Here is a 67,243-nt window from a genome sequence, read left to right as displayed (position 1 = left end):
TGAACTTTCGAAGAATGTACTGCGTGTGCAAGACTTTCTTTTAAATTCTCTAAATGACCTAAATGGAAGCGCTGTTTCATTCACCTTCTTGTCTTTCGCTTTAAGTGGATTATTTCACGCGTCATCGACGGCGCTTGTCTGCGAACAAATTTACGTTTGCTCGGCACAAACTTATCTATACAATAGTGACACATATCTTTAAAACGGTGTCAAAGTGTGTTCAAATCAGCAACATTAGAATCGATAAGGCATGTTTCCAAATGTTCTATAGTGGATGCATCATCTGCACGTGAGTAGTATTTGAAAGGACAACGTTTCACAGTCTTATTATATTGAGCAAAAGCGACAATGAGTTAGCGAACACTGATAAGCAGGTGGTCAGAGACGCTTGCCACAACTTCAATAGTGCAATCACGTAATCCTCTAGGCAAAAATACCAAATCCAGTAGAGATTTAGTAGTTCCTTGCACACGTGTCGGTTCCTGAATTATTTAAATTAGGTCAAGTGCTAACATCATGTCAAGTACACTGTTTTTAAATTATTGCCGCTTTGAGGAAAGGATTCAAAACGCTCCCAATTAACGCCTGCCAGGTTTAGGTCACCAATAAGTAGCAGTTTGCTTCTTTGGAACCAAGACATGTGCACTTACAGTTTGAACAGATAATCAGGTGATGCATCAAGAGGTCTGTAAATGGCAAACAGAATGAAGCCATGGCCCCAGGATGAGATCTTTATGCACAAATATTCAAGGACGGAAATTTCTTCCGAGAGAACAGCCTGTATGTGGTCTTTAATTTTGAACTGCAATTCCCACTCCCCTGAAAGGCCGATCCCTAACAAAAACTTGGTAACAATTAGGGAAGATATCCTCGTCGGCTATTTCAGTCCGCCGCCGCGTCTCGCTTATGACGGCAATGTGTGGGTCATGATCTAGTAAAGAAGCGTGAAGGGGTTCCGTTTTGTTTACTACACTACGAGCATTTAAGGTGATTATGCACAAGTGCTTCTCACGTTCTTTGGAAAGGCGTCAAGGCTCTGGCTGCTCAGAGCGTTGATTGTTTATGTTGACGTGCGTGTTTTTTTTGTCTCATCCTAAAACAACAAATCTTTATGGGCCCTAAGTTTATCATGAAGTAGTTGTACTTTTTTACCCTGCAGTTTCTCATCTTTCGCTCTTTCCCACAGAAGCTTCCGTTTCTTTAGCGCTGCTTGCGAGTAATCATTTTGTCCAGACATTCCTGAATGTTTGAGCTTGCTGCTGTTTTCAAATATAAGTTTCTTTTCGTTAAAATCTTGCAGATAGATGATGACCGATTATTTGCTGCCTTGTCGGCCAAGCTTGTGAATGCGGCCGATTGATTTGCACTGTACTTGCAGCTTATCCCTCATTACCTCGGTGAGAACTCTTTCCCTGAGGGTCGCTTCCGTTTCGTCGTCACAATCAGAAACGCCATGAATAATTACGTTTGACCGCCTATTTCTGTCTTCGAGATCAGTGGGCTTCTTTGACTGGAAGCCAATAACGTTTCCTATAGACTTTAGAGAAGTTTAATTGTGATCCCCTTCCGTCGGAGAAGATTCAGATAACGTTTTTTCAAGTCGGGTGTACGTCTGTTGAAGGTTATTTATCAATGTTTCTATGATAGATAGTTTTACTTTCCTTTCTGAAATATCATTACCGATAACAGTTTGACCCTCAAGCAACTCTACAAACAATCCATTGTGCATGGGACCTTGGTTTGATTCAATGTCCCCGCAGAGAAGCAACTTGCACACAAGAAGACATTTATAGGCAATGTCTAAACACTTCCGTGGGCACGGCAGGACAAAAATGCCAAGACAATCAATCCGTCGTTGCATTTATCATAAGAAGCAAACAAACAAAGACACCAAGGACAGTAAAGCATAAATTATTTGTAGTTCTTAATTTAATTGAATAAATGATAAATAAATGAAAATAAATGGGATGAAAAAGCAATTGGCCGCATGTGGGATGCGAACACACGTCTTCGCATTACGGGTGCGATGCTCTTAGCAATTGAGTCTACCGTGGCGCCGTATTACCATGCACTTTTCTGGATTTTTCTTCTTATCTACTAGAACTAGCCCTTTGCATGTTTTATATACTGTAGAGAAGAGGAGTGCTTGGCGCTGCAGGCAATGCGATACTGCATAGAAGGTACACGAGAGAACACACAGCGTTTATGTGCCTTCTATGTTCGTATCGTCGTGTCTGCGCTATAACAAATTGTATCGGGACCTACCAACAGGCACATATAGCTACCCGCATCCTGCTGATCACGTGACTTGCCGCATTGGTCAGTGCCCGATCAGCGGGGAACGTCGTATTTGGGTGCACATTACCTGCTCCTGCTCAGCATGACTTCCTGCGGAACTGCTCTTCCTCGAGCGAAGGCCCCTCTTGACTCGACTTCTCTCCCGAATCGCACTGACCGCTGTGCTGTCCTGGTCAAGCTGTCCTGGCTGTGATGCCAGTTCGGAGGCCGTCGTATGTTGACCGCTCACCTGTATCGTGCGTGCGCGGTAAGTAGAGCCGCTATCAGACTCGAGCAGGACAATGAAGATGCGTTCCCGCTGACTTTTTGAAAACAGGGGCTGTGAGCCACAAGCAGAACGCTTTGGAAGGAAGATATATTAACGTAGTACGACCAGTGTACACTGGTCAGAAATCTCAAACAGGCAGCAGGACAATAAGGAAGGTGTCTAAACTCAAAGCCCAGGCACCGTTCCGCGAAAAGGAAAATTTAGAATTTCATGACCGTTATTTCTGGTCATACACTGGAAGCAAGAAAGAACGATGAAATATTATTTCGTGCGGGAAGCAATCAAATCGCTTGCGAGAAAGTTTCAGCTTTCCCGTATTCTTCTCACGGCCCACTCTTAAAAAATTGCGGCAGACCCCATCCAACGATGACTGTCAATGGTAATGCGATTAGCATTAACGCTTCGCACTATAGTCACGCCATGGTTCCGTCAAGCTTGTGAATATATATTCAGGCACACTGAGCAATAAACGTCGTGCTGTAACATTCAGTACTCCCTCCTTGGATACCAGCGGTGGGTGGAAATTTCAGGGAAAGAAAGACTGAAGAATTGAACGACAGAAAGCATTCGGCAATGGATGAAACCATCGCACGGATAATGTCGATGTTAATGCCATTAAAATTAACGCTGCGGACCGTAATGTCATGCGTAAACGACATGTTTTTTTATATATTGTCATGAACATTCAACAATAAACGTCCTGCTGTGATATTCAATCCGCCTTCGTTGGCGGCCTGTGGTGAGTATCAAATGCCGTTAAAAATGGACTGAATTAATCAATAACCAATTAACAAATCACATTTCAACAACGTAACATCAGGCGTGCCGCATGGATCGGTATTGAGACCTCTACTATTTCTTATCTACGTTAATGACCTTACCAATAATATTTTCTCGCCTATGAAAGTTTTCGTACACGATTGCTTTATATACAGTGACATTTTAAGCCCGTCTGGTCAACTTGCGCTCCAAGTTGACCTAAGCAACGGTTCTGCTTGGTGCGACTCTTGCATAATGAGACTTGACACCATTAAACGCAAATAGACGAGTTTCGCGTCGTACTTCCCTTACAAAATTTTTTATAGAAAGTCTATAGACAGTCTATAGACGTCCATAGATTGTCTACAGACTTTCTATAAAAAATTTTGTAAGGGTTATAACACTGAGCTTTGCATGTACGTTGTAACGCTAGCTTAACTCAAGTTAACACTTACAAATACCTCGGCGTGTCTATTTCTTACAATCCTTCGTGGCAGATTCATGTTGATTATGTAATCAGCAACGCTAACCATGAGCTTGGCTACATTCTGCCGAATTTGTTCCTTGTGCCCTCTACTCTTAATGTACTCTTACGTCGAACGCTCATACAGTCCAAACTTGAGTATGCGTCATCCATTCGGGTCCCACAATTTACCACGCTCATTCTTAACCTCGAAGTCAATCAGTATCGCGCTGCTCGCTTCATCTTATGTAGCCTATTTTGTACTGCATGCCCTAGTCAAATGAAAGTAAATCCTAACCTGTCTAACCATTGACTGTGCCGGAAAATCTCACGTCTTTGTCTTTTCCATAAAATCTAGCACTAAGCCCAAGCCTGCGTGCTTGTCTTTTTTTACCTGCACCATGTATGCAATTTCGCAGTGGCCATCAGCCTGAGGTCAATGTGCCCAACACTCGTACCAACATGTAATTATTTCGTGACATAAAACTAGTCCTGACTGGAACCGCCTCGCAGCTTCCATTTCCTCCACAACCATTGTAAAAGCCTTAAGACTGTTGTTTCTGGTTATTTCGTGTAATCCTAATTGTTTCATTTGTTAGCAACTTGTGTTATGCGCCCTTATATTGATGTACTTTTGCAACCCCCACTCCTCTCTCCAATTTCGGCTTTGAGAGAAAATAAGTAAAATTTGAATAAATTAATGAAAGCAATATATATTGAACGAATGGATTGATGAATTCATTCATTATTTAATTAATTAATGCCAAAGTATTTGATTTTACCTCGGCATTCGGCGTCTCGTTGCTGCCGGGTTTTTTAGAACGGCTCCGCTTCGATTTCTTGGAACCCTGCATTGACGAGGCCGTTGATCGGTCGGGCTCCTGGCGCTCCATATCAAAAAGTGGGTGGTAGGGTACGGGAACCGGCGTGGACACTCTTCGCGATCTCTAAAATTGAGAGCAAGAAAAAAAAAAGACGACAGCGGGGATCAGTCGTTGCTGACATTGAGATCGCCTGTATGATGTGTCACCGTCGTGCCTAATCTGATGGCTTATCGGCACACACTGGCTAGCATAGTGCAGCGAAGAAGATCATTTTCGCGAAATGATGCACACCTTGTCGTCAGTGAAACTGGCTCACTTGCACCTCAAATAACGGCCTGGCAGCCTGCAGTCCACCGTCGTTCGTCGTTTACTTCTCCGTGCGCGCTCACGAGCGCCGTTCTCAAGAGGCCCGCCGGTCACGAACCTCTTTCTCTTTTCCTATATTATAATAACAATAACCAGAAGTGGAATTTTCACCCGGAAGGCGGCGCGTTCGTAGTAATAGCCAGGCATTGGGCTATTGCACGAAGCGACATCCGTAGTTTTTTTTTTCAGCCTATAAATTGCCAGTGAACACTGGCTTACTACCTAAATGAACAAGCATGGTGTGAAGCGCGCAGATACAAACATCAGCAGATCTATCTCGAGATGAGCGCGATCACTCGCTCTCACAACGTTGGCGTGAAGAGCGCCAGCAGCGCAGAGCGAACCCTTCGTGCTGCTGCCGCCCGCTTCACCACGTGTGAGAAACTTCGATGACGCGACCTCCAAAACTATGGGCTTGCGGAAATGTAGCGCGTGCAAAGCCACCAGCCACCACGGCTCGCCATAGACCTTTGCACCCACTGCAGATTACATACACGATAAGGCACGCCGGCCGCGTATACTGTATATGCGCTCGGTCGCGTGCACAGCCTTGCGGAGCGACAGTTGGGCCAGTGGAAAAGCGAGCTCTCCTACTCTGGCGCGCAGTTGATCGCCTGAACTTCAACTGACTTTCATACCGTCATTGTCTTTCCAACGTCCACATTGCTTCCGTCGTCGCCATGCCATCACCGTTATTGTGTCGTCGTTAGTCATCGTCACGCCTTCGTGGTCCCTCTTTCGGCGATAATCCAGTGTCACCATCCGACTGTCGTCGTGCCGTCTTCGTCATTCAATCATCGTCATTCCCTCTTTATGCGCAGCATCTGCATGTTCGAGCACCCCAAGTTCATGTTGAGCAAGATGTTGCCCAGGGAAAATTTGTCTGGCGTGGTCGTCGCTACAGCGTTTTTCGCGAACAACGACGAAATATTCGATTAAACAGGCTGCCACAGAGGGTATCTGCACGTTTTATTCTTTCAAAAATAATCCTAAAGTAAGTTTCTTCTTATTTGAAGAATTTGACCATGGCTGGAGGCAAATTAGGAAGCCCGCAACACTTCCGGGGCTACTACGAAATCACTAAAGGGAACCCATTGGGGGACAGACATGGGGGACTACATTCGGAAATTGTTATGATTCACTTTTGCTTCCTAATGTAGTTTACCGAAGTAGTCCCCCATGCAGTACCCCAATGTGTTCCCTTTAGTGCTTTCGCAGTAGCCCCCAGAATTGTTGCGGGCTTTTGTATACGAGTGGCGAGCGCTCTCCCATGACGACGAGAACCGCTAGGCGCGCCGCGCGAACTAGGTGCACCTTCTTCTCGGTGTGGAGTAGAGGCAACGCTTACGACTTTCACTGCAAAGCTTCCTCGTGGTGGGCTGGGCACGGATCCGCCTACGGGCAAGCGCATTCCGAATTTATTTTCTTTTCAAATTTGTTGGTTTAATATACGTATATATGTCTACGTAACCACTTTCCATACATTATGACTTTTTTTCTAAACTCTACGTCGATTTCGTACATACTACACTTTGTTTTTAGCGTTCCTACCATTAAATGTACCACCACAACTGGACACCGGGAAAGCGCCCAATGAGCCAAGTAGTGCTTTCGCACTAAAATAAAGCCATTTGAACAGGTTGATTCGCTGGATTATTAACAGGTTAATAGTTGGCACTTCAAGTGCAATAGCAACCCTCCCGCTAAGACAGACGCGCAGTGGCAGGCTCCAGAGGAATTTCAACCATCTGCAGTTCTTCAGAGCGAGCAACTCTATACCATATTACATGGGCCTGCCAAATTTTTAACTACCTACCCCCCCCCCCCCCTCGAACCGAAGAGCAACAACGCACGAGTAGTGGGAGATGGTGTTGACTAGCTCGGCATTGGAAGCTCAGCGAAAGCTGATCACCAGAGCCGAAAGTGCTGCCGTCACAACTGGGGCCCTGGAATGAAGGTTCCACCCACCACTGGGGATCACCCGTCTCCATGTCCAATCAAAATAACATTTTTTTCTCTCTTTCTCTCTCGTCGCACATTTATTACCGCGATTATTTTTGCATGCCGGAAGCTAACGTGGATCAGACTTATGATTGAACAGATCATTGAATGGCTTTGAGTGAAAGCAGCAGTTACTTATGAATGAAGCATGGAAGCATTTGAAGAAGCCATTTCCTTTAATGCGCGCGCATGACTAAGAAGACCCGTATTTATTAACTAATCTATTTCATTTTTCAATCATATTACCTAAACTCTGCGTTGTTCGTGGCATATCCCTCACAGTGAATTTGTGCCCTTAATTGAGGCTGGATCACCATCTTCTTCTTCTTCCTAATCATCATCTTCATCACCATCATCCTGCCGCCCGATTCTTGGCCTATCCCCTTTAGTGCGTGCGAGCTCTGACAGAGGTTAATCATCATCATCGCCATAAGAACGGCGCAGGTCGGGGCACGGCTTCATTTATGCGGATGTGTGGACGTGTTACGCTGCCCCAGGTGCCATGGCTGATTCGCAAGGCGCTAGCAAGGTGAGAGGTTACCTTACAACATATGCCACATAAATAGGGGCTCTATGCAAGGAGAGACGAAGAATTTTATCTTGATATGTAACGAGAGATTTACCTATGGTACATACGTCTAAATTCACACCACAACCATTGTCTTTGAAAACTCCGAGAGAAGAGACAACTTGTTTGATTAAAGGAAGCGAGGGGAAAAATTGAATCTTCGCATTCCGATTACCGATGCTTGGTAATCCAGAGGTACTTGAAAACATGGCACTCTGTTTTCTTAATGGGCCGGGTTGGCACTACAGACCACGAACATCCGCTCTTGTACACGGAGAGCCTCTTTTTGTTTCTTTTCTGCTGATATTGTCTAGTGCAGGGGATCCAACTGGATATAAGCTGCCACGAGTTTTCTATCAGTGATCTCTTAGTTTTTATTTTTTGAGAGAAAGAGGGTAGTGAGGTTAAGAACAGCTCCGCGAACAGTGCTCGAGCTTCTTGCAATCATTTAAATGCGCCCACACACCTTGCCTTGCTCTAAATCTTGCGGTGCGCGTTTGCCACTTGTGAGTGCGGACGCGGTAAACTGGAAGTTGAGTTCATAAATTTTCCTTTGCATCGCTCAAGCTTGTTAGTCTAATTTACTGACCATAGTCTCGTTGAGCAACCTGATTTGCCATCATACAGTGCTTACGAGTGGTAGAGTGACGAGCGATCAACGCCTGAATGTTCGAGGCTGGACACGGAATTAACTGTTGTGCACCTCTACATAAATCTTGTTTGGCAGTCTGTAGACAGACGAATGGCCTATCGATAGGCAGGCCATATATTTTGTTGCTTTGGCGGTGCCTTCGAACTAGTTTATAGATTATAAATGACTAAATGTCCCAAGTTCGCAGGCTCTTTGCATGTTAATTGCGAAATGAACATTGAGTCATATGGCAGTCCAATAGGAGTCCTATTCGAAGCTCGCACAGCATCATGGTGTCCCACGTCTTTTAAACGAACCAAATATTAAAAATAGCATGGTACACAATAGACACATCCAACCAACGGCGTGTTGTTCCTATTCACCTTAAGGCAGGCGTCACTTGAAGTTAGATTGTATTTGCAGTGCGATAACTTCTCACTTATGGCACGTTCACACTGAGGAATCTGGCGTCTACAGCGAATGGAATTCTCCTGTCGCCGAAAATCGCGCCGTTCCCACTGCTTGCGCACCGCGCCGCTGGAACGAGAACGAGATACAGCGCCATTTGCCCCATAAAGTGTTAACCTCCAAGCAAGCGTGGGATATCCCGGATGTTGCGCCATTTGCCCCATAAAGTGTTAACCTCCAAGCAAGCGTGGGATATCCCGGATGTTCGTGCGGCTCAAAATTGCGCAGTTGTCTCCGCCCGCGTCGTGTCCGTGCGTTAATTTTCCGCGTCTCCACGATTGCTTGGAAAGGCATCGATGAACCCTGAGGAAGATGAGGCAGTACTGCTAGTCCTGTTGGCAAGCACCTTTCTGGCGATGCGTGACGCGCAGAAGCATTCGCCGAAGAGACGATGCCACCGGCGTTGGTGGGTTCGTCCTGCTTCGCAAGAGGGGTGCGTAGCTTGGTCACGCCACCTTGTCACATCTCGTAGACCTTGTGCTTCGCTACTTGTCGAAAAGGACGGGGTGGTTACGCACCAATTCGATGAGTATTTCCGATGTCGCGACGCGTTCGAAGACTGCGATATGACGAGCGCGTCGAGCTTGGCTGCCATCTTTAGAATTGCTGAGACGCGCTCCGATGGTTCGCGGTGAGGGAATCCGGTGGCAGCTGCCGGATTCCCTCACCGCGAACCAATCGGAGCGCGTCTCAGCTGCCGGATTCCCTCACCGCGAACCAATCGGAGCGCGTCTCAGGAATTCGAAAGATGGCGGCCAAGCTCGAAGCGTTCGTCATATCGCAGTCTCAGCTGCCGCAAGAAATCAGTCCGGGAGCGATCGGCGCGGAAGGGGCTATTCCGGCGGCTCTCGCCGCCGCCGAAATGGGTTCCGCCGAACTGGGCGCCGCTCCAGACGCCCAATGCCTCAGTGTGAACGCGCCATTAGGTTTAATAATGTAACATTTTAATTTTGTTTTTAAGCCGGAAATCGTCGTGGGAAAGTAGTAGAGCGTGCTCAAAGACACCCAATTAACTATTTTCGGCGTCATTATTTTTTGCCTAATCTTTTTTCCCAGACCGTTGACAGAAACCCGCGACAGATATAAGAAAGAAAGAAAGAAGACGGCACCGCGCGCTTGCGCGTGTGAATCGTCGGAATTGCAGCGCTTAGACTGCAGCGCTGTTAATTGCTCCTAATCGTGCTTCTGGAGAAAGAAGCCCGCATGCCCGTTGATAGGGGACGAACATTTCCGCATCCGTATAGGGCGCCGGAATATCTCGTACCATTTAAAACTGTAGCTGATTTCAACACAATGGGCGCCGTGGCCGATAACTTTCTCCTTTAGCAGTTGGCATGGTGGCTTCATTCTTTTCAAACGCGATTGATAGAGTTGCTCCACAAAGGCGCAAGAGCGCAGTAATGTAGTTTTTTTTTCTTTTTTCATACCGTATAGACTCGTGTAAAGGCCACAACCGCATCAAAGCCGCATCCCTATCTTGGGAGACCAAAATTTGGAAGAAACAAAGGAAAATTCCAACGGAGAAGCATCGCTTCTGGTGCCCTGATACCACGCGCATGATTCTGTTATTTTTTACGCGCTGCGTGTTTCCGCATGCTGCTACTATTTCACAAAAACTGGGGTGAGCACAAGTCAGTGGCTGGGCTGGCATTATTTTGACAAAAAGGTTCAGTCCCGTGTAAGGGTCGCGCCTCGTCATAACTCTTAAAAAAATGCGGGCCCTTGCACGAATCTATACGGCATTTCGTCGGCTTTCTTCAGAGCCTGCAAAAGAGAACTATAATAAATACCGTCATGGAAACAACTTCATTGGGTGTTTTTGGGCTACAACTTTTTAAATACGACTTGGTGTCGTAGGACTATATGAAATTTATCATAATGAAACGTAACCAATTAACCAGCTTAAATTCCAGTACTTCTAAAATAGTCTGATTACCTCAAGACGACTACAAGATAATATGCTATTGGTCTCGTTCGTCCACGATATACCACTCTATTTTTGTAGTTTGGTTTCGGTTACGTGAAATGCACGATATAAGCGCATGGAAAGTGTTGATTTGACCTGCTTGTTAACCGTGCTAGTTCATAGATAACATTAAAGTCTTGGTGACGCTGGCGCACAGCCCTATATCTGTAAGGAGGTTGCCCTCTACAGTGAGTACCAATTGCAACAGTCCATTTGAGGCAATTCATCTCATTAACATGCATTTTTGAGTCAGGTTTGTACCACAATTCAACAATGCAAGCTATAGAAAAATCTTTAAAAATGTACCAAGACATTGTCCGTAAATAATCAATGGAATTTATTAACTTAAACCAAAATGTATCCTATGCGACACAGTATCAGCTGTAAAGGCCAGAAGAGCGGGCTTCTTATTGTCAAAAAAGTAGTTACGTTGGAATTGTTCGTATATAAGAGCAGACGCCAACAAAGTGTGACGTCATACATATTTACGAAGGCCGTTCGCCATTGGCAAAGAGCACTTACGATGGAAAACGGCTGTGAATTTCGTCGCAGCTATTTTTTGCGCTGTACATACCTGCAGTCATTGTTATTTTTGCCTCCTACGCTTGTACAAATGTCCTGTATTGAATGGCCAGGATGCATGTTTTAATTGCGGCGTACAAGATATTTCGAATGTTACGTTGAACGCAAGTGGACGCACTTCAAGTGGGGCGTTTTGAGTCGCACGAATCGAGTGAAACACGTCTGAAAATTTTCCACTGCATGTCTTTTGGTATTGACATTCACATGTTCCCTACGCATGGCCAGAGGTTATTGCTATCAAATGAATCGCGTCGCGTCGGACATTCTCGGTGTTGTTATGTTTGATACATGTACTACACATGCGTTTAAAATTATTCTTCATAAAGATGACACTTGCGGCCGTTGGAGCAAGTGGGTCTGCAATTGTAGATAACGTACGTATACAACGTCGCTTTCAAAGCGCAGCTCTTAGGCGCCCGCCGTTACTGCGGCGAGCGTCGGTGTCGGCGCCGAGCAAACGAGCGCAGCGGAGGATGAGAGAAGCGAGGAGGAAAGCGGAGGAGGCGCGTGAAGCGGAACTGTGAGGTGGAAAGCGGAGGAGGAGGGTATGGCTATGGCTAAAGAGCGAGAAGTAAAGCGAGAGCGGTAAAGCGTAGTGCGGCTACGGTGGCGACGAGATGGCGCCAGAGTAGCGCGCGCCGTCTGGCAGATCGGTCTGCGTCGGCTGCTGTGAATCACCAATACGCGTCACCCACGCGCCACATCTCGCGATCTCCGGATTAGCGAGGCAGTCGCGCCATACTTCGCTCCGTTTGCGACGTGTCGCATGAGACAGAATTTCCGCGCCAGTCAATATATCGCGAAATGAAAACACGTCTAGAGCTGCGGTGAAATTTGGCATTAGAGATTATTGTAATCATCGGTGATTTTTGTGGTTGTGGGTACAATTAATAATAATAAGACCAGTAACAGGCACATTTCGAAGAAAGCTTCGTTTTATGGAAAGTGGAAAGTGTTCGTTGTCATTTCTGTGTCCTTTTTCGCGGTAATGCGCTAATATATAAAAGACACGGCCTTTCGGGCTCTTGACTGGAGACGCTCTTCGCAGTGCAGTAGAATGCGCAAGGACGTTGACAGTCGGCTACGAACGTTTACAGGGCAGAACGTTTTTCTAAAGACTGAAAAATCCACGAATCTTGGCTGTACAGCCTCAAAGCAACAGCGTATTAGTCAATAGTTGAGTTTGCGACGAACACGATGGTTCAGTAATTTAGAAACGCGATGGGCCCTAACCGAGTTGTAATTTATATTTGCTCCGGAAAATGTGCGGCCGCAAAACTATGCTGTTGACTGTGCGTCTACGTGATTCTACTTGTGTTTGTCTAGTGCAAGCTGTAGCTTATACTGGAGCTTCGTATAGCGAGAAAACGTGTAATATTTGTCTGCTACTGCCAGATCAGGTTTTAGAGTGGTTCACGTAAAATGACAATAGACTTAAATATTGTTACGTATGAGATGGATCTATTTACGAGATGATCAAGTAGGCGTAGAGCCGAGATCGCAGGCAGTCAGGTATTTTCCTACACCGAGCGCAGTTCTTCAATCTGCTCATTTCCGGCTCCGCCACGCAGCTTAACAACTAACGTAAAGATTTTAATAGCTCCGTCATTCTTTTAGCATCGAGTCAAATTATACGCCTGCGAATAGCCCAACAAAATCGTTCCATTTTGTTCCGTGTTTAATGATCCTTCCAAGCTCTACAGCACGAAAATGTTCAAACTTGTGGCTTTGGTGGTGTGCTGATGTTTCGCAGTTTGTTAAAATAATATCGGCAACACCTTGCATTTTTACTAAAAATATTAGGGCGACAAAGAGCAGATGACGCTCGAAATTAGCCGAATAGCCATGGAATGTCTTTATTTGTACCCTTGTAGCACGTACGGGTGCAGTGCATAGTGCAATGAAAGAGGCCTGTGGCCATCTGTAGCTGTCTGCTCACACGTGATGCAATGTTTTGATGTGAATTTCTTATTGACAATAAAACAGGTGACTGATTAATAAAACAGACATCTATGTTAAGTTTGGCGAAAATAATGTCTTTAGATCTGGCCTTCTCACTCGTAGCATATTTGTTTTAGTTAGCAGCGGAGGATGGGGGCTCAGCGGTAATGTTGTGCACATGTCACCCACGAAGTCGCTCGTTTACTTCTGTGCATGACGACTAATGAAGGCGATAGGTGAAAGCGCCAGCGTTTTTTCGTTGGAAAGTAAACTAGTTAAATGACGACAAGTTCTGGATTTTGCGGTTCAGTATCCTCGTAGCCCTTTACGCAGCTGCTATTGTCTCTAAGACCCTCACATTGCGGTCAATGAAGATATCTCGCTGCTACTGCTTTTGTATACACTACCTCCATTGGTCAACATCACCCCCTTTCTTTCGAAGAGTTCACCGAAACCATTCTGGGGACGCGGCACGTACCAAAGCGTGGCGCATAAGTTGGCCACTCTCTTCGCCATGACGGCAGGGAGCGCCAACGCAACCCAATTTCCCATGATGGTCATCGCCTACGGGGGAGGTGAGTCATTTATGGAAGACGAACTTTCGTGTTTGTTAACCATGTGAATTTATTGCGGATATCATGCTGGCTACGAGGCGCGATGGTGTAGAAACTAGGACGAACAACAATCGTAGAATGATTGGGTCAGTTTTGGGGGCATAGATAAGTCTGCTTCTAGGAATATACGCGATTCGTCACAGAAGTATGAGAGTTTGACGTAGTAGTTCTGCGGAAACCCGCAAGGTGGAGAGAAGCAATGAATAAAGGGAAAAAGAGACATCCACCCGTTTTGTAGCAATTGCTACAAAGGAAACCCATACGGGTTCCTCGAAAGAAAAGCCTCAAGTTGAAGAAAAATTCGTCCTGGTCCGGGACTCGAACCCGGGACCACCGCCTTTCCGGGGCAGCCGCTCTACCATCTGAGCTAACCAAGCGGCTAGCAGATGGTAGGGCGAAGTCGAATTTGTCGACAACGCCTTTCGACTTTCGAGGAACCCGTATGGGTTTCCTTTGTAGCAATTGCTACAAAACGGGTGGATGTCTCATTTTCCCTTTATTCAGAAGTATGAGAGATGGGCATCCTGCCACAACGCTCTGTATGCACTCCAACAATTCCATAAATTTTTCGTACGGTTCCTGTCAAATTTATATAGAATTCATATATATTTTGCAATGTATACGTGAAAAGCACGCGGAACATATTGGAATTATTATAGTGACTTACGGAACGTTTTAGTAGTGGGCTGCCTGGAGCAGCCTGAAATTTAGCGCCTCTCCCCCCTCCTTCCCATGGCGCTTATAATAAACCAAACACAGCATTGCCCCCTACCTATAAACAAAAGACAAGAAACACTGATCACTTTGTACATATTCATCCAATTTAATCATAAATTGACAATTCAAAGTGTTTCGCACGTTGGTTCAATGACCGGTTCATTCAACACGGACATTTGCGTACGCGAATATCAGAATGCGAGGACCTATGTGCATGGCCGCCTCATATATTTAATTTAGTACCAAGTTAAGCCAGCGAAGCTCACGTCCTGGGTAGAACACGTTAGAGCAACCAGGCATATAAACGTTCAGCAGTAGTTAGTACATCGAAGCTGGCTTCCCCACGTGATCCCACCATATCCGTGTCCTCTCCTTGCGCTTGAATGTTCTTTCGTATTTCTCAACAACAAGGCCGAACCACTACGCTTGCCAGCATTTCTTCGCAGCAAGAACAATGAATAGTGAGTTGCTTCTTTACTGAAAGATAGTAGTTTTCTTTAATTTTGGAGAGCGCCAATGACTCTGTCTAATGCGCATCAGTAAGACGCTGCAACCATGCCTGTTCCGTTCCGCGCAGTGCCTTTCCTGCTGGCCTACTTTGCTTTCTTGGGCTTCGTGACGTTTCCCGCCATGCGCCTGGAGAGCAACCTGGCACAGTTCGCAGGAGACGGAAACAGGGGCATCTTCAGCACAGTTCCGCTATTCATGGGTACGCGGAATGCACATCGGTCGCTTTGTCATTACCCTATTTTCATAAGCATGCTTTTGCTAGGCTGTCAAAACGAAGTTGCGACCGATTTTTACACGTTCCGTGGTTTCAGGTAGCAAAGTGGTATTTCCACTCGTGCTAATCGGTATTTTAAAGCACCATTCCAAGCACCGTGTATAGTGCATGCTTACAAAGGGTAAAATGAAGGTTGGTTGCTGTAACATTCCGTGAACGTTAGATTAAGATAAAACGCACATTCAAATAACAGTGCTTTTGTGACTGCGCTCGTTATAAAAATATTGCTGCTCACTCTGCAGGTGAAACAGCTGCATTCGAAACTGTTCTTGTCGCCAAAGATATTGATTGTGCCTCAGTGAGCGCAATCAGCGAAAACGACAGGTGATGGCTTAATTAAAGACAAAATTCAGAGGATAAGGGGCAACAATTGCATAGAGTGGCCATATCAATTGCTATGCTTCGTAGACACTTTGCCTTTGCTGTGTGCTTATTGCGACAGTGATAACACGATAACAGCGATACTTCTTGAATAGCAATCACTGGTCTAAATCAAGACTTCATGCTTTGCAATAATATATTGTCCGTTATTGTTCTTCAAAAAAGGGCTACGCCGTCATTGTCATCAATAGCAATATTGAATGATATGTCGCAGGCATAGGCTATACCATAACTGCATACGTCGTGTTCCGTGCGGTGACTGACACCATGGCGCTATCCGACGCCCTGGCATTGCTCCTGTCCTGGACTAGGTCGTTCGACTGGCACCACCAATGTCCCGGATGGTGGATGACACGCAACTTCTCTTGCTACGCCATTCTACACGGTTCGGTGGGTACAGGGCGCTTTTTTTTGTAACGATATAAGAAAGCATTCTAGCAGAAACCATCGCATGATTACTGTCGACGTTAATTGCGATTTTCATCAAAGCAATGCAGAGTGACACGGAGTATTGCCACCGCCGAAACGCTTCATGTATGGTGCGTGTACTGCACCCAGGTTGTTCTAGAGCGCTTCCCTCTTGACACGCTGCGCCACCTAGTGACGCCACCGCCAAGTCTGCATGTGGCATGTGCGTGAATACGTGTTCAGACAACATTGTCAGAATACATATGACGCTGGTTCCATTCCTCCCAGCGCCGGGTCCGCTTTAAAGGATTTAGTTTTTTGCATCGAACAGTGGCATACACCCACTGGCGCATACTCATTCACTCAAATAGACGTGAAAGAGGTTTCCTGAAGAACGGCACATGCACAGCGCATTCATGGTGCAGCTCGCCAACGCGTCTAGCTTTTGAACTTGAAAACACCGCGTGAGGGAGCTTCGGTTTCGTCCAGCACCGGTCGGTCTACGTATATATATATATATATATATATATATATATATATATATATATATATATATATATATATATATATATATATATATATATATCTGCGTGCGTGTGCGTTTGTGTGTGTGTGTCCTCTTGTTCAATTTGTTTCGAAGTCATGCATTTTTGCACTCCTATAAATTACAGTGCTCAAGATAAGCACTTGCTAAATTTACGAAACATGTAGGAAGAAATGCAAATTGCTCCGATTTGTTTGTGTTCGCTTTTAACCTTCTCCCCTTTCGCGGGGTTGGGACGACCTGCGTGGGACCCCCTGCCGGCGGCGGGTGTGTGCTGTGTTTGCAAGCACGGGCCGTACTTATAACACTGCGTACTACTAACACGAACAATCGCCAGTCATCGGATGACCTTGACCTTATGACGTAGATGCTCGAAAGGGACAGCGGCACCATGAATCACAAACGGAGCTCTCATTTGCTTTGATCCCAAGGAATATTGACCACGCAACTGTACTATTCCCCCCCACCGCCATTCGACGCAGTGCTTCAGAACACACATCAAGCGCTTGTACAACATGGCACTGTGGCCTTGTTGTAGAACGCTTTAGCTTCCTTTTCTGCCGAAGGCCCTCAAAAATATAGCTAAATTGACTCAGAGCCAATGGGCAGCATCACAATAGATACTATAACATTGAGGCGTCGCCGCGGTAACACCCTGCATACTCTGTAATGTCGCTTCTTATTTCCTTCTTCACTTGGATTTATGCTACCTTTCACAAATATCGTCGTATGCTCTCGTTGCTCTGGGAATTTTCCACGGGATACTTCTATAGAATATCTGTAAAATGCGCTGTAAAATGTCTGGCGGTCACAAAACAGTTCCTCTGCCACGTATGTCCTGGAGGTCGCTTCGGTTAATACGTCAGGATGAGAAACTATATTCTGCGAAATCGCTGTGCACCAAAACGTTACGCGCACTACTATTTCACACTGCTTCACTTCCAATAAACGCGTGAACAATCCGGGCGCCACTGCACGTCGGATGTTGTGCTTTCAGGGCTGCCCCCTCCCCCGTTCCCCGTGTCTCATATTTCGTCATTTACGATACGTGCTCTAGTCCACATTGGTTAGCCCATCTCCGATACCGACTCGCGCTTGCGCTCACCTTCACTCACACTCATAACCATTGTGTGGCGTTTGTATTTCGGCTTATTTGAAATCTGTAGAAAGTGCAATCGTAGGTAGCCCGACCTATGGCAAGTAGTTCGTACCTCTAAGTCAGTGTTAGTACACATTTACGTAGATTCAAATTTGGGCTTACCTCCATACACACTCATTGGCACTTACAGTAAGGTTCAAAGACACCCAGTGGAATTCACTCACACCAAGTGTTCTAGCACAGTTAAGAGTGTACGAGCAACCCGCCGTGGTTGCTCAGTGGCTATGGTGTTAGACTGCTGAGCACGAGGTCGCGGGGTCGAATCCCCGCCACGGCGGCCGCATTTCGATGGGGGCGAAATGCGAAAACACCCGTGTGCTTAGATTTAGGTGCACGTTAAAGAACCCCAGGTGGTCAAAATTTCCGGAGTCCTCCACTACGGCGTGCCTCATAATCAGGAAGTGGTTTTGGCACGTAAAACCCCCAATATTATTATTATTAGTGTACGAGCTAAAAAGCGCGATGACCTATGATAAACATAGATCTTATTATGATATTATGTTACGCGCGTTCATTGATGTTTACTGGCTACTCTAACGACTACTCACACCCGCTCTCCCTCACATTTATGTTGAGTGGCGATCAATCGTGCTCAAACGTATGACTTTCGAGTGGGTGTGACTGTCTGTGAACGCTTTTGCAGGAGAGCTTGCCGGCGTCTGAAGGATACGATTCCCGGATTTCTCTAGTACTGATGTTTAACCTTACCGTTCAAATCTCGTACAGACGCCCTGCAAGCTGGCGAGGGATGAGCTAACTGACAGCTTCCGCCACGACATATCGACTGAGGGCCTTCCAGTAGCCAGCGGGAATCAAGTGCTTCTTGTTCATTCCAAGCACTACAAGGATGAGGCGGAGGGCTGTATTCCTGACTTGCCCGACACCGGAGCGCCGTATCACTTGTGAGTGGTCGAGCGAAATTGTTTCATCTCACCACAGAAGGCGGTGGTGCCAGAGGACTGTCATTTGTGAATTCGCCAGTTATGGTGGCCTCCTTCGCAAGAAAGTTGTGTAAAACAGTTCGACGAGGCCAAGGAGCCCCTGGCAGGCGACATAGCACAATGAATAACAAAATGTAGTGGTGACGTTAGTTATATGTTATAAAAGATTATTGGGCTATCACTGCAGAGTTCGTCCAAATAGGAGCGTTCCTGAACAACGTGATTACGATCAAGTTAAATAACTTTATATACTGAGTGTGCTGAATATGGAAACATTTGATGACTTCAACACCACGTATGTTAGACACATGTTTGTCCCTAGTTAGAGAAAGAAAGGATAGTGAATATAAAGAACATTTTAGATAAAGTGTAAGTAAAATTAAAACAAACACTAATGAATTGATAATCACCAACGAGAACATGGTCCTTAGCAAGATTAAAATATGTTCTCAAGAAGCCTATTTCGAACGTTAGAAGGTATTAGAGTGGCGCATGTAGTGAGGTGACTGTTTAGTCTATTCATTAAATGGAGTGCTTGAAAAGCTAATTCGAGGCACTACACACAACAGAAAGCTTCTGCTTGCTTCCACGCGTTTAGCATTAAGCGTCCTCTCAATATTACGGTCTGTATCTTACACCGTGCTTTATATGAGATCAAGTAAAGACCAAGCGAATCTCAATGCAGAATTACAGGTATAGCTGCGAAAAGTAGCGCGGCACGTGGCTAGTGGGTTATTTATTAAATTTATCCTGCAACCTTTACTTCCATTGTTGGTACCTTTAGATTATGGCAGAATCATAACGTCACAGTCGTAAGACTGTTCTGTCGATCTAAAGGTAACAGGCTGAGTTCTTAATAGACCGCAAGGGATTTCACGCATGACCTCTGCATGCAGCCGTCGGCAGGCGATCTGGGAGCCGGGGGCGTTCGACCTTATCCGGGCAGAGCCGCTCTTCGCCATCGCGGTTATCTGGCTGCTGGTGTTCGCGATTGCTCGCAGAGGATTCCTCAAGCTCAAGACGGTGGGTGTTCGTACCACTTACCTGACCCCTTTAAAATCTGCTGCCCCCCCCCCCCCCTGGTCCATAGATGGAAGAAAAAGAACATGACGAGTAAAGTGGCCGCATTCTGAAACGCTCGACTTCGGCGATGGCATCCCCGATGTGGATCGTTTCAAAATCTGGCCGAAGAGCGCGAAATTTTGCACGGTACGCGAAGGATGCATTACGAGCACTAAAAAGTAAATTTATGCCCAAACAGAAATAAAAAAGATGTCCAAGCGCTCTGCTCTGTTTATCTAACTTATATGTTTCAGACCATCTCAATGAACTTACTGTTCTTAGTAAGCATCAGGGCCCATATTCGCAGAAACTCGTTACGCTATCTTTGTTCGTAAGAACAAATGCTAGCCAAATCTAATGCTGGACATAATATTAGCAAAGGCCACCGGCCAGTGGGAAAGACGTTTAGAAAAGAAAAAGCTTCGTGAATTCGGTGCCTATTCTGCGTTCTTTTCTTCTTGTGTATGTGTCTCATGCAATATTTGAGCATTCGTTAAGTGCGTTAGTTGCGAAACATGTTAGCAATCCCTCAGTGAGACAAAACGCGATACAGGAAATGCCAAGTACTATCATTTCGTCCACCACGTCTCATCTGCAGCGTTGTGCACATGTTTCACAGCGCCCAACTGAGCCAGCTTAAAGCATTATTAGGAGTGCGTTCACACAGAGCAGATACGAGCAGATACAGTGTTTACCATCATGGCAGCACGCTAGTTATGCAAAGGTTAACCCGTTTTGGTTCTAATTTTATATTGAAAATAATGAATTTATATTCCGCACCACTGAACAAAAGAATAAAAGTAAACAGATAACAACATTTCTAAACTAGTCTTATTTTTTTACCGTGTGCCATAAGTGGAGGGGGGGGGGGTGGCTTTTGTCACAAATTTAGTATAATACCGGAACGCTCTATAGCTTAAAACTTGTAAATTAGTCACAATTGTGTGAGGAATGGATGTGAATTGTTTGAAGCTTGCTTTCATGCCCGGCCTAAGACCGTTTACACGCCTAAGCTGCCAGTGCTACGTGTAAACAGTTGGGAGGTTTAATCTCAGAATGCTGCCGTGTGTGGATTTTCCCCAAATTTTAGAGAGAAGCGTTGATGTATAGCGTTGCGTCTAGATAAGTTATTTAATTAAGATTGCAGACACTGAATTTTTTAGGGCCGTTTTGACCTTTGTTTTGCACCATGTCGGATATCCTATGTGAAATATTGATTTCGACAGAAATTCCTGGAACAAAAAAGGCTAAGTCTGGAATAGGCAGTTACTCTCACAAAAGTAGTGGAAAGCAGTGGATTTGTTCTTAACATGTACACAAGGCAGCGCTAGAGCGCATGTTGGAGCACGTCCTGGGATGTCTAGTGCGTAGAGTCGAGGAAAACGTTCCAGGCGAGGCACGCTTTGCGAGCACAGGCTTGGCAGGTATGCATGTGGGCAAGTGCACCGTGTGTCGTAATTGAATACTTGTCTCTTGAGTACGTCTAACCTAGCCTGGGTGAGTGAGGGAGAGAGAAGTGATAAGCGAAAGACAGGGAAGTCAACGGGACTAAGCCTGGTTGGCTAACCTGCACTGGGGAAGAAGGAATGGGGACTAAAACATACAAGGGGTGGAATTTCATACAATGCGCGAACACACTCGCAATGAAGCGTTCATCGCTGTGTTCGTCACTAGGGGGCAGAAAGACTGCTTCAATGAAAGAACGATGCTGCTGTTCGCTTGGCAGTAGTGAATGGCATATTTCTTCAGAGGGTGCTTGTAAGCTTACTTGTTTTAGACAGGCTCGTGCACTAAGCAGTACGCGGATACCTAACGTCAACGGATTCGCTCTTCCGCAGTTCTTCTACGCCATCATTCTCCTGCACGTTCTGACCACGCTGATGCTCCTGCTAAGGGCCTCCACATTGACTGGAGCCACGCGCGGACTTCGGCTGTTTCTGCAAGCCAACTGGGCATCTGTTACCAATCAGGAGGTACACTAGAACGATTGCGCAGACTCTCAATCCCCAGGAAAGACTCGGCTATTTCAATGCATACGTGCCGATACGGGGAAATTTTGAGCCCTGAAGGCATCGTAATGTGGCGTTTAAAAATACCTATACGACAAAACCAATACGGCAACACATTTGACGCTGTGGACGGCGTTGTAAGCGGAATTAGTTTATGACATGAGGAATGTAACATGTGAGCCCCCAAAATAAAATATGAATCATTCCTCTGTTAAAACTCAGCAAGGAAAGGATACGGGCTCGTTCAAGCACGAAGGCCTTTTGCTTTTGGATATAATAAATACATTTCGAATTCAGCCAAATTGATGGCATTGTACGCCAGCCTGACATGACATTTCAATAACGTACATTAGCGCTGTTTCGGTTGAAACGGGATGTATGTATATACCTATGGACGTCATTTAGCAGCATTTGGTTTGCCCAGTAAAACTGCATCCGCTCCTATGTACATAAAGGATTACTACAAGTGTGGTTCAACACGGTAGACACAACATGTTATAATCCGTAGCTCAGGCATGATTTCGAAAAAAAACCTTAATTCATAAAATCTTTACCAACTGCATCGCTTCTAAAGCAATGGAGGCAGTTTGGTTGTTCGTTATGTTTTCCGTAGATACCAGGGAGAGGTGTCGTGCAAAGCACTAGAGATTTTCGGCACCTTCAACTGCACTGGCCATAAATGGGGTTGGTTTGCACTTTGGAAGAAACTGTGCAAGTCTTCCACGTTGCTATCATCTATATCGTAGGGATCTGAATGCAACCATTTCGAGCTTCTGCCTTTCAAGGTCGAAGGAGCAATTGACGATTTTTTATGTGACGATGCTTACAAGTAGCATTCGTAAAAGAGGCTTTGTAGGGTATTATTGGAAAATAACTGATCATGGCCGGAGTTTCGCATACAGATTTTGTGATTTAGCCAGCAGGTTGACTCCGAGAAACAGATACAGAGCAGATGATACACCGCCTCGCTCGGTGGTTTCCCTCAGCCCCATGTATTTCGTGCGTTGCTTGAGTCAAAGAATAATCATTGCGAACGAATGCCAATAGATATCCATCTCACTATTTTTGTACTTGTACTATTTCGAATGGAGAGCGAAGTGGTGTAAATTTAAAAAGTAACAAATTAGTGAAAGTGTGCGAATATTTACAACTTGAAATATAAATTGAATACTCCTTGCTATTCGATTCGTATTCGATTGGTGAATTCTCTATTAGAAGTCGTTGAAATTTTGTTTCATTCCAAACCATAAGTGATAGAAACATTTAGTCTCGAGGGATACAGAACAATGGGTTTGAGTACTGTTCGGAATGATTCTGATGAATGAGAGCTGTGGTTGTCACGCCAAGGAACAAGCAAATTTGCGACACTTCTGCTGAATAATTTCCGGTCATTGAAATAAGACAGCTTGCTTTCGGCCAGCTTGTATACAAATTCCTTGCTATTTATTATTTGACCAGCCTTTTTATGTTTGCATTTCTGTAAAGCGTGTCTGGTGTTGTAGTATCAGACTCTTCAACTTTCATCGAACATAACGTATACAAGCGCCCGGGTAATATGCAGTTTTCATGTTTCATTACTGTCATTGTAGGGTACGTCGGATATCTGAAGGGGAATGGTTACAAACTTTAGGCTCCCTAGCAATGGCAATAGCCTCCACTGAAGCTAACATCGTAATAAGCGACTGCAAGACAGCCGTCAAGAACTATGCAAAAGGAAGAATCTCGCCGGAAGCACTGAAAATTTTAAACAATTTTCGTGAAGATCGCGACATTCACATGATATGGGCAACCGCACACTCCTCCCTTCCCGGGAACGAAATAGCGCACAACCTGGCTCGAGAACTGACAGGGCGAGCAGGTGACACGCAACAAATACTGGGAACGGAGAGAGACCAGATGACCAGCTTTAACGAGATCACCAAACACTATAAATTGGGAAGGGCCCATTTCCCCCCGGCACACTCCTCGTTAAATAGACGGCAAGCGACGGCATGGCGCCTCTTACAAACAGATACATATCCGAACCCGGTGGCCTACCACCGCTACTACCCGGACTTTTACACGGATAGATGTAGATTCTGTGAAGAAAGCGCGCACCTGCAACATATGGTTTGGGCTTGTCCTCGTACACCCATACAGAATAAAATAATTAAGACCAGAGAGCAGTGGGAGACCGCGTTGCTCAGCTGTGCACCGGAAGACCAACTCAAGGCAATCCAGCAGGCCGAAGATGCCGCCAGGGCCCAAGGGCTCGAGGCCGTCATTTAGGTAGAGGCCTAGGTCTCAAATCTGCTCTGCACAAATAAAGTTTATTCCTCCTCCTCCTCCTCCTCCTCCTCCTCCTCCTCCTCCTCCTCCTCCTCCCTAGTTGCACGGATGTGTAATTGTGAAAGGTATTGCATCCATGTGCCATATTATACAGGATGATCATTTTTAAGTTTTACAAGAATTCTTAAACATAATTTGTGGCAGATAACAGAATTTTATTCCTTGAACTGAAGTAGTCAGACAGGCGCACATTACTTTCTCTAGAAATCAAAACACATAACGCAATAATTGATATAAATTCACTAATTATATTCTTATTCAAAAACATTACGACACGTACATATTACAACTTACGAATTCTAGCCGGTTAGTTTGCAAGGCTAGAATTCATGGAACAAATTTTGAGGATTTCAGTGGTTCTGAGATATGCGCCATAAAACTCGCGGTAAAAATGCACTACTGTTCCACTTACTTTTTCAACAATACATGCTTTTACGCATGGAAACACACAAGTAACTCGAACGGCCACGTGTTTCGTCGAACAACTCGGCAATGAATGTCTAAAACTAGCTGTCATCTCTAAATTTGTTATATGTACAGGCGCGCTGCAAACTCACAGGCTACAGTTTGTGAATTGCAGTGTGTATATAAATTACTTCATTAGGAAGGTAATTGGTCAATTTTCGTTAATTAGTTGAATGTGTGCTATGATATTTCGCGCAATTAATCTCCCCATTTCATAAATATTCGAGCTCAAGGTACGGAATTGTGCTATATGCCACAGGTGAAATTTAAAAATTATATAGAACTTGAAAATGCTCAGCTGGTATTGGCTCAATTTCTGTTTAAAGCGAAACTTTGTGTGACACTTCCCGCCCCCCCCCCCCCCCCAGACACACACTTTTTGGATGCGGCTGTTGGTTGCTGGCTGTGTTGCCTAATTGGCCGGTCCCTGATATTAGGCAAACCGGTACTGGACATATTGCGAGCGAAGAGGCCCAGGGTGGCCGGCGATGTACGCAAGCGCGAACATATGCTCCAACTCAAACAGGCCACCGTCTTCATGACGCCGTCATTATTTCAACGCTTTCATCGCATGTTGTGACCATTATTTCGTTCTCATTTGACTGCCATCATTCCGCCGCTTTCGATCTCTTGTGGCAGTGTTGTCATTGCATCGTTGTGAAGCCGTCGTCATCATACCATTGCAGCCTTGTCATCGTCACCATTCCGTAGTCATTGCGCCAGCGTAATCATGCAGTCGTCATTCTACTGTCATCATGCTCTGACTTGCATTCATTTTATCGTCGTCATAGCATCGTCGTTACATAGTTGTCGTCATGCATTTGTTCTCACACTCCCACGGTCTTTATCACCAGCGTTATCCCTTTATCGTTATGCCATATTCGTCACGCCATCATCATAATTCAGGCATCTTCATCCCGTTGTAGCCAGATGCTCGTCACCACGCCGTCATTATTCCAACATTGTCATGGCATTGTCACCATGTCGTCTTTCTCATCCGAGCGTCATTCCTTGTTCGACATTCCCTTGACATCACTGCGCAATCGTGATACAATTATACAATTGTGCTCATGCCGTAGTGCTCGTTCCATCGTCGCCATTCTGTCGTAGTCATTCAGTGTCGTCATTTCTCCGTTATCATGCCATCACCGTCATACAGCCGTAATCATTTCTTTGTCGTCACACGATCATCGTGATGTATTTGGAGCCATATTGTCTTCGTGATGTCGTTCTTGCCACTCCATCGTCGTCATCTCTCCTTCGACATTTCATCGTCGTCATTGCGTCGTCGTCGTACGTCCATCATGTCATTGCGATCGTTTCATTATTGTCATTCTGTTGTAGTCATTCCATTATCGTCATCCAATAGCCGCCATGCCTTTGCCATCATTTCATCGCTGTCATGCCATCATCGCCATACAGTTTTCATCATTCGTCGGTGGTCGTTCCATTGAAATTTTTTTCATCTTCGTCCTACCATAGCCCTCATTCTATCATCGTCATGGACAGTATTCGCGTGCTTCAGCGTGACACGTCTACGTTGAGCTAAACACTTCAGGTAAAAATTTGCCTAGTTGTAGTCGGCGGATGTTCTATACTTGCAAATGGTCGCTAGAGAATAATAGCTTTCTTAGAAAACACCAATGAAAGCATCACGGAAACTGACTTCAACAGATCGTGGGATCCACACACGTTTTTTTTTTACTTGACCCGTAAGATCTTTATTCTTTTTCTTTCTTTAGAAATTAAAAAAAACATATTTAATTCAGTATTCGTGAGTCATTATGTCGGATACTCATATGCGACTAGAATCAGAAATCTCCCACTTCGAAAGCCCGTGAGATAAGTAATTTAGAAATAGTCAGGTGTTTAGCATGCGTGCCACCATGTTGTGCCAACGCAGCCGCTTAATTCAAGTGGGAGAGAAGGTGGACCGTCGCACTACGTTCACTCCCTTATTTATACTGGATAAAACTTCTACACCGTGAGTATCCGCATGCGATGTCCCAAGTTGCGGGCTCGTTATCATGCGATGATCAGATGACGCTGAAATCAACAGAAAATGAGTTGTTTGAACCAATCAGCACAAAATTAAATATTTTCGTATAATGCTTGAATTTTATTGCAGATGTGGTCAAACGCCTTGTACGTGTCACTGGAGAGCGTCGGGGTCACTGGGACCATCTACCTAAGCATCGAGCGACTCAACTGCTTCAAGAACAGATTCCAAGAGTGAGCGTCCTTAACAATATTTTTGGAATGTTATTCAATGTGCGCGCACTCATTTACTGCTTAATTGATGAGCTGATGGTCATGTCCACTTACCCCGATTTGAATTCTAAGTAGGAGTAATCTTCATCCCCTGTTTAACAGTGCCAGCTAAAGAGCCTGGCTTGAGCTAAGTGAGTTAGCTTAAAGATGCTAACTCATTATTTTTAGACGTTGGCACAGCCCATATAAGCGCCTCTCAATCATAATAAATCGGTTATGCACAGGTTGGCTTGAAGGACAGTGAAGTCGCAGTGTCGCCCGAAAGGCTAAACATCGATTGCGATATCAAGTTAGTAGACGCTATACAAAGTAAGGATATTACTTCAATCGGCCGTATAAACTTACGAAAATTCGCTTACTAACTAAATTAACAACCACGCTGTCACGCGCGCACTGGTAAACATGAGCGCATCTCGCTCGATGTCTGCGGAGACTCGCTGTCAAAACGCTGGAGTGAAGAATTGCGGCAGCAGCAGCAGCGAGCGAATTGACCTACGTGGCTGTCTAAACACGAACTAAACGTCGAAAGCACAACGCATACACAGCTACCGGCACTCTACGTACTTTATCCACATCGCACATCGCTTCCAGGATACCGCACCCGCGCGGCAGCGCCGTGAGCAACAGCCGACGAAGTAGAACGGCCCCACCCTCTTTCGCTCGCGTCTCCCGTGCCTCTCTCGCGCGCGAAAGAAATGGTCGTAAACGGCATTTACTGAAGCCTGTAATTTTTTTACCCACGGTGGAAAATCACCCTGAATCTTCGTCATTGCGTGAATTCTGCTCTTACTGGTAGATGCCCTAGTTTCACTTTTCTAACTACTTGTTTAAATGTTTTACCTACGACTGACAGTGCTTAAACCGAGTTGCGCATTATCGTTTGTGTTGCGAGAAGTATGCTTACTGAAACAAAGGGCCTGATATTGAAACAGGGACGTGATGTTTGTGCTTGTTGCGGACACGGCGAGCAAGAGCATTGGCACTATCGTCTCCTTCCTCTTCCTGGGACACCTGTCGTACGCCACGGGCATCAACGTCCACATGCTGGTAGACGCAGGTACGTTCACAGTAAGCTTCACGCAGAGCAACGTCTCTCTCATTTCACTTCGTAGCTTGTAGTGTGTGCATAATCGTAAGGAAATAAAGTAAACAGCAAAGGCGTGTCCATATTCCCGATACTCCCATTTACGAGAATCTATCATTTGGAGGGGAATATTGTCACTCTTGACATATTTGTTTCAGATTGTGACTTTGGCAACTATAGCAGTGTTCTCCGTGCAAGCCAGAGCTATTGTCAGTTATGTTGAGTTGACAAACTCTCCAAATTCGTTTCCCTTCACATGCTTCCTTGGAGGTTACAGCTGACGCCAGCATAAACATTTCCCTCAAGTTCCCCCTCGCTCAAGCTTCATACCATCTATCCCGCCCCCCCCATAAGAAGAGTACCTGTATTTAGTAGAGGCTGACATAGGAACCTTTCCGAACTGTTTACTTTGGTGGCAGGAAAAGACTAGAAGCGAACAAAACGAAAGGCCACGCTTTGATATTTTCATTTTAATTCGCGTATGAATCAAGGCGCTCATATGGACTACGATACGTCAGGGATATCACTGTATCTTAACGTGTTGTTAGAGGCTTTTTCATAGTAAGTTGGTAAAGGGTTTAAAGCAGACTGTCTCCTTTTACTGCCGGCACCAATGCTTTAATATTTTATTAGCAAGAAATGTAGTATTTCACAGCAGCTACTCTAATAATGTTTGTCATCGGGGTCTGGCTCGGGAAATCCAAAGTGCATTCTCTAGCGCTCTTCATTTCTTGGAGCCCTTCCGGATTAGCAATCTCCACTCGCAGAAAGAACTACCTGATTGGCATTTAAAGCATTAAATCTACCTATCCAACGTAGCCTGCGCATGTTGCGGTAGTTATTTGACGCCACAGCAATACCCAGATGTAATCGTCATGCAAAAAAAAAAGTCGGGTAGGCTGTATCGAAAATGTATCTACAGTTGGGTGCATGAAACACCTTATCCATGCTGCTAAGGGTGTTTAGGCACTGGGGTACAGCTATGACTTCACCAAATGCACACATGGCGTTTATTCACGCATTACGAAGCTTACATGCCTAATTTGCGATACATCTAGTGGCTGTCCAACGCTCCAATTTATCTTTGAATCGGGCTCCGTTTCCATTTGTAGTGGGAGCACCATGGGTAAAAAAAAAGCAATGGGCGCGAATATGAGTCCTTCTGTCTTGCTGACCAAATCTGTTCGCACCATTTCTGGATCATATGTCTCGGGCGCGAGGGCGTTATAGCCGAGTAACCATCACACTTATGCAAGAAAATTCATACTTGTTCAGCCTTATAACTACTCGGTAGCACAGGTATAACTTTGATGAATTTTATTCACTACGGCTGAATGAGCTCTACAAGACACGACCACTCACGCTCGGATCGACAAACTCACTTGTGAGCTGTGCTTCTCCGAATGCCGAGCAGAAGGCCACATTTAGGCCCGATTCCGTTCATGCGTGGCGCAGTCATGGCACCATCGGTTCAAGTGATTTATCCAGGAGCATGTAATGGCTTGTTTCCTCTACACTACGACACCAGAACAAGACGCGCGGGCAGAACGGTGCCAAAGATACAACAGGTAATAGTATTACATGTTGTCGTTACTTGTGGCCATAGCAAGCAACCCCCTGTTCTGACGGGACTGAAAGAAGTTGCACTTCCAAATATCATGTGACTTCCTTGACAAAGCACTGCCCCATTTCGCGAGACTTAGGTCTGGCTTTTCGGACCGTCTTCGCTATAAGGAGCGCCATTTCATACCTGTGAAATGTAACGGTTCCCTGCTGACATTTAATACCACCTAAGTAGCATTAGGATTCTTGTAATTACATCAGCAAACCCGGTTTGTGATTCACGGATAGTAATAAAGGGAAGGAACAATGTTTATGTGGGCGACAAAATTTGGTGCCAAGCGGGCTCAACGCACTAATATGATATCCACAACCTTGGCAGATTTCAACTTCATCGTGAGCATCCTGCCTCAAGCTGTGAGTATGGTGCCATTCCCGGAGTTATGGAGCCGCATCCACTCCCTCTGGGTGGTTTCAATGATGCTGCCTAAGTTCGTGAGTAATAGTGCTGTATGTCGTTGTCCTAACCTTGAAAACTTGACATAATTTGTAACTTTTCACCTCTTATCAGACTGCCAGCAATGGCGCCTGAAAATTGCTCTTTACTCGTCAAATTGCACTCTACACATTTGCCCAATTAAAGCACAAAAAATAAAAGTTGGCAGAAACCAACTTGGCATTTAGTTTTAGTATCACCTGCTATAACAATGCATGGGAACAGAGATCTCGCTTTCCGGGCATTTAAAATGCTCACTTTGAGTATACCGGCTTTTGGGATCAAGTTTCTGATCCAGGGTATGAGATTTTTGCAAACTGAAGCATCAAGTTTACAGCTCTGCCACTGACCAATAAAGCGCAATATCTCAATTCTAATAACGGCACCTATTTGTACATCTAAGGCGAACAAAATGTATATATTGTACGCTGCTCGGAAAAGCATGACCAATCTGTTAGTAGCACTTTTACGACTACACCTTAAAACATTTGAATGGTTTCACGTAGGCTCTAACATAAAATATAAAATCCTTCCGCTTCTAATATCTTAACATATGCAGTCCAAAGAACTGCGACACCTATTTGGATGGAATTTTGAAACTTTGTGTTCCAACTTTTTTTATAACTTACCATTTTTAGAAAATATCCGTAAAAATGTTTTAGAAAGTCAGCATAGCTCAGCTTTCTCTGCAGAAATCAAACAATTTTAATTCAAGCCAGAAAATATAAGCATTTCAGATTTACTTCAACAAATAAATCAGAGTTGGCTTTGACGCAAAGGGTCGCTCGTAATAAGCCATCACAACAGTGGCGAGCATGGTGTCCATAATAAACATGTGTGGCACGTTTTTGACGACATATCTGTCATGTTTTCTTGCTGACTTTTGTATCGCCAAGCGTAGCTTTATTTGTCAACCTAAACTTAGCGACAAAACACACGTGTATATGAATATTCTTGTGCCTCAACTTCTAGGAAAACAGGTGCGGTATTGATCATTTTTCAGAGAAATTGTTCTTGCCGAAAATTTTGCTACGATCCGACTTTGGTGAAGAGATGCTATGTGCCAAAAACACTGCAGGCGCCAGACCTCGGTGGGAAAAGCAGAACTCGATGGCTATAGCGAAAACAGGAAGCCAATGGAAATATATTTCTAATAAGGCGTCTCAACATTACCTCGTCTTATAGCATAGTGCTCTTGCAGCTGATCGTGCCCGACATCATCATCGAGGTGCTGTCCGTGTCCCATCCGCCTATACTCGTGAACAGGAAGTCAACGCACTTGTCCGTCTGCTTCTTCCTGTTCTGCCTGAGTGTCCCTATTGTATTCTCCGTACGTGACCTGCGTTCACATTATTCATCGCTGTTAAACAGGACGAGACATTAAAATGTCCTACAGAAACGAATATGTTTCGTCTAAATGCACAAAATACACCGAGAATAAGCCTAATCAACGAAATAACATATTTTGCGCAAAGTTTGCCGATTGTTCCTTCTATTTTGGGGGGGGGGGGGAGGAGTCAGGGGAATACCAGGTAGAACACTAGAAGAGAGCTTCACACCAAGCTACCTCTGACATCATTTGACACTTGCACAAATAGATATCATTGGATGTGACACATGAGCGTCCATTTATCAAGAACACGTGACGGAGCTGAAGACGGGGACGAAACACGTACAAGATGCGCGCCCGTGTTCTTGCATGTGCCACGATGCCTCTTAAAGTGATATAACATATATACATTTCTATAGGTACAATTTTTTTGTTTACTGCTGCCATACTTGGTGTTAGGCATAAAGTACTGCTTACGTTTATGATTTTAGTGTTTCTGTATGGTCGTTGGTACTTAGAAGTGTTCATGAATAAAATGCGCGGCCTTGTGCGCTATTTGTTTTCTGCAAATAACCTTTTGTGGTGAATCATATTATAATGTAATCTACTGACATTTACGCGTCCGCATAACTCCTTCTCTAGAACTTGTGTCGCAAGATATCTGTTGTAAAAACTTCCAGCCACACTTTCGATACCACACTCAGCATTGCTGTAAAAGTGTGTCTATCTTAATCATTAACATGTCGCCAAGCAAACCATAATTTAACTATTGGCAATATTTACAAACGCGTTTAGCCGCACTCCAAACCGCGTCCTTTTAATATGAGAACTAAGCGATTGTTCAGCCATGACACAAGAAACCAAGTGACGCGCCACTTGACAACCTATTTCAGATACTTAATACACTTGCTTGCATTTGGCAACAGTCTTCGCCACAGAATCTGGACACTTTACGTGTTAGAATGCCGCAGACAAGTTTTCACTGCTGTCGTTTCTCTAACAGCACCAAACGCAATTGGCATGTGGTTTATGCGGTTGTGTAGAGCGTTAAAACGAAATGCTTTATTTTCAGTTTTTTTACTGAGTTGATGGAATACAAACGTATTGGCCCCAAACTGGAATATAAAGCTTGCCATCACCAAAAAAAAGTTATAGTGACGTTTCACTCCGGGAACGTCTGTGACCTGTTATACCGCACACGAAGCTATCGGCCCTCGGTGAGCCTAGACGCCTCGATGATCCGCATCGCAGATCGCTTTCAAGATAAGGCTCGCGCAGCCACGCCATTAGGCTGTTTCACATGGCGCGATTTCCACTCAGTGACACAGCGAATTCTGTTGCTCAGCGACCGCCGCGACTGGATTCCAACAAGTTGGTCGCGCCATCGCCGAGTCGCAGCGATCGGCGCGATGAAGGCGGAGCAACGTGTTACGTAACAGCAAGCGTCGTCGAAATAGGCACTTTCCTGTTTTACCGCGTGCTTGAAGCTCAGCGGAGAAATGTCCAGCGCCAGTTTTAATGTTTTAATAGGGCGTACCAACCTGCGCCTGTGGGGCTTTGTGAACAATTTTTTTCTCCAACTCGCACAATTCGTTTAAAAGGAGAAGCCGCATGCTCTTCAGGTCGAGTGCAGCCGCCGCCTTTCACATACGGCATGTACCGACTTGATCGTCACCGTCATCAACCGCTTCATCGCTACAAATTGTGCCAGATGCTGGCACACTCAACAGTAGCTCCTTCTTGTGCTGAAACAAATTCTTCTCCAGAATAGTTGTGGCTTCCATAGTATTGCGACAATGAAACTAGTGTGTACTAAACAAAACCATCCAAGCGAAGCCGCACTAGCCGCACGCTCATACTTGCGCTGTTGTGCAGCGTTTCACTGGCCGCAGCTGCAGACTAAGGGCCGATTTACGCTCGAGCCGCCCATCGCCGCAAGCCGCACCGCACGCTTCCGGTCGCGCTAAAAATTGCACGTATCCAGCACCTGTGCACAAATTATCATTTACACTGTGTACACTGTGTATACCTTACACATTGTAAACCGAAATTTGTGCACAAGTGTTTGACACGTGCAATCTTTTGTGCGACCGCACGCGTGCGGTGCGGCTTGCGGCGATGCGCGGCTCGACCGTAAATCGGCACTAAGCGGTCGTAAAGTCTCAACGCTTTCAAACGTTGAAAAAATGGTGTACTTATTCTGTTTTTCTAGTAATAATAAGAAAATTTTCATATTTCAGAAGTTTCCATGTTGTACTTATCTAAGGATGCAGGCACGAATACTTCGTGAGCAGGCAGCAACCTTGGGCGTCACTGCAACGGAAATCGTGCTGTCGCAGACGCATGTGAAAGCTGGCAGCGAAAATCGCCCCGCGACGTGCCCCGCAGAGAACGATTCTTTTCGCCCCAATCACGCCATATGAAGCAGCCTATAGGAAGCCGCCGCCGAAGCAGAACAACAAACAATGTTTACAATAGGGGTTCAGAAAGTTTGCCTATGGGAATTTATCATTTTTTTTCTCTCCCTTTTTTTTTTTAGTACAGCTAGGACATTAGGCAATGTAATACCAAGAGCTTGGTTGCGCTATCCACCACCCCATTCCAAAGGGGATGCTCATAGCATACATTCATCCATTTATCTGTCCATCTCAGCTTACTTCTTCGTACTTTCGCCCGCGCGCGATTCTCTTTTCCACCTCCAGGCGCCTTCTTCCTCCGATGCTCGCTTCCTTCGCGGCTTCAATTAAATATCGCCGATTTCAGTGCCGGGTCACTTAGGCTTGCGCCTATATTAGGGCAAGCAAACTTCTCTCAAATCTGTTTAACGATTAAGAGTACTAACGCTTTTTTATCTGAGGGAATTTCAATAACAAGTGCCTACCGAGTTGATACTATGAGCTCAACGTTTCATTAACGTTATTCTCTCTGCAGGGTGGGGCCAAAGGATTGGCTGTTCTGTCGAACAGCCAAAACAGCCTCCGTTTCTTCCTGCTGGCACTCGAGTTCATCGTGATACTTCAGCTATACGGTAGACCTTATGAATAGTAGTCACTAATACAGTGGTAACGTCAGAGCAACCGCGTAACTTTGCATGACGTGGCAGGACATGGAAGTAGACTTGTGGTAGCCATATGAGTAGCGAGTCTCATTTACTGTATTATTTCTATTTCCAGTAGAGGAACGTAACGTCTAATTAAATTTTGGGCATGCCGCCAACGTGCAGATGAATTGCATATTCGTGCATCTGTCTTCAAGGGCAAGGTTCCCAAAGCTTGTTTTTCCTACCTGAAGTGTACTTCGCATGTCTGTAGATTTTCTTAAGAAGTTGCGCCAAAGTAATCGTGTTGGCCAGAATGACAAACTAATTACATGAGTAACGTTTGTTCGTACACTTTTTCGTGTGCCCACTGCAGCGGAAAGGATGCTATGGTAATTTGACCCCATTATCATGGGTGCCACTCGCTGCGCGGTAACCGTACCCGCATTTCGACAATACAAAAAAGTGAAAGGGCGCGTGTACTTAGATTTTTCGTACATGGTAATGAACGTCAGGTGGTCATAATTATGCCAGAGCCCCAACTACGGCGTCTCTAGCCCCCGGCCGTGTTGCACTAATACGATAGCCGCCACAATTTGAATGAAAGCAAGCGCCGCAAAAACAGCATGTAAATTGACAGCTTGTCCAGATGTTTACTGTTCCGCATCATAATTATTGACAGTTGTGCTACAACGAAAAAATGCGTTAGGTAATATTTTTGTGGTTGTTCACAATTAGAACTCTAGGAAAAACGAGAGCGCGCCACGTTTTCCTAAAGCTCGTGAACCATTCGCTCAAAAAGGTGTGCGATCTGAAGCGAAAACATTACTATTCACCCAATTTTGCAGGCGCCAAGAGGCTAGAGGTTGACTCTCGTTTGATGACAGGTCAAGTTCCCGCACCCTTCGTGAAGTTCTGCTGGACGTCGGTCATTCCGCTGACGCTAACAGTGAGTGTCAGCGGAAGATTGAATATCTCCTTTGATATTGCAAGATTTATCGGGCACTTGCGCAGCACGTTCACTAAATGAAATTGCTTGTTTTTACTATATATTTACTACATATAGATAATTTGCTCTGTACATTACGCCATGGACACTAAGAATAACTTGTCGTGGATGCAAGATAAATTTACCATTGGGCAGTTGAGAAAAGACATCACATCGTCTTTCGATGGTTACCAAGTCATTGTGGTGCACTTGGAAACGAGCAAGCAAACAATCTTCACGTGACCGTGGCGATCGCGTTGCTATGCCGATGTCAATAACAGAGGCAGCGGGAAGGCTCCGTGCGTTTTCTCGCGAACTTACGCTGACCCAATGGAATTTGGAAAACATTACAAACCAGCGCCTTTGTACCCTGGATTCTCATCTGAAGCTCCACCTTCGGAATAACCTACCATGACGGGAGATAACTCTCATTTGCCGTTTGTGTCTTGGAGTAGCTTTTACTAATGCTTACTGCTACCTCATGGAAATGGCCACAAGTCCAGAATGTGAAGTTTGTGTGTGCAAAAAAACGGCAGTGCACCTTCCGTACTATTGCCGTCATTTAAATGCACAACGAAAGTCCTCAGTACTCAGCACCAGGTTCGACAGCCATCCCCTTACGGAAACCGAAATTCTTGGTCCCTCCTCCCAGTCGACGTCGGCCCGAGCTGATTTAAAGGCACTAGAGTGCATTTTGAAAGTAACTGGGCCGATCAAAAAACTAACGTTTGCTCTAACACATGCTTTTTTGCCTTTTCTTGTTTTTCATATTCTTTCAGTCTTTAACCCATCCCCTTGTGCAGAGCAGCCCACTGGAAGCTTAACATGGTGAACCTCTCGGTCTTTCACCTCTTGTATTACCTTTCTCTTGCTTTTAATAGTTAACCAAATCTGTTCAACGCCAAGCCAATACGCATGTTTCTTGATTTCACATTTTCTAGGTCTGTACTTCACGAAAAAAAAAATATTGATACGGCGTTTCTGTTGATTTTGCGTAATTGCGAGGTGCAAACCGATTGGCTAGGACAATTCAGGGCGCGTTACTGTGCGCGTATTTCTTACGACGAATTCTAGAATCTGGTTTGCAATTTGCTGTACTCTAGCACTATTCCATTTTCGAGGGACATTGTACTCCGCCGTTTCAACACTTTTGTATACTGTTACTTCCGTAATTGTGAAGTACAGTATTGTTCCAGTAACCATCAAGTTATCCCACCATATTTAATTAACTGTTATACAAAACAGGCATCGTCTTATACATTAAATAACAGTGGTCGAACAAGGAATGTCGCCGAAGGCAATGATTTCACAAGTCGACATGTCTTCGTGAGGGCCTTGCCAAGGACAAGTCCCGTTGTCGAAACATGAGCTTCAGTGACATCCTTGAGCTATACCACTGTTAATCGCTTCAAGGCTCCATCTCCCTGTGGACCTTCGTCATGTTTTGGAATGTTTCGCGGAACACTAGTACGCAATCGAAACTAGGTCTCATGACAGGCAGTCTGTAAAGAGAAATAGAGCTGCAGTACATTAGTAGTCCACAATTGTTGCTCTAACGTTAATGGTAGTGCAGGAAACTTTTAGCAATAGTCTGGACAAGACAATGAAATACACTGTATTTCGGCGCTGCAAAAAATCTGCTAATACTCTAATGTACGCGAAAGTGCGGGCGTGGCACTCGTTACTAACATTGGGTGCAGCTAAGAGAAAAGCGTACGTGCCTTCATCATAGGAGTTGTGCACTTTGACAGCAACATTTAGAAAATTTTCTCCTTTACATATCCGCAGACATAGCAATCTTGAGCAGTAAACAAAGTATACCATTGCCTATTTTCAGGTCAGTCGCTGACTACCATCTTTGGTTTCGCATGTAATGTGCTATCTACAGAGTAGTCACACTTGTTGTGTCGGCAAATATTTCTTCTTGCATACTTTGTTGACTCCTTTTCCGACGTTGTCGCATTGTCGACTTCACGTCAGCACGTCTTACTTGAGGCTGTAGTGTTGTTCATTGGTAGCTATGGTGCGAAGAACGACGTAATTTTACTTATTATCACTTGATATGTTGAAGCCCATTACAATTTTTTCACGCAGTTGTTGCTTGCGGCGAGGATGCTGCGTCCCTTATTTCTCGACCGCCAGTACCCTGTGTTCCTGACTGCGCTGATCGCTTGGGTCCAACTTGTAGAAATCAGCTTCATTCCGATGTACGCCTTTGTCTTCATACTGTCGACAAAGCTGGTAAGCTAAAGCGGGCAGAACATATCATCATTCGTTCATGAAGTTGATAGAGCAAATTAATGATAAGATGAATATAAGTAAGAATAAACGTCAACTGAAATTGAACACTGTCGATTAACTTCTCATCACTAATGATCTTGTTAGATAAGCTTTTTCATCCATCCACATTAGTCATCTCTGTTCAAAATGCAACACAAACGTTCCTACTGCTGATAACCATATTATTATATGATGTAACACGAGTTAGAAAAGCGGGTAACATTCGCTGGGATTCAAACTTTTCATACGACAAATTGACAAACATGCAGTACGCTACGAGTATAAAATATTTGTTAAGTGCGGTCTCTCGGAGCATCTCAAGCGGATCATATTCGTACCGCTTGTTATATAGTGGCGTCTACTGTACGATGTAATAAAAAACGCCCTCACAAATCCTTCCCTATATACGTATCAATTACTTTACGTAGGACGCATTTTTATGTTACTGCCGTCTGTATTAAAACGCAAGTACTCTGAGTAGGATTTTCTGATGAATTGTTTCGTTGAAGAGCAAGGTTTGCAACTCGTCATTCATATCAGAATTTCGAAAACATCTAAATCACTGTGTTGCTTGCTGAAGTCATTGAAAGGCGGCTTGCCTGATTACTTAATATTTCACACAACGTGGAGACATCGGCTGCCTTGACCAAGCGCTTTTCTGGCCTTGTAAGCTGCAGCCGTCTTTAAGGGACAGCCTTTAAGCTATATGGCGTTGTAAAAAAAGGTTACTATATTGATAAAGTCTTCCAAGCGAACTCTAAATTCGTTGAGCTTGCACTAATAGGTTGTTTATTGGAAGAGAAAACGAAGACGAAAATTCCATATATCAAATTTCGTGCGCTAACCCCAGGACCAGTATGCAAGTGTTACGTTACAGAGTGCAAAGCGTTTTCACATTCGAGCTGCTGTGGTGATGTACAAGTTCTTGAAACTTTTAAAGTTGAATGTTTGGCTCTTTTGGAATGTAATGCAGTCATGTTTCTCCGTCAAACACTTAACCACGAGTGCTGCAAACGCCGGCAAAATCTAATACCTACGCAAGCAGGTGCGAGACCTTCGTTTTTTGTCTTATCTGCCTAACCTATCGTAGCTTTGCGATAGGAGGGGTATTTTTGATATGGTAGAGGGTTTGCTTGATTTCTGAGGCAGTGTAATAATTTTTTCAATTATAGTGTTTTTGCTTAAACACACACACACGCACGCACGCACGATTTTTTCCACATTGGGGAGGACCAAGTTTGGCTTGGAGATAACTTAAGTTCGAGACACAACAGAACCTTCAAAACGTTAGTGAACGAAGTATATATGGGTATAATACGGCTTTAATTAGTTATTTAAAAGAGCCAACGTTGATGTGCAATTCTTGAAAAAGAATGTTCGTTATCACATGCCTCCTTCACAATTTCATGATAATGAAGTTACTTGATATAGAGTACAATTTTTGCAGTTCCTAGCACTCGGAATCGTCAAGCCTATTGTCACATCAGCGAAATCCCCTTTGCGCAGTAGGATTCAGTACGTTCCTATGTCGCTAAATACACTTACTTTTCTTAGATGGCATGTTTCTCACGGGAATTACCTGCTTGCAGTCTGTCATTAAAACCTTCTCCATATTGTACCGCGAGAAATCTTCAGATTTGGGAGATAGAAGACGAAAGCTGAAATCTACCTAATCACCTTATCACACCGCAGATGCCCCCATCGTTTACCACACTCGGACGAATCATACATAACTTAAAGTAACACAACTTCATAGCCTTGTGAATATGTATTTGTAGATGTCATCTACTTAGCAGGTAGAATAGAAACACACGAAGTTTTTAAAACCAGGACGTCTGTAATGATACTTTTGTCATCTTTTCATTTGCGTTTGATGTTCACCTAGTTCATCCACCCCTCGAGCTCTGCCAAAAACAAGAGTACGTTTTCCTGAGCCTTGTTGTTTAAGCATGTGTCGTCATTGATGAGGGGAAAAAACCGCGGTTTTGACTGAATGGCTGAACATTCACTGCAATAGCAAAATAATAAAAATTGCACGAACTAAGGTTCATACTTCTATAGGCCGTGTCTCGCTTCCTACGTCAAATTTTTTTTTTAAACACTAAACTAGCAGGGTGTCAAGCGCGCACTGACGAACGTGAACATACAACAATTCACTGTCAACGCTTGCGTAGTGAGGTATGCCGGCCGCGCGAAGTGTAAGTTCTTGTGCAAAACGAACGTGTCGTGCAGCCTCTCACGTTACCATTCACGCGGTACCGCGTTGAAGTCTCGTAATTTAACTCCTAAAGTCAGATTACGCGACCTCTAGCAGTAGCCGCAAGAGAAGGCAACGCACACGCGAGGGGGGCTGGCTGGCTAGCCATCACCCCTCGCCTTAAATCATGGCACCCGCCGCAGTTTAATTGCCTCCAACATCCGCGCGCGGGTCGCCTATGGGCTAGAATGCGCACAGCCGCGCGGACAGCCATGCGTAGCCGTGGCAGGGCTTGAGGAGACGTGCGCTCTCCGCCTTTAGCCCGCACTCGATCACGTGACCTCCAACTTAAGAGGAGCGGGCAGAAGGCTTGCATCAAGCAACCGCCCTTCACGACCGACCCTCTATACATTGTTAGGGCTTGTTAGCGGGTTATTTCCTTCTGAATCATAGTGACCGAAATAGCAGCGCTAAATCATGAGGACGATATGAGTAGGCGACATACACATGCGCTGGCCTACAAGCCCTTTTATTTTCGTAATTGTACGTAAGGAACGCCACGTCGCGCTCGCAGCATACGGTGCGCGGGTTTCTCATTGCCCTCAAAGATGGTTGTTTTTTTTTTGTCTGGAGTGCCCCTATAAATGTCATCCCTGTAAAATTTTCCTCACTTTTTCGCTGCTATGTTCGTTCGTTCGGAAAAAAATTTTCTGTCGTTTTGTGACTGGGAGAGCCAGTGATTTGAATGGATTTCTTTGCCGGAACACTTATTGATTGCCCTAATATATGGATTTATTTCAGAGTCTGAGGGATTGCCTGGTCCCACTTCCAACGTGGGTTCCTGTAAGCTGGGAACAGGCGATGCTTTATCGTCAGCAGCTGGCCGCTTACGGACTGGACGCGCACAATTTCCAGCCGCCCCCTGAGGCTGAACGCGAAACCGTGGCAGTTCCGCCTCCGTCACCTCAAGAGCAGGTAGGAGCGTAACACTCTTGTATAGAAACCTAAGCAAAAGAGAACGAAAGAGTAAATGAAAGTTGTTTAATGCTGAACAAGTAAGAGCCTTCGTGTGTGTTGTGCCATAGGTGTTGTAAATCTGAGTTTTTTCGAATAAATACAAATTCTGAAGACGTTTACCGGTGAGCATAAATTCACCAGGCTTATTGAAACGCCTTTTGATTCGAAATGTTAAAAACCAACGTTAGGTTGACTGTGTTCTAAATGCAGAACTTTATTTTTTTTTACAGACATCAACCGATGCCATATACTCGAATATGAGTGACGATTAACTTTTTTTTGTTTGTGTAGTACTAGACGTCGCAGACGGGTCGAAACAGCGAGTCTCGTTAAAAGAAGCGTTTCTTCCGATGCTCGTGTAACTGCTAATGAATTGGGCTGAGTGAACGCTTGGTAGGACTGAGGAAACTTACTTGCAGCTAGTTTTTTTTTGCTTACTCAACCAGCCTCGCAAGGGGCGCGTAATGCTGTATTGTATGACCGGTGGCGCAACCTACAGAGTAATGCTGTGGTTCCACTTCAACTCTACCTCATATCATCTGGACGCTGTTTACCGCTAATCTCAGCCCAACATAAGTCGTTTCGTCTCAGTGTGGTCGGGGTGACCTTTGTGAAGCCGAAGTTTGATTCGACCCATTTCTGTTAGTCGACGCAAGCAGTCTTTATGATCGGGGCAATATTCCGAATTGTAACGCTGGGTGCACTTAGCCGAACGTAGTTCATTCCCGCTGTCGAGGACGGGAAAACATGCGTTCTTTTGCTAAAGCCAGTCACAAGGCCTTTGTTCCTCGGGCCGCATGTTTGCACTTGTGCCCGTACGTGTAAGATACGTCACGTGTGTCGCAACGCCACAGTGCGTGATAAAGGCAATTGCTGTGACTCTATAGATCTGTCCTAGCGTCCGTGGCAACACAGAGTCTTTCCGAGCCATTTGGTCGTGCATATCTCCTTTGTTGACATTGACATTGCGTGCGTCATTAAAAAGCCGCACGCCTGCCCGGTGCGCGTGGTCACAAGAGTATAAATAACGGTGGCAGCCCAAACGCCGGCGTTGCGCGCGATTCAAACGGTCTCGGTCGGTATCCGAACCACGCACATTCTAACGCTCCACGCCAGAACACCGCTGCGGAAGTCACACGCAGAACGCAATCGTTTGTCATGCGTTCGGCGTGGCCGCCCGTTCAGCTTATTCGCGCAGCCGCAAGTTGTGTATCTGTTCACACCCGCCCGCTGTTCACACCCGCCCCCGGTTCCACGAAAGTACAGCAGGAGTTTCGAAGCCGCGCGTTGCCGCTGTCAAGCGCTATCGCTAATATGCAGCCTTTCTCCCCTTCCCGAGCTCTGTGTTAGCTAGCAGCGCGCTAGCTGCTTGTTACTTCTATTTGCGCTGAAGATGCCGCTCCCTATGAACCATCGACTGCCATTACTCATGCTTAATCGATGCGCAATGAGCTCGTCCAAAAGAAAGCTCCCTGCCCAGGTGGCGCGTGCCGCGTTTTTTAAGTTCGTTTTACTACCGTTCGTGGTGGTGAACCTGCAGTGGTCACTGCGTTTGTTGCAAGCTTATAGCGACGATACTTACCAATAATTTCTAGGAATCAACGTAACTGCAATAACCCACTAGAACAGCCTCCCACAAAGCATAGTTTCATGCACTGAACGTAACTAAATTGTTCCCGGAAACGTTAGAGGGGCATTAAAGGCAAATGTTTCGTCAAACGAAAGTGATCGACCAATGCTCGAGGACGCCTGAGGCATCAATATTATCGCGGGCAATGTTTTAGTAATCGAGAAATTGATGCAAATGCAAGACACGATTTTTTACTCATCCGGTACGTCAAAGTACTAGCCCGATGGCGAAGGCGCTCCTCATTCTATTTCTGTTACTAGTACTCAACTTATGGTTATAAATAAGATAACTGCTTTTTCTTTACGAGACGAAAGAAACTTCTACTGGTGCAGTTCTATTCGATGTTTAAAAAACAACTCCTTGACGGTACCTCTGACAACGACGCGGGTGGTCGAAAGGTTTCGTTATCGCTCGATTCGGCACCGCCCGCACCTTCGCGTTTCTGTTGTTTCGTTATAGCGCAGTGCTGCGTTGGTTTTGCTGGCTCGCGAAACTGCCCAAAAAATGCAAGTAGCAGAGATTTCCACGTCTATGTGATGTCGCGAGATGCCCATACGGTCCACGCCAGTTGAGCAAAAGCAGCTGCAGCGGTGAATCCAACACACACACACACACACACACACACACACACACACACACACACACACACACACACGCACACGCACACGCACGCACGCACGCACGCACGCACGCACGCACGCGCACACACACACACACGCACACACACACGCACGCACGCACGCACGCACGCACGCACACACACACGCACGCACACACACACGCACGCACGCACGCACGCACGCACGCACACACGCACGCACGCACGCACGCACCGTGGCGCCGTCTGTCGGGCGCCGTCTTAGTCACAGACGGCTGTAAAGGGCAGAGATAACGTATGGAACGTCACCACTCCCCCGCTCGTTGGCGGGTGATATGAATTGCGCTAAAGGTATCCGTACCTTTCAGACCCGATTTTCTCTTATACTAACTTATTTCCTGGCGCGATACAAGCGCAGCGAGGTTTCTAGAATAATATTTTAACAGTCCACGTTGACTTAATATTTGGCTTTACTGTCCCATTAACAAGTGATCTTCCCTAATCGTCTGAAACATAATCCTCACTTGCTCCAACCCACATATTCTTTTTTTTCTTGATTATCGTACCGAACCAGTGTGTATTTTCTGTTCTGTTTTATGCTCTAATACTGCCATGTGGAATGAAGACCCCTTGTGTGATGCCTCCGAGGCTTTAAGAAGAATATTAATTAAATTAAATACGCGCTATGTAGCTGTCGAGTTGCCTCACTGGCTATGGCGTAGCGTTGCATAGCCTTATCTCGAACGTTCCAGTCTAGGTAAATGTGAACGTGCCCAAATCTGCGGATAATAATAACTCCAATGTACGATATTGAAATCCACTTCAAGTAAGATTCAGTTCATGAGCCAAATCGCTTTTTTCATTCAATCGACAGAGCTAGCATGATGGTGCTTAGTAACACCGAATGCAGCCTTGAATGCATCGTGATTAGGGGCTGCTATGTCATACTTCATCTGCGGTCTCCAAGATTTGATTTGTTGCTTTATTGCGTCCAGAAAAAACCCTACGTGGTGAAAATTATTCCGATCCCCTTCATGCCACCTGTCTCATAGCTTAGAAGAGCGCTGGGAGTGCGTACACATGTCGTTACTTTCAAATTGATTGTAGGTCACCCGTTATTACATTACGTTACATTATATTGCAGTGCCCTAGTATATAATGTAGGTTAGTAAGGTAAGCACTGCGATGTGTGGAGCGGACGTTGTTTAAGTGGCGGCCTGAGTGAACATGACAACAATGTGAGACGGAGCGTGTAAGGACATTCATATATATAATGTACACAGTCTGGCTGCTGGTCTAATTTTGATGGCTGCGTAATTATATCCATAAATGACGAGAAAACTAAAGGAAAGAAATTCAGGCAGCCGAGACTGCGCCACGTGGCAATACGCGCGTAAATGTGCTGTCGTTTGTCCTCTCCGACAAAGTGATTACTTGAATATCGCCGTGCATTTGATGTGACACAGGGGAGTCAGCGGCTCTACATAGTGTTTCTTCTTCGCTTCACGGCATTTTAAAGTTTGGTACTTCCCACTGCAGAGTGCCTACGCAGGCGTTCTTTTTTTTCGACTCCTGAAATTTCCGGGATGTCGGCCCTGCCCGCATTGTTTCTTGCTTTTGTCTACGTTTTGCGTTTGCAATTTAAGTAAGAACATTGAGAGTACTACAGATCTAGTGATCTACAGTTACGCCATTTGAAAATATTTCGGAATAAGCTTATCTCCATATGTACGCTGACACGAGGACTGATTTCGTTGTGTCCGTTAGCAGAAGACGGAGTCGTCAAGCGACCATCTCGGCACGCACATGATCCTGACCACCGAAGCACAGATCAGCCCTGCGACCAGCGACTGGCGCTATGACAGCTCCGAGGAGCACAACGGGGAGCCTCCGGTCAAGTTCCGCTCTCCGCCCGATAAGGTTGGCTTCGATTTGAATGAAACGATATAGAAATGCGCGATGCGCCGATCCCTCGGGATTCACGAGATAGAATTACGAAAAAAAAGAAAAAGGATGGGCAGAAACTTCGTTCCATAGGTTTATTTATGGCTCACGATATCAATTTCAAATCGACAATAAAGCCTCATCTCTTGTGGCCAGGAAGTAAGTACAGTCAGGTTACAAGAAAATGAAAGTCAAACGAAATTGGAAAGCCCTCCTTAGAGGTTAAGAAAGATTTTACCGCATTCACAAGGAAGACTTTCGCTCACTAAACAAAAAAAGAAGAAAGAAGAAGAAGGCTTCCTAGGCAGAGTCTGATTGTCTCGTTAAAGCGATAACTGATACAGGTTCACTTCTTTCAGTCTACAATCCGTGATCAATATAATTTTGATACAATCACTACAATTTGTGATCAATGAATACGGTACATGAATTATTGGCATGCTGTGTAGGTTGTACTACTGGCTACGTTTCGTACTACAGGTCAGTGAAGCCGTGTGGCTGTCCAGACGTACAGCTGTCCAGATGCGCGTACGTCGAGTAAGATGTAATGAAGCGACTGTATTACGGGTGGAATGGAGCAAGCTACGAACGTGCCACTTCGTTTCCAACTTGAAAGAATGCCGAGGGAATAAACACGACGTGCCACACCAGGTGTGTGGGAAGATTTCTTTATCAGAAAAGTGTGTTGATGAGTGGTACAAGTGGTTCCGGGACAGTTGGGACAGCGTGAAATACGTGCAGCGGTGAAATAGGCACGAGGCCTCGTGCACCGACGGAAAAAAAATAAAAGAATCGCGAGGTTTCTGCACGCGTTCTCAAAAGCATAAGCAAAGGAGCTAGGCAATCGTTTCGGAGGACAATAACCTGTAGATTCTTGGGTGCATGCACCGCCTTTCCTGCAAGTAATAGAACTCTTCCTTCCCCGTATATGTTGATCGCAGCTTTTATGCCCACCAAGGGTGTCCGTCGCGAAAAATACCGAAGTGCGTTGCGAGAATAGACGAACAAACAAAAAATTGCACTGCCACGTTCGAACTTGAGAACCAGATCGCCTATCGCAGATTCTACCTTTTGGTCTACGCGTTGAATGCACATTACTGCCTGGCATCATGAGCGCTCGCAGCCAGGAATGTGATTGGTTGACGCCACGCTCTGCGGCATGCCTGTAAATCAATGACGATACGGAAAAGCGAACGTAAGTGTAGGCAGCGGCACTGAGCGAAGGACAGGATAAGAAAGAGCACGAAAAACAAGCGTATTTTCACTTTATGACTAAGGAGTGCCACACGCCACATGCACCTCGCACTACGTTGGCTCAAAAAAGCGTTCTTCTCAAAGAGCGATTGTTCATGCGCATCTGCTGACGTTTACTCCAACTGATGCTGCACAAAACAGTATAATACATAGTGCGCATAATATTGTCCGAGCTATCGCGTCACTCCTCATATTCTGGGTGCAACTGAAAGTGTTTCAACATTATCGCGTACCTCTGCACGCGGTGCATGGTTGCTTTTTTGTAGGAAGGAGAATGTTTGGATATCCCGCCAAGAAAAAAAAAAAGCAGCTGTGTACGCGATGCAGAGGGAACCACTATTGCCGGGTACGACTTTAGAAGAAAGGGGCGTTTACTTTTCCAAGCCGGATGCGCACGAGCCTCCACCAATGGGCGTGCACTCTAGGCTGACGTCACAAGCCGGACAGCCGGTGACCCCGCCGATGGAGAAGATGGCCGCCCGCGATTCGAACTGGGACGGGTCGCGTCAGTCGTGTGCGTGTGCCCCTCGTCAGAGTGAATTCCCAAACTGATTATGATGGTCTACCATGAAAGGAATATTGAGAGCTTGCGATGCACCATTCGCGCCGCACGCATTTATTGCGAGCCGTGATCCGGCGACAAAAGATTGCAGCGAGCCTCGCTGACGCCGCGCTACGCGAACTGGCGATACTGGAGGCTTGCAGCAACAAAAAAAAAAGGGGGGGGGGGGAACGCGAAAAGGAACGAAAAGAAAAACGTATGACATTTTTGAAAATAAGTTTGTGAAAACACAAAAACAACAAAAAATATCGATATCATGCTATTTAAAAGCAAGAGTATTTATTTAAAACGATGAATAAAGCATTTTTTGTACCTTTCCTGCCTGTATCGTCTTCTCGCTCCAGGTTTCTAATGGTTTCGATAAATGCAAATCTTTTAGTACTCGCTAAATAGCAACTGATTCATTTTAAGCTCGGAAAACGAGTAGTAAATCTGTCGTGTACATGTAAACCAGCGCAAGAGCCACGCAGAGCTGCTCTTTCTTTTTTTTCCCCCATCTCTATGACGCTAAAAACCAGACGATGAGCGGCGTTGTAGAACGCACGGGGTTATTTTCCTCTCGCGATCCGGCATGTGCTGCAGCATTCCAATGACGAGAGCTCTACCGAACGAGTCATCAAATTACAAAAGTATCTATACCGAGAATTACGCGTTCTTGAGAGCGGGAATATTCTAGCCGCGGAGGCAATCGGCTGTCGCGCCTCGGTCATCTGGCCGGGCCTGCTCTTTTTTCTAAATTTGTACTCGACTATAGACCTTTAGACATCGCCTAATATTGGTGGTTTGCAGTTCCAGACAATGCAGCATTTATTGTAGAAAGGCTAAGACCGGGAGACACGTGTCGTCTTCGCATACGAAGTCTATGTATACGGCGAGCTGGACATATCTTGCCACTACTTAAGCCACAGCGAAAAGACTAAGAAAAAATAATTAACTTTTTATTGCTAACATGAGGGCCGCTGTTTATAGCTAATATTTGTAGAGCGTCACCATTTGTGGCACGCCCATTTTTCTAAATTTTGAAAATTACATCTAATTAGGCAGATATTCATCATCAAATTCCAAAGCTCAATCGTGGCAATGTAGATACTGGATGCTTCGCGCGGCGCGTGAGACGGCGACGCCCCATAAAGAAAGGCGGAGCAAAGTTTAATGATAGCATGTCGCCGTAAATTCGGACCCGACACCCAGCCGCACATGCCTGTCAGGCAAAGTGTACCGTACCATGAAGTTACCGCCACTGACCATGTAGTTACCGCGACTCGCGCAATCGTCACGGTGCGTTTCCGTCCGACACGATAGCGGAGCCGTCTTTTCCGCGCTCCTGCGGCGCTCGGTTTGGAGATTGCTTTGATTCAGGATAGAAATTCGATGACACATATGTCCAATCACGCGCGACTTACAAAATATGTAAAAAGAAGTTAGGCTGCATAAAAAGGTGACTGTCGTCAAATTTGCCATTTAAACAACTGCCTTTAGGCTACCATAAAAAATTAAGTTAATTTTTTTAGTTTTTCCTCTCAAGCTCATGTTACTAGCAGCAAAGTATGTCGATTTCGCTTACTAATTCCTCTACAAAGACGTCATGTTCTTCTTTGCTTACAGCCTCTTTATATATATAAAAAATCCGTATTGTCTAAAAAAATAGCACCCTATATTTATGGCAGGGCAAGTTTAGTGTTAAGTTTGTGCAACTTACCACAAGTTATGTGGAACGCTCTCGTCTTAAATCTTCATATCAATTAGCCCAAATCCTTTATTTGAAACTGAGTGTAATCTGGCATGTCCTACACCTCATCGACATATTCCGAATTTCCGAATTCTAAGTGGGCGTGAATGTGTTATGTGTGCGTGTATGCGTGCGTGTATGCGCATGTATGTTCGTGCCTTTTGAACCTTCACCTTGCAATATGTCATACGCCTTAGGACACGTCTTTCAGAAATATCTTTGCGCGTCAAGAAGGTGGCCCGTTCTCGCATTTACTTTTCAGCTGCTTGTCTGCTTGTTTATTGAGGACTTCTGTTATTGATGACAACGCTCATTCTGTCTCGCAGGTAATACCCGAATCGGGCACCTTCTACAAGTCCCGCCCGCTGAGTTCATTGTGGCGCCTTGTCAAGTCCAAGAAGGCCGAAGGGGCCGCCTCGCCACCAGTGCCACGCAAGAAAGACGCGCGCCCCATTGGCGCGCTTCGCAGTGTTGCCAGACCAATCACTGAGGCTGCCAATAAGCCGGCGGTGGCGCTAGCTACAACGGCGCGTCTAGCAGAACCCCTGGGAAAGCTGACCTCTTTTCCTAGGAGCGACCCCGGACTCGTATTACCGTGTGCCAGCCCAGACGTAGCCCCTCCAGCAGCGGTTGCAACTCTCGACAAAGCAGCGCGTAGCGGCCGTGAGCTCTTCAATGAAGTGGAACGTCCTGCCGACTCAGTTGTGCACGAGCGCCTTGCCGCGACACCGCCACAAATGATGTACCATAAGTCTTCCCCATCAGCGGTCGCGCGGTCTACCGAAGACTCAAAACAAGTTGCGAAAGGCCGTGAGGGAACTGATGCTGTAGTGGAGGAGTCACTTGGTCCAGAGCCTCAGGTTCTTTCGAGGCTGCGGCATTTGCTTGATGACGAGCTGGTGGGTGAAGTAGCAGTCACCGAACCGCCTTTAGGCGAGTATGCAGCGCAATATGCAGCTCCACTCTTACTGTCACCCTCATGGCGGTCACATGTCCTACCTTCGCATGCGAGAACCACGATACCAGAGAAACCCGAAAGTCCATCAGCAGTCCCGCTGCAAGCTGCGACCGCGTCCCCAAAGGGTGGGGGACCACGTAGTTCCCAGGAGCACCCGCTGCCAGCAGAATCACCCAAGCGCGCGAAGAAGGGGAAATTGCTAACTCCCTCCAGTAAACAGGGTACCAGATCTCCCCTCAAAACGGACCTTTGTGCGACAAGGTCACCTCCGCTTCCTGCACCAGGTGGGACGAAGGACAACCTTTCCCCAGTAAGCGACGCTTCCCCAGAGCTTCCGCCGCCACCGGCCAAACCACTGCACCACAAAAGGCATCGCGGTTCTCCATCGAAGAAGTCGAGGAAAGGTTTGTCCGCAGTTCCTTCCCCTGCCAGGAAGCATAGGTCACCGCCAAAGGCGTTAGACGCAAGGTCTCCACCAGCTGTAGTGCCGTCCTTCTCTCCTGCAAAATCCACGTGCGCTAGCAAGGCCGCGGGATCAAGGAAGAAGACCGGAGGAGCAGCCGACGTGCCTTCGACGGCTGTCGTTGCTTCACCCAGTCCCACGTGCTGCACATTCCCGGACAATAAGGCGGTGAAGTCGGACACAGCGTTGGCTTCGGATAAGAATGAAGCCGTTGCCAGTGGGGCGTTTACCCCGGCCTCGGAGGTTCCATCTCCTTCGCGTAAGTCGGCATCGCCTCCTGGCAGAAAAGCGCTTCATCAGCACGCGCACCTAGATGCGATCGCTACATCCTCGAAGGCGCTTGAAAAAAAGCCGCCTTCCAGAAAGGGCGCAGCCCACGGCCGGCAATCTGTAGAAAGGCCTTCACTCGCGCCGTCGCCGACAAGGCATGCAGAGAACGCTCACCAGCTGGTGCTGGCGTCGCCTCGCCTGAAAGCCAAGAAGAGCAAGGCTCACAGAGCGACCTCTAGGGAAAAGGCGAAACGAGGAGCAGGCAAGCCTGCAACTGTGGACAGCAGCGCACTTGTAGCGCTACCTGCTGATGGGTATCCGCTGGTAAGTTTCAAGCGTGGTCCTAAGCATGGTGCCGCGAACCTTGCCGTTTGAGTAAAGCTGTTGAATAATGAGAGAGGAGGCAGAACGGGATTGCTCCACATCTGGCAATGCGTACTAGACCCCGAGTATGTCGCACTTTGAGCCCCCCCCCCCCCTCCCTTCAGCGTGTTGCTCTGACAGCCCACCGGTTGCTCTGTCACTTGAACCTCCCGATCTATTTCTTCTGATAATGCACAAGTTCGTTTGCCCTACAGCAGCTTAACATGATTACAACGGCCTGTTTATTCCATTCAACCATGCCGCACGCAAGCGACATCTCCTAAATCACACCTAGAATCAAAAAATTGTTGCGCACGCTTTTTTTATCACCTCGTGCAAGGATTTCACGTTGGTCTGTTCTCAACCTTTTCCTGGTATATTTCATTTCGCACCGTTTCCTCCGTGTTCCAATCAAACCAAATCACATTGCTTAATTCTGGTTCCATACAAGGATTTATCTTCTTTTCCGCAAGGACAACCACCACATTTAATAATGGTTTGTTCCTAAGCAAAAAAGAAATTAATCCCAGACGAATTCCAATGTTACAGCTTGCATCTTCCGAAGTACTAGGAATCTTGAGTGGGTGGTCAATGAGGAAGTTTACTAAATCGTGTATCACATGTTTACAACTTAGATGATCCTAATTGTTTTCGATGTTTCCACAAGGTTCTCGAAATTAAAAGAATCACGTGTATCTTCTACAACACTCTAAGTATGTGTCAGATAATTTGCAAATTAGTTCTGCCAACTTATTTGAACCATATGCGATCCTATAACCTGGTACACAAATTAACAATATCTCTAATGCACTCTTTAAACTAAATGGACACTCCAGGGGCAGTTCTGCCGTCGGCGTCAGCGTGAGGTTCCATGTAAAGTCGAAGGGCGACAAAATTGTTGCCACGCGCCTTATGCTGTATGTGCAAGTGAAAGCTTAGAAAGGTGAGCCGGCGATCACGGCTCAGTCTCGCGCACGCAATGGCTGAAAGCGGAGAGGAAGCGCAGCGCCTTCCGTCGCGCGCAAGGCTTCGGGGGTGGGGTGGGGGGGAGGCATTCTACTCAGAACAGCCTCGGGCGTCCGCGTGCGCCCAGCCGGGCCTCTGTATCGTGAAAGCCGTCTGCGACGGGTACAGATTCTGCGCTATGCTGTCTTTTCGCGGTGTACTTCGCGTTGAAACGAGCGGCTGCATGAACGTCAATTCGCTCGCTGCTGCTGCTGCTGCCGCGTTCCCTCTCTGCAGCGTTCCGACAGCGAGTTTCCGCGGTCATCGAGTGAGATGTCTTCATGTTGGCTCGTACGCACGTGACATCATGCCTGTTAAGTTAGTTAGTATGCCATTGTTTACAAGTTTATACGGCTATAAAACTAATATCGCTATTTCGTATAGCTGTCCGCTAATTTGCTATCGCAATCGACGCTTCGCCTTTCGGGAGAAACTGCAACTTTTTTTTTAGTGGCTGCTTCCGCGTAGAGTGTGTTGCAGAAGCACGGCGTCTGCTTTCAGCACTGCAGCCGTACAAACTAATGGATGACCTACAATTGGGATGCGCTATAATGTGACGTTGAAATAATCTCATTGCTACTTAAAAAAATATCAGTTTCACCATGAGGGCGAAGCAGTGAATGCCATGACAACATGTTAGAATATCACCCGAAGTGCAAGGTTGGTAGCTGCCGTGGGAGTATGAATTGAAGTAAACGCAAACTAACTAAAAACGAGCTGTTGTGCTAGGGGCCCTCTGTATGAATCCTGCCGTCGGACAATTTCATTTATGTTTTTTAATTAACGCCAACGTCTTTCTTAGCGACTTTGCCTCCACTTTTCCGTATTGGGAATGTTGTGAATCTTTTGCCCGTGACGGTCCCGGAGGTAATGCACAGCCGCACCAATAAGGTGCATCATTTTAAGGTTCGAGCTCTGTTATTGTTTCGCACTTTTTATACATAAATCTGAGAAGATTGAAGATGAAAGAATGTGCTGTGAATGTTTTGTTTCGTGACATATGTTAGTGGGCTGCCATTCTCAAAATTGCTATCAATAACTTTGTCAAGAATATAAGACCTGGCATGAGACATTTTAGTGATAGAATGGTGTAGAAATATAACCCGCATATACGTAAGATAGCTTGGCGTCGCATATAGCATACACGTAACCTAAATAAATAAGTAACCTCCTGGTGACTGCGCCGACGACGGCAGAAATTATTGTTGTCGAAAAAAAAAGCACGCAAAGAACTTTTTGTCCACTAGAATGAAATGCACGGAAGGTAACCTTTATTTTATCATCTTTGTTCGTTACGTTTCAAAGCAAATTCAGGGCTTCGACGCACTTTGCGTTGTTTCAAAATTGAATTCTAACAGCACAGCCGCGTGCCGCTGCAAGAAAACCATTGCGGAACTTCAACCTCGCAACGCACCATCATTTTTTTTCTCTCTCTAGGACACGTCTGCTTCACCGCCCATAGGCAGCACGACGTCGCCCCCTCTGAGCGAGTACGAGGAACAGGACCAAGTGGCGTCACCACTAGAAACTGGGCATCCATTACTGCCACAGGAGCGAAAGGACACCGTCGTAGAGGGACCTAGAAGTCCCGACCACGCCAGCCAACCACGCCAGCTGAAGGAAACCGCTGCGTCATCACCAGCTGCACCGGCGCCGGCTGTAACTTTAGCAGAGCTTCCTGAAGCATCCGCCAGTCACACGCCCACGTCCCAGGCTGACCTGGGAGCCCCTGTTACTGCGCCAGTATCAGCAGAAAATAACGTGGGTCCAACTGAAGGCCTGGAAACATGCGAAATGAGGGTAGCGCGAGGCAAGGACTCGCTCCCGAAGCAGGATGGTTTAGAGAGTCCAAACGTCCAGCCCGGCAAGAGGATAGTTCCTCGCGAGACCGCTGCTTCGCAAGACGGCTACAACTAAGGCGCGCATCATCGAAGCTTCAGTACCGGGAAGTAATAAGCGGGGACAGTCATGGGCGCGCAGATGATCTTATTAATGGCTTCACAAACAACCTCACAGATGAACTCGCAGAATTCACGTACGGTTAGATAGACGATAACCATGCGGCATGCTGCTGAGTCAGCACTTAGTCAATTGACTTATACGCGCCCGACCTATCCCGTGTATTGAGTTCTAGAATTGGTGTCATGATATAGGGATGACGGTGATATCCACGAATGATCGGATATGCATGGCGTCCCATTAATGGGCAGGATGCCTGGTCATGGCGCTCTGTGCAATTATGTGTGACTGAGCGCTTGCGCATCGAGACGTTACGATGTCAGCCACGTAACTGTGGTTGCCGCTTTTTTTCAACTTGTTAATTAATAGCGTCTGCCTTCGACGGTCTCCGCATGGAGACAAAGCAATATGCTGTAGCTTTCTTTAGTGAACAACGTTGATATTTCGCTTTCCATCCAGTTTCTTTAATTACTGTGAGTGTTTAACATCCGGATGTATGTTTTCAATGCAGTTTTTGCATTCCTCAGTACGCGTTGAGATGGAGATCCCAAACGTTCCTTTGTTTTGGTTTTGGTGTTAACAATATCAATTCCCATGTGTATCCCGTGAACTATCCCCAGGGGATGAGCATACAACTTGTACTGCGGTGATGATTGCACAACCTGCCTTCCCCGCTCCCATCCTCAACGTAGACTTTTGTGCACAGTTTGGCCTTACTGGGTTTACCTGCACGGCCTCACGCGTTTGATAAGCCCTCAAGCGCATATGGTCAAATAGCGATTAAAGTCATTTAACTTGACTGAAACCAGCTGATCAGAGTCACGAACCTTTGTGCCCAAGGAAAAGATGCACCAAGGTCACCTGGAGAGAATGGAGCAGCCTGACTGATACCGCACTGCTTTTTATAGATACGTTCCCGCCTCCTGTTCATGTTGGATTTATACATGTGAACGATGAAGTGTTCGCCTGGAACATCAGTTGGCCTTCTTAATTCTGCGCTGTGACCATCGTTCGGCGGGCATAAAAGCCAGCGCTTGCAAGGATTTCCCAATACTCTCGCAGAGCAACGGCAGCGAACCGCACGCAGCAAATGATACCTGAATGTACTGCTTTTTGCAGGTTGATTTCGCTTCAAGTTTAATTTCTTAGCTAGTATTATCTGCGTCTCTGCTGTTGCTGTGCTGATATTTAGCCTTCTTGAATGGTTACTGAGGACCCAGCCGAGTGCTTGACTTGTCATGAGCCAGTGAAGGAATCGTCAGTGTTCCTGAAATGTGTTTCGTGTAAATATTGTTACCATTTCGGGAAGCGTTCTGGTATCACCGCCGCCATTTTCTACAGTAAGGATGCCTCAAGTAAAACCACCTGAAATTGTATAACTTGTTCTTCGACAAAGAGGCGCTGTGACGTCAAAGATCATAAACATTGAGATCATAAACATTTATAGTAAACTAAGTGAGCTAAACAAGAAGACTGTTGTTTCTCCGGCTCGTAGCAAAGGTTGACGCTCTCACTGAAGGAATGAAAACCGTGAATGCGATTTAAAAGTCAATTGAGCTTCTGGGTGAGAAGTATTACACCATAATTGGAAAGCTGAATAAACAGAACAATGACATGAATGCCTTCACGAAAACTCTAGAGGTCATCGAATCAGGTTTATCAAAAGTGTGGCAAGGAAATGAAGCTCCAGCTTAATAACATGGAACAGCTACAGCCGGCGCCTGAACATTGAGTACACGTATGGCTTCGTTCAGGAAGAGAAGAAAAAACCTTCTCTCAAAAATTAACAGCCTGGCCCGCTAATTTGATCTACCTGCCATTGAAGAATGCCATTTGGATGCCATTCACAGCCTTGCACCTCAAGCCGGCAAAGACGCTGTTATAATTGCCCGATTTTCATCCTATGCCTTGAAAGAAAAGTGGATGAGGAGTCGCTATTGCTTCAGGAACAAGGAACCGAGGAAAAGAGTTAGAAAAACTTAGCGTCCATGAGTAAGCGGCTTCTGTAGCTTGCCCGGTGAGAAAGTTCCGAAAAAGATTATAGCTGCGTACCACAGAAAAACGAACACGTTTTTTTTTGTTTTTTTTTTTGCAGAAATCTGAAAGCAAGAGAGTAACACGGTTTCCCGATGAGAGCGACCTTGACAAAATGACGTGATTGCCATGTTTCAAGCGTTGCTAAAGTGCGCAGTCGCACATTATGGCTAACTTAATCTATCTCGATTCCGAATAATTTCACAATGCCAGCTTCAAAGATAAGAAACCATAAATTTTTTCATGTTTTTTTTATCTAAATACACGCAGATTAAGAAACAAGGAAGAAGAACAACAGATGTTGTTGTTCTTCTTACATCATGAATTCGACTTACTTGCGTTCTGCGAAATCTGGTATGCTAGCAGTTCTGACGTATAGTATCCCTTTCTGGATACAACTGCGAGACATTGCATCGCGAACATAAAAAAGGAGGGGGTGTTTGGCGCTACGTAAAGAAATTTTGTTTATGACACTATGCCGCACTTTACCGCTATGCTCGCGGCCATGAAACGCTATTTATTAAAACAATATATTTTTTAGGGTGTTGCCTATCGTCTCCCATTTGGGCATATGGCAGATTTTTTTGCTTCGTTTCCTGGAACTTGTACTGCACGATCTTGTTTTGGTTCAAATGCCGGTTGTTCTCTTAGGTGATTTAGGCATCTAAAATTAGATATGTTCTTGGCACATCTACTGAGCCGGATGTACAAAGAGTATTCGTGTGGGCCGCACTGGGCCATCGTTGGCTGCACCAACAACCGGCGAAAGAGGAAGCTACTCCTGCAAGGGTAGTGCAATAGACGTTCAGGGAGAGACACAAACCTTGTGTTTGTGTGGAGTGCATTCGCTGCACAAGCTTCCTGCAGTGACAGAGAAGCGTTCCTATAATATAATGGCTTTCAACAGAAACGAATTCGTGCCCCAGCAAGCTTGCTGGTTATTAGTTATTGGTTATTGGTTTTGTTGTCCGAAACACGCAATAGTGTGCGGCTCGCTTTCCCGTGCTGCGGGCCTGCAATACCAGCACAACAGTGCCATTTACGACCTCTTATTATGCTTATTTTGAGTTCGCTCAGTTTGTTGGTTTGGTTTGGTTGCACGGAGGTTAACCCGTACCCAAACCTGCGTTTTGGATGCAGAGGAAAGGTGAGCGCAAAGTGTGCAGGTGCGCGTGCCAACTTCGTAACTTTCGTGGGCAACTGTTCCGTTGCCGCAAATAAACTAGACTGCACGGAGCTTCCCGTTCTCGTGTCCTCCATTTTTCATGCACATGAATGAACCACATTCTAGTACTCTTGACCGCGAAAAGGACAGAGAAACCAGCATATAACTAGAGCCCATAGAAACAGGGCGTAGCACGCGTCCGTACCTCACACGACTTGTTTTCTTCTTTCTTTAGCGCAATGCATGGGTGATTTAACTGCTATAATTGTGCGATGAACACGAAGAGCATGGTCAGTCATCCCTAGCAGATCTGGTGGCTCCTTCAACGACGTCGTACATGGATACGCAAATTGTGTGTTCGCTATTCAACGCGTAGGAGAAAATTATAAAGCGCCTGTAACTGGCTGCACGCGCGATGTAAAATGTAATGCTTCTATCTTGTGTATACTGCAGCGGCTCGCTATTGGTTGTGTTGCTGAGTCTGTCCGCTGTGGGTGCAATGCGCTGGTTCTACTTGCTTCGTGTCAGTCCTACGTAAACATGTATGAGCTAGAGCTTTCGCTGCGACTGCGCTGAGCGTGCAAAATACAGAAAATATATTGCACTTCATGCCGGGGCACAACTATGGGCTGTCCAGAGGGCCCACGATGCGGCGGTCGGGCAAGGCCTGACTGTCCCAACGTGGGAGCGGCCCGCAGCGCGCTGAGTCGCGTACCTCAGGACCTTATTAAAGTTTTGCATCCATCCATCCATCCATATCAATCGTGATATGTTTAGCGCATGACGCTCGAGATGACAAATTAAGGTAAAAATACACCACAATGTTTAGCGGTAGCGCCCGCACAAATGTGATACTGGTCTTCGCAAAAAAAAATGTATAGCGTACTAGATGTCTAGTATCTTTCGCTACCGTTCATACAGTGCCTCAAGTCCTTAAAAACGCTTATAGCTATGTATAGCTCATAGAGAGAGAGAGAGAATAAACATATTTATTGTATGAATGTAGCTTTGGAGAGGCGTCCTCATTCCAGAATGCCTTGAGCTCTGGCTGCGTCCTGGGCCCTTGAAATCAGCCGTTGCTGATCCTCGAGGTCGGAGCTGGCCAAGGCTCTCTCCCAAGCTCGTTGGTGTGGTAAGGGTTCGGAGGATTTAATAGTGCCTCTCTGCAACCCCCTACTATCTGCCTGGGGGACCCAGGCTCTGCACAGAAGCGGCCTTGCGGAGAGAAACGTGTAGGGGCTATGAGGTGATTTCTGGTTAGGCGGGGCAATGTATTAACCTGTAGAGCATGGAGGAGTCGCTCCTTCTATCTAGGTAGTGACTTGTGTGGGGGTGCATATGTTCTGCGGGTTAGCTTGTAGTGTTGTGTGATGTCTTGGTACGAGACTAGAGGGTGCATGCGCTCGGGTTCAGTTTCCTTCGCGTCGGCTCAGTGGGTGAAATCTCGAGCCACGTGGTTGGTGACCTCGTTGCTAGGAATGCCGTGATGAGCTGGCGCCAGATGATCATGACTGATCTCGTTGGCGGCTTTTGATTGATGATCTTGAGCGTAGTGGTATGAATTCTGCTGCTAGCAAAGTTGTTGCAAGCCTGTTGGGAGTAGGTCACTATGACTTCAAGCTGTTTGCGAGAGCGGGAGGGCTATGGCCGCTTCCTCGGCTTGGAGGGTATTGTTTCGGGTGAGCGAAATGCTGCTCCGATGTTCTTTGTTGACGACTACGGTGGCTGTTGTGGCTTCGCGTCTGGGGTAAGACCCCGCATCCGTGTAGGCTGTAGATGGTAATGTTCCGTATTGCTTGTGTATGGCCAGGTCCCGGGCCTTCCTTCGCTGTGCGTGGTGCACTGGGTGCATGTTGCGAGGTAGAGGACGTACGGTGAAGTCGCTCCGGATGGCATAGGGTAGGCTCACAGTGTAAGCGGCTGATGGCTGAGAGGGGCAAAGAACCTGAGGCGTAAGAAGATAGACCTCGCCGCTTCCGTAACCGCCAGCCTTGTTCGTTGACTGGATAAATGCGCCTCGATCAGCTCCTCGGCCGTGTTGTGCACTCCTAGTCGTAGTACGCGTTCGTGAACGTACTGATCGGCAGGCCCATCGCCTGCTTATATGCCTTTCTGATCATTGTGTTGTGTTGTGTTGTGTTGATTTTCTTGAATTCCGTCGCGTTGATTAGTGCGTATGGAATAGCGTAAGTTATTCGAGACACGACGAAAAAGGTTGGCCAACTCCACGGTGTTGCAATTGCAGAGAAGCAGGTGACGCTGCAGCCCTGTTGAATCAGACGGTGCCACAGGGTGCTCTATCTCCATGATATATTTCTGTGACATGAAATGTGATCGAACTAAATAAAACACACTTACTGGCTTTCATAGATGCCAGTACGGCTGCAACGTTTTTGGAACGAGCCAGGCGAGTGACAACCGCAAACGAGCTGTGTCCCGCTGCCGTTCGCGCATTGCCCGCGGTCCTCTCACCATCATCATGTCGAAAACATGGTCGCCACCTACGCGCACTGGAAATTCTATCCTATCACAGAGGGCGACAAGTAATAAAGCTAAAATTTACGGTTTACTATACATGACACCTAACCTACTTTGCATTTAGATATGGTTCCATAGGTGGTTTTGAATAGATCATTTCTTTCTTGGCCAAAGAATTAAGTCGCATAAAATTTTGTCAGTAGTTTTCACTAGCTGTTTTCTGCAGAAAGGGTTAATAATGTTATCTGCTGGCTAATAACAATTCATCGGCTCTTTTCAGTCCCTGCCAGTGATTTAATTTATTACTTAATGTACGCAGGAAACATGGTAGGTCATTGGCATCACATGCAATATGAAAGCATATTATACGCCAGTCATTAAATTAAGACTTTGTACGTAAACATTAAGAGACGGTCAGTCTCAAGCAGCAGCGAGTAAATCACAGTAATAGGTACTAACACTTATTAAGATATACTAGGCACGTAAGGATTTGCTACCATTCTTGTAAGAAGATTGACCCCATACCAGCCTTGAAAGTTATATAACCTCTAGTTTCATTCCATTTTGTGCCCAGAATGAACACTTTGCGACAATAGCAAACACGGGTGAGAATGTCAAGCGTCATTTGTCAATGCTGTGCTCTTTAAATGCCCATTGGCCACATGAGGTAAGCATAAGTTTGCGCAATTCGCGACCTCTTTTTGCTGCTGTGCACTACGTTGTACACAAAAGCTGGCATTTTTCAGGTAAATCTCAATTTCAGAAAGTCCGGGCAAACCTTCACAGTTATTCCGACTTGGATATACCGAACACTATATAGAAATAAGCACTTTATAGAAACAAGCTTTAACTGCCAACGCCTGCAAGACATGAGAGATAATGCATCCTCAAGGTGCATTATTAAAAGCAGACGTTGTAGTCTTGGTGTCGCAGCCGGAGTATAGATGGTGACCCTGCGATAATAGCCGAGCTTCTTTTTCAAGCTAGATGTATGTAGCTTTGCATTTATTATACCGTTATTAAGCTTGTGGGTGAAAGAGAAGCAAAATATGTATCAGAAACGCAGAGAGCATATTCAAAAGGGCAATAAATAAACGTAAAATTCAATAAGCACTGTAAATACAGTATTGAGAACCAAGTGCAGAACACATGAAAAGTACCTTGCTTGGGCTTATGCACCTGCAGCCACACATTAACTGGATAATTCTTTTTTGCTGATGTTAAATAAATTGAACTTTTGCATAAGCATGATGTTCGCTGGCAGCTTGCGAATTGCCTGAATGCAAAGGTACTTGTTGATTACGGGAAACACATAACAGTGACCTCAGTTAGACAGGAATCTTAATCACTACTGGCATCGCAAGAATATTTTTTTATGTTGCAAATATTCTACTCGACTGCAAGAATAGGTTTCCATGGTTGCCCTTTAGAGGACAATTAATCGGAAGTGACAAGCATGCTAGGTTATCCGGCAGTCACTTGTAGGATGTATAGTGATATCAGCATGCACACAAGAAATTTCAAGGTTTCAGGTAGGTTTTGGTTTATTTCAGGGAGCTACCTTCCTAGGAATTGAACCTTCACAGGGCACGTGATACATGGCTGGCGGCTCTACACACGCAAGCATTGATAGGGAAACCAGTACTTCATTTTTTTCATGCTGATGAATTGCCGACGACTGGTCCTAAAGGGGATAATGCATTCACTGGTGTCACCTTTCAAAATTCACAGACTGACGAGACGCAGGCTTCTCTATTTTATTTTTTATCTGCAATTTAGTCTGCAGTGATTGCCTCCGCAGGTGTGAGACGTTCCTGATACTCGCTGTTGCAGCGAGTGTAGGAACCTTTCTAAGCTGTTTCGTACGCTAGATTCCACCTAACCACTACTCAAGCACTAATATCCCGTATGCCCTTCCGCGGAGTTCAAGCAGTTGCAATCAGGGTCCGTGTGAGATGCAGACTGCGTTCCGAACGGCTGAAAATCTCCACTTCTCATCGACATAACGCGTCACATAAAACAAGCGAAATAACATTAGAAATCACAGCGCAACAGACTGGTTTCAGTTCACGAACCAAGTAGCCGTGACCCAGAAAACCATGCGGCAAACAGTTAAAATCTTCAACCACGAGGCTACAGGCCGTTCAGGAGGTCGATGATGCTAAACATAAAGAAATACATCAATATCGACGAATAAATCACCGGTGAGGCATTTCACTTGTACCTCACGTACATATTTGAAACAGCAAGATGTAGGAGAACAACAAAGAACAAATGATCAATCAATTTAAACTCTACGTTGCAGACTCCCTCGTTATGCAGCAGCTAGAGGCACTTCAATTGCGTCGCTACAGTCACACGCCGTCTTCACTTACCATCATCATCAGTATAAGCACATCATGTAAGTACATCGTCAAGAAATTTGTCGTGTTGTGATCTCGAAAATGCAAAGCGAAATCGTCCGCCTAGCAAAATATCACCACGCACAATGCACAAAGTGAAACCTCCGGTCACGGAGTGAGATCCACATCTATTTCCTTCAAGACCGAACTGTGCACTAGGCTTCTCCTCCAGGCATAAATTGCCATAAGGTGTGTCTTCATCATTCTATCGCACTTCTTTCATCCTTTAGGCATTGGATGCGTTCGCTCCGTCTTGTGGGAGCAGTCAACCCAACTGCGGGTTGCGCGAATCCTCTGTGAAGTTTATTCCACAGCTCATGCCACAGAAGATGGCTTCATTCGTGCATGGGCGCCACAAGTTTTCAGACACAAACTTATTACAGGAAGCACGTGGTGAAGCCACATCCCATTCCGCATTGTCTAGTGATTGAGCATCGAGGATTTCAACCTCCGTTACCTCAGATTGCGGTGCCATTCGCACCAGTCAAAGAAAGAGCGTAGTTATTACTTCCATCAATGACATGAAGCTGACTGTCTTCCCGCCAAGACAACAGAAGGAAACTACCACCAGCGTACAACCTTTTCATTGTTTTCTATGTCGCCCCCGTAGAAATGCAGCTGCCTAGGCCTGGTTCAAATCCGCGACCTCCAGGAATGCCATAGCCGCGAAGCTACCGTGGCGGGACCAGAAGTGTCGCCTAGACTCTGCGGTGCACTTTAATTAATGCGGCTGTGCTTCTGCGCGCCCAGCGTAATTTGTCCGCTTGAAATATTTGCATGGTTTTTATTTTTCACAAATAGCCGGAACGCAGTGTGCCATAGCTTGAACTTAAGCTTATTCAGCTTCCCCGCAACCGCTATCGTATATAGTAGTAGGGTTTTCTTGCTTTCTCACGTAACCTCCCCCCTCCCCTTGTATGGCAACTGCCTCTTCTCCTCCCTCCTCTCTACTGTTCTATATACGTCCCCCCGGGAAGCGCTGCAGTTTCTGAAATGCTTTTGAGGAGGGTCACGGGTAATTACACCTGTCTATAGGGTAATATGGCGACGCCCAGGTAGCTGCAAAGGGCATTGTGCACATACGATGCGGTGAAAAGCTCCAAAAGAGTTTCTCGCGTCATCTGTCGCCTCTTCCTTGCTCGTATCATGTATACACGTGTTCTGAGCTACCCCCTATGCGGTGTGCCAGACAGAAGCAGCCACAGTACCTGCAGCAGCAGTGGCAAAGTCGAAGGAAGAGGCAATGAAAGCATCGCTTTAAAATGAAAACCATAAGTAGGGACGTACTAATAAAAAGAAAGGAAACGATGGAAGATGTAGCGGGCTACGAAGTGAGGCAACTCAATTTTCCTGCCCTTTCATTTAAATCAGACGCGACGGTATCAAACTGGCAGCTAAGAAAAGATTTAGGGGTTTTTCTGCCATACTTTGAACGAAATCCATATTCAAGCAACGTGCTTTTCGCCTTATCAGGTGAGTGGTCAGGGAGGTTCATGTGTTTTGGGATGGGCAGGTTGGGCAACGTCCTAGCGTGGGATTTCTGATTGTTGAATGGCAATCTAAAAGGCCCTTCTGTTTGTACAATGTACAGTACTAATTTTGCACAGCGTACATGCCCGCACATATATTATGTCTTTAGTTGCGTGGTCGCAGTCACCGTTCATGTTGAAACGAATGTTTGAAACCGTACTAGTCACCTGCTGCAATGTGCCAATGTAGGTGCTTACTTTACACCGCGGTTCTTGGCAAGGATGGCCTCCGATGGCGTAAGGGCAATCAGTCTTAGATGATGATGATAGTATATCTAGAATATTTCTAGCTTTAGGTATACTACATTAGGTGGTTCAGCGAAGTTGTTTCTGAGGCGTTAACATTGCATTAGAATATTAAGGTGTTTCTTTAGCACATCCGAAACATGCGGGATTGACGCACAACGGGTTAGGACAAGATTTGTTTTGGGTGAGGCAGTCGGTTTCTTCGCAGTGCACAGAAGCGTCCTACGGTCATGGACGTCTGCGCGTTTTATTGCATCATCAATTAGTTATGGTTGGTTATGTTGTGTGACTAAATTGTTTTTTTTTTGTGGTTCTGTAAGTTTTTTTGAAGCCCGGATTGTTCAGAAGAAATTATATTGAAACGTAAGGCCTGACTGTAAGGAATGCTTGTCTTACAATGGTTAAGGTGGCTGCTACCGAAGTGCAAATATTGATATCTGTCTGTCAGCTTTTTGTATAGGGCAGTAGATAGTTTATCTTTAGCACTGACACGCTGACATCAAGGGAGTTAACATTAGATGCCGACTACGTGTACGAAAATGATGCGGATTGATGAGCATTGGTAAAGTCAGATATGAAAGAAAACAGCTCCTGCGCACCAGGTTACCAAATCAGAAAAACGTCGCCAATGTAACGTTTGTAATAAAAGCCTTTAAGCGCCCGCATTAGCAAAAATGTATTTTCTAGCTGACCCACAAATATGTTGGCCTAGTTGGGGCCAATCCGCGTACCCATTGATCTTCCGCTAACTTGGACATAGTGTTGACCTTCAGATTCGAAGTTGTTTAGTTCTAAAATAATTGTTAGCAAAAGTAGCCAATGTGTTCGAATCGATTAGTTTCTCGGGTAGTGCCGCTTCGTAGGAATTGACGAATGATATGATGCCATCTCTATTCGGAATGTTAGTACACAAGGATGCTACATCAAGTGTAACCAAAGGAGAGCCTTGAGGAATAGCGAGATCGATTATATCTGACAGAAAGCCAGTAATGTCCCTTACGTAAGATGGAAATGTAGCTGGGACATTACTAATCAGGGAATCTGCATAGCTCGGCAAATGCCGGAAGTGGTCTTTGCTTTGCACCTTCAAATGATGTGTTTGCGAACGCCATCTGTTTATACATGTATCAGCTGTTCCTTAGAACAATTGACACGCGTTATTTAGCCCATTTTCTTCGTTTTTCACGTAAAAATATTTTCATGCGGTTAATATGCACACGTATATTAACTGCACTGGTGCCATACAGTGTATTCTGATGAAGGCCAGACTCCGGCCAAAACGTCAATAAATCGCTGCGTTAATATACCTCAAAGGGACTTCAAAGGGACCTTTGAGGGACCTAAGAGACCTCAAAAAGTGCGACGCAACTCTCAGGCATTCCTCTCTCTTTTCTGCAATATCCCCATCGAATTTTGCCACCTTTTGTTTACTCCACGGAGGCAATATACTTTTACGACCATTCGCTTTAAGATCATGCACCCCCCACGCACTGTTCTAGTTGGTCTAAGCGAAGCCATGCTAAGACGAAACTGCGCATCTCTACATGGGACGCGAGGAGGACGCTGGCGGCGAACGGATTCCCAACCGTCAGCCCAGATGGCGAAGAAACGCGACAAACAGCGTTACTGCCGACAAGAGCATCTAACCCTTCAGACGCCCACAAACACATCGCTTACAATGACCCATGCAGATGCAGCGCGCTTTGGCAGCGAACGCGTCGGGAAACTCGGTTACTGATTCGGTTGCACGAGTGCGTGCGATTTCAGCGGAGGACGTGCGGGAGCCTATCAAGACGAATAGAAAAAAATAAAAGAACAAGGGGGAGAACGACCACTATCCCAGGTTGCTCTTACTTGTTTGCCAAACAACTGATACTCGCTTATCCCGTCAAACATGCCAACAATGATGCAAAGCGAATTAGAAAAAAATACGCAGATCCCACAGTCAGCACGGAGCGCCTGGAGCGGTTGGGTAATTACAACAAATATGAAGAACATGCCTCTGCAGTTCTGATATCGCAAAGAGAAAGGCTGAGCTCTACGCCCCAGCGCCGCTCTATTCTCCAAAGACTGGGATATAACGCTCGACCCATGTTCTGCGGAGACGTAACAGACTTGTTGTCACGAGATTTGAGGGAGCACGTCCATGTCTCCCCTATACCAAGAAATATGTGTGCCAGGTACCACGCAGGCCGCAGACAGGCCAGGACGAGGACTCTGCAGAAGCGATTCGGTAAGGATTCGGCCGTCTACTACACGGACGCGAGTGCAACCACTCGCAGGGACTTTTACGCGATTGCCGCAACCAATAGAATGATCACGATAACCGCTATGGTTAAGATTACCTCGGTATGCACAGCAGAGGCAGCGGCACTAGCGTTGGCGATACGAGACGCCGACTTTAAGGGTCAATCGGCTCATGTGCTTACAGACTCGCAGGCAGCGTGTCGACTCTGCATGCGGGGAATGCTACCGCGCAGCGCCCAAAGAATACTCGGCTCACGACTGGACCTGGACCACGGCGTTACATGGTGCCCCGCGCACAAAGGACTCGATAGGAACGAAAGGGCAGACCGCATAGCTCGAGGAAGCAACGAGCGAGCAGCGGCCAGAACCCTAGAGGAACCACTGTCCGCAGTGCGCGACATATTAGAGAATCAGAGGAGGGAGAGACGGGACCTACGACCTTCCGCATTCCAAACTACAAGACAAGCCCAAGACTGGCGTCGCATACAAACCAATTCATGCCCACACCTAAACCTCTTACACAAGAAGCACCCGACATATTACACCGACACCTGCCCGTGGTGCGGCGCAAAACCCACGCTGGCCCACATAACGTGGGAATGTGCGGCTCGGCCAAGCAACGTCAATTCACCTTTTCTAAGCGTCACAGACTTCGTACGGCAGTGGGAGGCACTACTCGCAAGCGAGGATCTAGGGGGCCAGTTGGCGCTCCTGGACCAAGCTCAGCGAGCCGCAAGAGCTAGTGGAGCCCTGGACTGAGGGCCCCACCCAGACCTGCCATAACTCCGATTAACTGAACAATAAAGTTTTTTTCTCTCTCTCTCTCTCTCTCTCTCTCCCACACACGGCGGGAATCGATGTAAGCTAAGCTTTGTGTGCTATTTGCGTTCATTGACGTCATTTGGCAGTGATATATCGACGGCATGCGACAGCCGTGAGGTGATATGACATGATACCTTGCCTTCTCCGCTTGTGTTTGTTGTTCTTGCGCCGCTCGAAGCTTTATGCGTCTCCTCGGCCCTAAGTGCCGGGGAGACGAAGGATACTGACGCGATTTTCAGTTGTAGCGTTGTAGCTCACAAAACTGCCTCCTCTCTCTCTCTATTCTCTCGCTAACATTCTCCCCATTTCCTTCCTCTTCTGTGGTTGCTGTTGCGAGTGAGCACGGAGACAAGATCAGCAGTTCCTGCACTGCATTTGTGGGATGTCACGCCTAGTTACGGCGTCCATAGGGCATTGTGCCCCTGTGACGCAGCGTAAATCTTGACATGAGCTGCTCGGGTCGTCTTTCCTTTTTGCTACACTCCCGTCATGCACTAACATAGAGAATAAAATTCAACAAGAGGCGACACTCCGCAAGAACTGGCAACAGGAAACACGTCACGCCTATATAGTGTGAATTCCATCCGTTAGCTGACGCGAGCTTCGGAATAAAACGATTGTGCAATGCACTTAGACAACGTCTTATTTTTTAAAAATTCTTTCCAGCTAAAACTTAAACATTTTGCGTGTATATGATCGTATACTTTTCGATTCGTTTCTCTTGCATTACGTAGGAACAAGCTAGCTGTACGCCAGACGCGTCATATGCATGCGTCGT

At 45.9% G+C, this 67,243-nt stretch overlaps 2 protein-coding genes across 2 annotated transcripts; both read left to right on the top strand.

The window, feature by feature from the left end:
- The first annotated feature begins 7,433 nt into the window (after window positions 1–7,433).
- On the top strand, window positions 7,434–40,777 carry LOC142578302 (sodium-dependent proline transporter-like). The gene is made up of 14 exons (XM_075687700.1): window positions 7,434–7,508; window positions 13,578–13,710; window positions 15,044–15,175; window positions 15,846–16,021; window positions 18,469–18,644; window positions 19,580–19,706; window positions 21,584–21,718; window positions 26,676–26,779; window positions 27,751–27,875; window positions 29,845–29,957; window positions 34,220–34,316; window positions 35,174–35,274; window positions 37,408–37,554; window positions 40,592–40,777. Exons 1-14 carry the CDS (start codon window positions 7,482–7,484, stop codon window positions 40,775–40,777), a joined length of 1,779 nt encoding a protein of 592 aa, XP_075543815.1. The 5' UTR covers window positions 7,434–7,481.
- Window positions 40,778–44,815: 4,038 nt separating this feature from the next.
- Window positions 44,816–53,996, top strand: LOC142579650 (uncharacterized). Its single transcript, XM_075690061.1, has 3 exons — window positions 44,816–44,955; window positions 48,851–50,539; window positions 53,021–53,996. Exons 1-3 carry the CDS (start codon window positions 44,842–44,844, stop codon window positions 53,498–53,500), a joined length of 2,283 nt encoding a protein of 760 aa, XP_075546176.1. The 5' UTR covers window positions 44,816–44,841; the 3' UTR covers window positions 53,501–53,996.
- Window positions 53,997–67,243: the final 13,247 nt, after the last annotated feature.

Source organism: Dermacentor variabilis, chromosome 4 (genome assembly GCF_050947875.1).
Source record: "Dermacentor variabilis isolate Ectoservices chromosome 4, ASM5094787v1, whole genome shotgun sequence".
Lineage (NCBI taxonomy): Eukaryota > Metazoa > Arthropoda > Arachnida > Ixodida > Ixodidae > Dermacentor > Dermacentor variabilis.
This window is presented reverse-complemented; position numbering and strand designations above follow the sequence as displayed.

Coding starts and splice junctions, on each gene's coding strand:
- LOC142579650 (XM_075690061.1), top strand. CDS start 44,842: ATGATCCTGACCACCGAAGCACAGATCAGCCCTGCGACCAGCGACTGG. Junction 44,956..48,850: donor TCCGCTCTCCGCCCGATAAG/GTTGGCTTCGAT, acceptor TCTGTCTCGCAG/GTAATACCCGAATCGGGCAC. Junction 50,540..53,020: donor CTGCTGATGGGTATCCGCTG/GTAAGTTTCAAG, acceptor TTCTCTCTCTAG/GACACGTCTGCTTCACCGCC.
- LOC142578302 (XM_075687700.1), top strand. CDS start 7,482: ATGGCTGATTCGCAAGGCGCTAGCAAG. Junction 34,317..35,173: donor CGTGATACTTCAGCTATACG/GTAGACCTTATG, acceptor CCAATTTTGCAG/GCGCCAAGAGGCTAGAGGTT. Junction 37,555..40,591: donor TCATACTGTCGACAAAGCTG/GTAAGCTAAAGC, acceptor GATTTATTTCAG/AGTCTGAGGGATTGCCTGGT.